The 72,089-nt window shown below is 37.0% G+C and overlaps 3 protein-coding genes and 2 non-coding genes across 5 annotated transcripts; all 5 read right to left on the reverse strand.

The window, feature by feature from the left end:
- Positions 1-12,333: 12,333 nt before the first annotated feature.
- Positions 12,334-15,151, reverse strand: LOC18010315 (UDP-D-xylose:L-fucose alpha-1,3-D-xylosyltransferase 3). Its single transcript, XM_024148774.1, is given in 5 exon segments — positions 12,334-12,476; positions 12,479-12,545; positions 13,004-13,225; positions 13,304-13,465; positions 14,681-15,151. Coding segments are annotated over 5 exon segments (1,065 nt in total).
- A 3,697-nt stretch (positions 15,152-18,848) lies between these two features.
- LOC18010314 (UDP-D-xylose:L-fucose alpha-1,3-D-xylosyltransferase MGP4) lies at positions 18,849-25,829 on the reverse strand. The gene is made up of 4 exons (XM_024148770.1): positions 25,371-25,829; positions 24,738-24,899; positions 24,428-24,643; positions 18,849-19,061 (listed from the first exon to the last, which is right to left on the reverse strand). Exons 1-4 carry the CDS (start codon positions 25,827-25,829, stop codon positions 18,849-18,851), a joined length of 1,050 nt encoding a protein of 349 aa, XP_024004538.1.
- A 15,455-nt stretch (positions 25,830-41,284) lies between these two features.
- On the reverse strand, positions 41,285-41,391 carry LOC112082549. The gene has a single exon (XR_002897221.1). It is a non-coding gene; the product is annotated as a small nucleolar RNA R71 (small nucleolar RNA).
- Positions 41,392-44,667: 3,276 nt separating this feature from the next.
- Positions 44,668-44,774, reverse strand: LOC112082244. The gene has a single exon (XR_002896897.1). It is a non-coding gene; the product is annotated as a small nucleolar RNA R71 (small nucleolar RNA).
- Positions 44,775-62,551: 17,777 nt separating this feature from the next.
- On the reverse strand, positions 62,552-63,107 carry LOC18010309 (glutathione S-transferase U16). Its single transcript, XM_006392193.2, has one exon. The coding sequence runs from the start codon at positions 63,105-63,107 to the stop codon at positions 62,739-62,741; it is 369 nt and encodes a 122-aa protein (XP_006392255.1). The 3' UTR covers positions 62,552-62,738.
- Positions 63,108-72,089: the final 8,982 nt, after the last annotated feature.

Genomic DNA, 72,089 nt, shown 5'->3' on the forward strand with positions numbered 1-72,089 from the left:
TCCTAATTATATTTTTTTGAAACTTTAATTTGTGATTTTTTTTTCAACCAACTGTCAAAAATTTACACGAGAGTTTCAATTAAGACGACATTAAAACAGTAACCGTTTTACTCCATCACATAGAAAACTATTCATTTCCTTATTCTCTTTCATTCAATCTTCACAAAAATATTAAAACAAAGAATGTCTCCTTGTGAAAGACTTTCCGATCTTCAGAAGTCAAACGGCGGATATCGTATTTGTGTACAGACACTAAGAGATTATTGTGATTATACTCTCTTCGATCGACCTAATCGGATGTTAGTTCTTGCGGATGAATTTGTAAGTTTTTCAAGTTTGAAAAGATTTACCGTATATATGTTTTAGGAATGTTTTCTTAAATTATTTATTTTTATAAACCGTATAGGGCAATCGCATCCTCTCTACTATTCAATATGATATTATGGACAAATTCAAGTATGAATTGGTTGAAGGAGATTGGATTTTTCTTGATAATTTTGAAGTTACTGACAGAGTGATTCGTCCAAGTATATCATCAAACAACTATCATATACATTTCCTCAAGGATACCATTGTTGAGAAAACCGATCAGAAGTCTTCAAGAGGAATATACTCTTTTTGTGCATTCATGAATATTTTATATAGATTTATTCATACAGATAGATATCTTGGTATGTTTCTTACAGCTTTTTTTTTTAAATCGTTTATCTAAGGAACTCCAACATGTATTTAAAGGCAGTCATTTATTGTTGCAGTTGATCTTCTCGGCGTTGTCACATTTGTTCAGAAACTTCAGTTAGGAGTTCCTATGTCCGATACATCAGACACACCCACGGAACGTCCACTTATTCGTTTTAAAATTCAAGATTTCAGGTCTGTACAACTTATTCTCAGAACATCTGTTATTTGTATATTTTTTTATAAATTTTAAAGTATATTAATAATGTTCTAAATGATTAAAATATACAGTGGAGAAACTTTGAAATGTATTGCTTGGGATAACTTGGCAAGTAAATTTGAAGATCTTTGGACGAATCGTGAAAGGTCTTCTAGGCATATTATTGTATTGCGATTTTTCTCTTTCACTAGATGGAGAGGTAACTATCTACCTCATTATTTGATATTTTTAATGAATTACAAGTTTTACATATATATTTTTTTTCCAAATAGTGAGTATGTCTATGTATTTAGATGAATGGATAGTTAAATCGGAAAGATTCATATCTGATATTCTCGAGGATCCTCCTACCCCAGAAGTGGAAAGTGTAAGGTTGATGTATGTTTATTCCATATTTGATATTGTATCCTATATTATAATATTTCTAAATATATGATAGTTACATTTCTTATTTTGACATAACGCTTATAATGATAAAAAAAAATTCTAATATTATTTCAAGCTTGCATTTTCAAATGATTTTCATCCGGTCCACGATGAATATGAAGACCAGCCTCAGTAAAAGAGATTGTTGTTTCTTATTTCTTATTTTTATAGTGTTAAACCATACTTCTAAATTATTCTGATTGAGATAACTTATCCAATGACAATATTTTATATTTTCTAAATAAGAACTAAATTTTATTGGGTATATTGTCGAGAATCGTACTCTATTTGTTTTCAACAAAAAATAACTATGATATTCAAAATTTGGATGATCCGTGATTTGTGTTTGTATTAAAAAAATAGAGTACATAAATTCTGGTATTGTACTCTCATTGATTATTTGTAATTAATGAAATGAAGTAATTGACTTAATTAAAAAAAAAGTAGTCAGTACAAGATATGATATTTTCTTACCATATTTACATATTTTACTATATATATTTAATCAATACAAAAGTCAAATATACCAATGAATTGAATGTAACCATTTTGGTTTGTTCGTAAGTCACTTAATGCAATAAATATCAAAGGTTGTTATTTATTTGGATTTTACAAAACGACACAATCTTTCAAACCCTATAATTTCCATTGTTTTTCTGTACATATAAAAAGACCAAGTAGAAAAATTTCTCGTCATCTTAACTAAAAACAAACCTAAAGTCCCAGAAAACAACCACTTTCCTCAAACATGCCTCGCTATTGTACCCTTGAGTATCTTTCTCCCACAAAATTTGACTCCAGAATCCTTATAAAAGTTCTACGAGTTTGGGAACAATTCAACTACCGTAATCAACGCCAGGAATTGCATCTTATCCTTGGTGACGAAAATGTAAGTTCATCTTTTGAAAATTTTTTATTCTGTTGCATGTTATGAACATTTAAACACATGAATCACTGAAATGATTATTTGGTTCACGAATTTAGGGTTACAAAATAGAGGCATCGATAGATCAGGATCTTATTTCTTCCCTCGGTCCAAAGTTTAAAGAATGAGAATGGAATTATGTCAAATTCTTCAACGTTGTCAATGCGTTTGGATCTTTCAGAAATACTATAAACTACCACTTCATCAAAATGAACGCCGATACTATTGTAGACAAAATCTTTCAAGTCAATCCTAAGCATATGATATATTTTATGCTATTTAATGCCATTATCCGAGGGAATTTCCCTACTGAGTGCTTTATCGGTTAGGCTTCTCACCTTTATTCAATTTAATATATAGGGTTATAAATATTGTGTAATGAAAATGTTTCTTTGTAGATTTGATCGGCGTAATCATCTATGTTGATGATGAACTAAATACTGACATTGATGACCCCTACGAGATGATTTTTGGACCTTCTCACAAATTGGACATTCAGATAAGGGACATGAAGTAAGATATTTTATATTATCATCCATATATGTAAAGGCCAATAATTTTTCTTATAATTCAGAGTATTTATATTTTAGTTAATGTTGTTGTAATATAATTTTTGGTTTAGTTATAATGATATAGACATCGAACTCATTGGGAAGACTGCTCTGGACTTCTGGAAGAAGTGGGAAGACATAGGTAGTTATGAAACAGTCTTGACTTTGTGCATGTTTCGTCTGACATATGATTCTGAAGGTTAGTAATTAAATTTTATAATCGAGTGGGAACATTCATTTCGACTTTGTTTATATGATAATTTGGCTTCTAACATTTGTGCCCTTTATATTTGTAAATCATACAGGGAGATATCGCATAAGGAATGCTGGAGACCATTCTGAAATACTTTTCAATCCTCACATAAAAGAGGTTTCTGGTTATCTTGACTAGTAATTTTCTAATTGGTATTAATATATATAGTAAGTTTTATGGGCTATTTTAATCTTTTTTTAATTGTTAACTTGAAATTGTTTTCTGTCAGACTTCCTTTTACCGATATCCATGGAGATCCGAGCTGGCCATAACTTTAATCCCTCTACTTATATTTTAATACCAACTGTTAAACATTCCCATTATGTAATAATTTCCCATCAAACTGGGATGTATTTGAACCTACTTTCGTATATTTGTAATGAAATATTTAGTATTTATTATGGTAATGTTTAATTGCCAATTTACTTATGCCCTTTAATATCATTGTATTTATTGTTTATATATTTTACATGTATATATGTATAGTTTTTGATATAACATATACCATCTATATATAGAATTCATTTCAATTTAGAAATATTACTTCCTTTATAGACATTTTCTTCCATCCAATATTTTACATTTCCATAATAATAAGATATTGCCAAATTATACTACTACAATATTTTAACGGCCATTTTTCATATTATACCAAATTTAGTACCACACCAATTTATTACGGTAGACTTGGAAATTACATTTATTACGAGCCTTTATGAGTTTCCTTATTTATAATTATGCCACACGATGCAACTATAACGTTTCTTACGCAATTGACAATGTTTGCTCAGTGCTGATCTTTTTTTTGGTCCAATGCTCACTATTGATCTATTAACAACTTTACGTGTAAGAGTAAATTAATTCCGATTGACGTTTTCATTTCAGTGCTGACAACTGACGTAAAGCTTTTCTCATTACCTTTGGAGTTGAGTGTAAAATATTATATAAATTATCGAGGTTTTAATGTTTGTGGATTATAACCAATGTAGCAGATGAGCTTATAATCTTACGAATCAATACACATATATGAGAAAGTGAATTGGGAGAATAATTATTTTTTTAATTTTATTCAAGATAATTAAGGTACAAAAAAAAAAAAAAACAGAGATAATTTTAGCTAAACTTCGAAGTTTCTCTTTCCACGTTATTCTTATGTGCCTATAATATTCAAAAACATATTATGCAGTTAACTTCAAACATATTAGTTAAACAAATCAATGTATTAATGGAATATTAATAGCTTACCCACGGAGATGTATCTAGGTAGCGGATTTCTGTCTTAACGAAGCCGCATTCTATACATTTCAAACCTATCTCCAGATCTAGATGGAGATCATGTTTTCCGTTCTTGCAACGTTCCTTTGGATCATCGGTCGATTTTTCTTCATCAAGCTGCAGATATTACATATTGATATGAACATCCAATAATACAGAAATCATCAATAAAACGGAATAATTTAAAGTTTAAATTACCTCATAAGGAACCTCGATGGCCTTCGCAGTTGATTTGCTCAGAAAGTCATTCATCTCTTCCCACAGATTAGTTTGCTCCATCTCTGATTCAGAAATTAGAGGAGGTGATGGTGTTTCTTCCACACCAAATCTCATGTTCAATGGTGGTGGATTAATTTTTAGTAATCCGTTTTCATCATAACGTTTTTCTTGGTGATTCTCCATTTTTGTCTAATCTCTTATCAGGCGTTTAGGGTTGCAGAGTAAATTTTATAAGTATGTTTATAATAGAAGCTACCTAATATTTTATATAGGATATAGTAGTTAAAAATATTCAATGTCACCAAATTTCTATGTTTTCTTGGGAATACTGTTTCAACCAACCAGTTTGACTTTTTCACTTTCGCTTTTAATAAATGGACATAATATTTACACAAGTCTTCTTCGTCCAATTCACATAACTTAGCACATACAAAAATGTTTAAAAATTTGGATTTTCCTCTTTACAGTTTGATTTAAACCGCAATATATGGTAACATAATATTGTACTCCGATAATTTCGAACTACTATTCTTATGAAGCAATTATGTATAAACTGAATTATCTAACCATATATTCTGGATTTTTTAAAATATAATATGAAGGATATTGATATATTGTTATTACTTTTTATAACGAGATGCATATTGCAATCTTTAACTTATTCGTATATTCGTGTATGCTCTATTTAATCCATCTATATATTCACATCATACTTTTGTGAACTGAAACTTCATTTGTTACACTGAAAATTTTTTTTCAATATTCTCCATTTCTACTGCTATGAACAGGATAGGTAAGCCTTCTGCGTCCAACTCTATTCTATTAAGAATCCTTGGTATAGAAGTATAGAACTATAGAGACTTACCCTTTATATCATACATTATTTATTTCCTTTTAACTGTTTTAACAAGTTCTTATGATTGTTTTCAGAAATTATTCAATTTCATCTACCAAGAACAAATTCTCCCAAGTAAAACAAGGTGGACAAACTAATGAAAAATACAAAATTTATTGCTTGGATGGAGTGTAACAAGATATACCCAACTGCCAGATTCCTGCTCTACACTGAATTATCTCATCAATTTGTCTGGAATGCCACATTGCATGAGTGGAGGCCACGGGTGAAGGGTTCAGGAAATCCAACTATTCTTCAACAGTATTCAATTTATGATGGGGAAATTTTTTATTTGGATTGTCTATTGAATATCATTAGAGGTCCTCGCAGTTATGAAGATATCCGAACAGTTAATGGTGTTTTATACGACACCTTCAGAGAAGCTTGCTATGCAATGGGTTTATTCCCGGTCAATTAGATTTATATGTCTTTCTTAAGATTAGTTTTAAAATTGCATGCTGTATCTTTATTTCAATAAGTTACTTTCATTTTGTTGTTTTTCATCGTCTTAATTTTTTAAATTACTTTTTATGTTGATATATGAAATAGTAAAGTAAATCATCTACTAAATACTACATTTGCAACCGTTACATATTACATAATTAATACAACAGTCAACCAATTAATATTTCATTAAATATACCATAACATATAATTTATAATTTAGTTAATAAACTGTTATCATTGTAAGTTTAAAATATTGTTGATGCGAATTAATCGTAACTTAGTTGTTATTATATCTTAAATTTTGGAAATCTCTAATAAAATTGATCAACTTTTTAAATTTCAAATTTAACTGAAATACATAATATAGAAAAATGCGATTTGTTGTTATTTTAGATAATTGTTGCGATGAAAAATAATAAATCTAACATTCCTACAAATTTGGAAAATCGTTATATTTCAAATTAAAAAATATCAATTAAAAGGTTTGTATGTCTTACACAATATTGGATCTCATTCGATGTAAATAACAATTTTCTACATAAGCAAGGACAGTTTTTTCTAAAAATTCCAGTGAATAATAAAAAATCAACAATAGCAAAAACTTATGGAAAACGGTATACATTTCTCATTACCTACTGATCAAAATTACTTGTATATCTACTCTATCCAGAATTTGGTATAAAGTACTAACAGTATACTTCTTGTCGAAAGTGAGCTTTCAGAAGTAATATAATTACAATAACTCTATGGCGACACAATGAATAAAATTACTTATTCTGATGTGATTCTCCACATATGCACAAGAAATATTATGTAGGAAAACGTGTATTTTTCTTTCATATAAACAATTTTTTGTACGTCTGTGTGAGGATCACATGAGAGGAATAATTGTAGTATGGGTTGTGTTTGAGTGAGGAATTGTTTGCTTGGTAGTTGATCAAAATTCTCTTATGGTGTGTATTTATAGAATTCGTACAAAGTGACTCCTCATTTTTCTTCGTTGTGTTTCATATTCCCCAAAAGTCGTTTATAATTAAAACATATTAAATAACATTTGACTGATTTATCACAATTTCCAAATGAAGATACATTTCGAAATAAATGAATACATCTTCACATATAATCTATAAAATATGTTCATATATGTCACATTTCGATGAATAACTTATGAACATAAAATTAATGTATATATTCATAATTACATGTATTCTTCATCTACATTTTATTCGTTATACATACCCAATTATAACTACTTAGAATTTATAACTGCAAACATGAGCCAATTGTAAGACACAATCCAATTCTTATACTAATAACATACCATTCGGCCCAAAATTAGTAACCATGTACCCACACACACTGTCAATTATCAATATTATAAAATTCGACCAAAAAAACTTAACAATATATCCAATAAAATTAAAAATTTTAAAAACATTCAAGTCTGCACATGCGTGTGGACCAGTATCCTAGTAACTTTTAAAACATAACTTTTTAAGATTTAAGTCAAAACCATAAAACTTAGCAGAATTGAAACAATTTTGCAAAATCTGGTTTGATATTTCCAACTTAAATTTTTTTAAACTTACTATGATTTAATATTTTTTTGTTTTATAAAAACATCTTTAACTATACCTTATTAGGACACAAAAGGTATTTTTGTTCTGATAATATAAATATATGTACGAACTAAAATCTAACGATTATTATGTTGAGCCCAAAATAACCTATTTCTTAAAAATAGATATATCTGTTATAATATATATAATATATTTATTTGTCGCATATAAAAATTGAATAAGGTTTTAATTTAACCAATATACTAGATTCTAACTCCGTGCATCCGCACATGAATTTCTTATCTTCTTATTTTTAATATAATTTGTATTTATTTTTTTGTTTAGATCGAATCCACAGAGATTTGTGTGCCTGATATTCTTCTACGGTTTTTAACTTTATGTCTAGACTAGATTGGTTTTTAAAGGTTGGTTGTTTTTCACGAATTAAACTAAAACAAAAGAAAGCAAATAAATCTATCCTAGAAAGCAAGTAAAGAAATCGAATGAAAGGCAAATAGAACAAGTAAAATATCGAATGAATACTAATAAGGCAGGTAAAATATCGAATGAAATACTAGTAAAGCAAGTAAATAACGAACTAAGGAAATCGAAATGCAGGCCTAAATAAGCAAATAAAAATCGATGGAATTGTAAACTATGGCTAAAAACGCTGAGCTTTTGGGAACTCTAAGGGATCATAATCGGTTTTAACACTAAGGTAGATAGATTGGGATTGACAGATAACGATATATGGGTTCTAGAGCTAGAGTACGGCGGTATGACTACGTCACTGTCGTGATCATAACCAACTATTTCTCGCAACCCTGACAAGTAGGTTTCCACTCTGGCCCTGGAAGGGAGAGAACGCAAGAGCTGCACAAAACTCGTCAATACTCACGATCTCGCCTCAGGTAGGTTTCCACTCCTACGGAAAAATTGCCTGTTTCATTCTAGGGCTGATACTTAATGAAAACTTTCACAACACTAACTATCTAGATCAGATACTAGGTGATCAATCAAGCATACATGCAATAAGAACAAGAATAAACAGAGAACAGGTCGAAATCCCAGATCTATAAACCTAGATGTCTTAATCGATTATAAGAGCCCCTTTCGGGAACCCTAAGCCCAACTCGGGATCTACTCAGACATGGCTGAGGTCGACATCATCATTGGTTTTAATAAAAGTAATGAAAAACAGTAAAGAAAAGAGATAAAGAAAGCTTCTCTATTGAAGTACTCGGACTTGAACAATCTTCTACAAAAATCTCATAAAAAAAACGGCTAAAGGAAAAGGGTTTCTGTAAAGTATGAGTTGCTCTCTAAAAACGACCTAAATGACATGTATTTATAGTCTCCAATACTCCATGGTCTCTAGGGTTCCGGAATTGAGGCTGAGAATGAATTTGGGCTTCAGATATGTGGGCTTTAGTTTGGACCTTGATGGCCGCGGTCGGATGTGTTGTGACCGCGGGGATTGGCTTGTTGGCCGCGGTCGGGAAGCTTCTGACCGCGGCAAATAGGTTGTTGGCCGCGGTCGCGTGACTTGTTGGCCGACTTCGAGTGGCTCCGGGGCTAATGGAATATCTTGAGATCCAACCGTTGGAATGTCTCCAAACCAAGTGCATTTGAAAGCTGGTTGATTCTTCTATAAGTTGTCAAATTTTTATGGTGATCAGACGGTGAGAAGGTCTTCGTCTCTCCATGAGAGTTCTGATGGTCTGCATTTATCCAAAAGAGTGTTTTTGTTCCATTTTGTGCTTCTTTATCCCAAATTACCTTAAAAGTCTTTTAAAATCCGAAAACATAGAAATCCTTTGAAAACCTTTGAAAATGGAGTAAAAACACCTATAAAAGATATTAAAGTGATCCACAAAAATGGTCAAAATCCGGTGTTATCAGCTAGTTTAATTGTCTCAAATCATCTTAATATCTTACATGTTTTAATAAACTAACTCATAGACCTTAAGTATAAATATATAACCCTATCAGCTCCATCATATTATTGTATAATATACATATTTATTAATCTTAAATATTTGATATTTTAGACTGTTTGATTATGATAAAATATAATAAGATATTTATTTACTATGTACTATTATGAAAATATTATTTGAATTTAAAATTTAAATTATATCTAACATGTATTTAAGGAATACTAAATTATAAAAATTATTATATAAATTTTCATAATAAATTTTAATTATAAATATTTTTGAATTTTAAATTAAATTTGAATCCAAAATTTTGTAATTAAATTTAATTATTATAAATTTCAAATAATTTGAAATTTAAATTAAATATGACCTATATTTTTAAAGAAATCTAAAAATATTTAAATTAATAATTAATTTTTAGAATTAAATTTATTTGTAAAATAAATTATTTTAAAAAAATTTGGAAATGTTTGGAAGCAACTTCTTCTGTTTTAATATAATTTTTTTTCTTTGTTAGGAGTTTGTGAGATAATACTCCCTCTGTTCAGAATTATTTGATGTTTTAGAAAGTTTTTTTTGTTCAGAATTATTTGATGTTCTCATTTTTCAATGCAAAATTTAATGAATTTTTATAGTTTTTGACCTTTTATATTCTGCAGATTGTCTTCTTATTGGCTGAATGATATTTAAATGAATTATAAATAATATTTTTAGTATAGGAAAAATAAAAATTAAATGAATCCTTAAACTGTGTGCAAAAACCTTAAACATCAAATAATTCTGAACAGAGGGAGTATAATGTACGACGAAACGACAATGACTTCTTAACTGTGAGGGGGAGGGGGGTAGGAATTAATGAAGATAAATTGATGAGGAAGATGGATAAGATTCTTTTTGGGAAAAGGAGGCGCCTAAGGTGTCACTAAATGATACTGTTTACTTATGCCTTGGTAGTTGTATAAGTATTTGGATTTTGACTAATAATTTTATGGTACATTACGAAAGTGTTTGTATTTTCGTTAAACTATCAATAAATTAAACTCCAAGTTATATTAATTAGTCTAATCATATAATGTTTGTTTTGTTGGTATATTAGAGTTTTCAGACATGAATATTTTACCGGCTGAAAGTTTCAAAGGGATAAGACGCGGTAAAGCTGCATATAAAAAAAGATTTTCATTTAAAAATTTAAAATTTTTTTTCTTTTGAAAAATATTGAAACCAATTTATTGGGTTATAGTGGGCTTGGAAGACCCGTTATCCTTCCTGTGAAACCAGCCTTTAAAGATTATCTAATATAAAGATTTTCCAGGTGCCTCAGTTGTCCCAAAAATGAAAATTGAGTTTTCAAAATACATTCTTCCCGTTGAATATGATTGAGAGACACATTCGCCTTGTCATACAGTAAATATCTATGACATTACAATGCTTTTGTTGAGAAATCCCCAAGTCTCTCCAAATTGATTACTTTACATAATTCCAACTTTGTCTCATCTTGTATATTCCACAATAAAGCGAGGTATCTCAATTCTCGCAACTCCTTCAAAAATCGAACATGTAGATTGGAGATCTCATCATCACAATTACATCTACATTCTGTTAGAGCAGTGACTTTAGTTTCTTGATGGAAACAGGTGGATGAGTCACATGTGCCTGATATAAACTCAAGTATCTCAAGTGGACCAGGAATGTTTTTTTTTTTTCCAAGTATCTCAAGTGGATGATATCTCCAATACCTTAAGAGGACAACTTATTTCCCTTAAACTTGACGTTAGAGAGATCTAAAGTCCTCATTAACCTTGTCAAATGTAAACATGAAGCCAGCCAATAGAACCCTTGAGACTGCTCGTTAAGTATGAGAGATCTTATTTTTGGGTTCTTGATATACCTCTTCATATGAATTGAATCATCAAGCAAATGTTTGATGAGTCTGCCTGATATACGAGGAGATTGAGACTTTGCAGTTGATGTTACGGTACTTGTATCAACAATTGGTAGTTGATTTTCTTCTTCAGCTTTAAATACACAAATTTGTCTCATCATGTCATGCAAATGACATTTCAAATCTTGAAGTATGAAAGTCTCGTTCAAAAATAACCATTGTACGATCTAATGGAGTAATGGACTCAAGCCATTGGGCTTCGGAAAACAACAGTTGGGATTGCTGAAACGCCGCCGTTTACTCTGGTCTTCAACAGATCAAGAAGTCAAAAATTCTTCGTTTAGCCGTCAAGATCAGTGACTAACTTCACTCTCTCTCTGCTTTCTTCTCTCTCTCTCTGCTTTATTCGATCTCTCTCTCTCTCTCTCTCTCTCTCTCTCTCTCTCTCTCTCTCTCTCTCTCTCTCTCTATCATTTCTTCTCAAAACTGTATGACTAACACGTGATAGCTTGTGATTTTTACTCTCATTTTAATTGAATAACCTTTTAAAAAAAATTATTAGGCCACAAACAGTTTCTTTGATCTCTTTCACACTGTTTCTCACCATTGCTCTTGATGTCACTTGTTTTACCGAGTTTTCCCTTTAATAAAATAGTAACTAAATGGGATTTTCGTAATATAAACTATAAAAATACGCTTACAAGTCTTTTGGCAACTTTCCAAAGAAGTCAAGTCATCCCATCTTTACACAAGATTATTTTAATAACATTCATACATTCGAAGGCTAGTTTTGAATAATTTTCTCTATAATAATTGAGTTTGAATAAATTTACGTGGAACGTTTTCAAGATCCTATACTTGTTGTATTTAAGAAAATCCTCTCTAGAGTAACTTTAGTTTCTAACCCCTGTTTTTCCTTTGTTTTCTCGCTCCTCTCCTCTGTTTTTTCGCTTCAATATTCTGCTCTTGAAGTAACCTGAGTAACAAAACGAAGTTATACTATGTGTTAGCCTCAGGATAACAATAAAAAGAGAGAGAACGAATGTTTTGGTGCATTCGAATTTTACTCTAATTTTCCCAGTGGTGACTCATGAGAATTATCAGCGACTAGCCATAGACCAAAGTCTTGAAAGCGTTTCATCTTATTGTCGTAGCCGACAATGTAGTTATTGTGAACTACGACATGTTTCCCCATTGTCTCTTTACCCATGTCTCGTTTTTGAAGTACAATCCTCCTGATGGGAAAGCTGATTGTGGAAGCAAGAAGACATCTACCTGCATAATTGAAAATCACAAAATAGTTGAGCCTGAATTCGAACAAGTGTAAAGTTACCTTTTGAGATTGAACTGAAAGTCGTAGTCAAACATTCATAAGTACATCAGAGGACTTATGAGTAGATAAAGTTAGGATGTCATAGTACCTAAAAAAAATAGTTTAACTTCTAAGGTGTTGTCCTAATATGTGTTATCGAGATGATAACTTTCATCGGCCAACCTTGAATTGAATTACACTTTATAATCAATAATATATCTTATTTAGACCAGTTGATTTTGACTTGACAAACTAGATTCTAATATCATGTTAAATTTCATGGACATCCAACTCAAAATCAATTGGTAACAAGTGGATTGGTTTAAAACTTCTGATCTAGAATCATAAAACATTTTTTTGAGATTTTAAGCTGTCATATCATCAAACCTAGCAGTGGAACTTGGAGGAAGTAATTACATACCTGATGAGTTGTTTTGTGAAGTGCCCGATTAAAAGCAGGCTGATCATGTGGTTTCTTTGCTTCGATGTTAGACCATGTTTGAGCTCGAATTTCTTCAACCCATTTCTTCATTAGAAGCTTTGCACCATTAGTGGAACGCAAAAAAATGAAACAGCTACATACATAAGTTACTCCGCTTCGACTCAGAGGTGGTAAATCATGGGAGTGATTTAAAGGCTTAATCTGGCAGCACCAAAATTGAACCAAGTATAAGGATAAATACAAACACTAAAATGCAAGAGGTGCAGTCATGGTACATACCGCAACCATGTCATCCATGAAATATACGTCGTGGCTTCCCTGTAAATACTGAAACGGATCTTGTAGCCAAACCATATCAACATCATTGTACATAACATGATAACCTAGCTCCAAAATGTTTAGCAGATGTTGTGGCCTTCGAGATGTAAGATTGTAGAAACCCTATACAGATATAATAAATTTTGTTAGAAAATTGGATTATTCACATCCCAACATACAAGTTCTTTGCGTAGGTTATTACATTGGGTCGAACTTTTTTTTTTGGTATCAATATAATAGTTATGAATAGTCATCGACTCCTTGAAATTGTTTTGAAGAAATATTAGAAGAATAGGACCTAGTATGGGCAATGCATTACAAACGTAATCGGCACAGCTTCAGCCAGATTATTCTATTCCACCTCTTAGAAAGAAAAATACTTACTAGAATGACGATATATTGATATAGAGCCACTACGAGGCCTGAATATAAAATCCTGAACCAAAAACTGAATTGGAACCGACCCAAAATAACTGGTTTAATTTGGTTTCAGTTATGTCCAAAATACCTGATGGTTTCTCCTCATTGATACCTGTGGGTGTTGGAAGTATCCAGAACCGGACTGATAATTGATAGGTACCCGAAATTACCTAAATTATATATATATATATATATATATCAAATATATTACAAGTTTTCAGATATAGTTTTGCTATTTTGGATATAATATTTTTGTTTTTTCAGTTTTTCTTTATATATTTTTGGATTTCCAAATATATTTTCGGGTTTTAAATATATTTTCTAAAGTTTTTTTATTGGTTTTTTCAGGTGTATTTTCGTATTTTCGGATTTTTAGATATAATAAATAATTAAATATCACAAGGTCTAAAACCGATTAAGATCTAAAAAATTAAGGTATTTACCAGTTCTTAAAACTTGGAACCAAACTGTCTGAAACCAATTGGTACCAAACTAGAACCGAACCCAATATATTTTGGTACCTATATGGATCCTAAACCTCCCTATTCGAAATACCTAGAACCAATCAGTTTCTACCCAGAACTCCGAATACCCAGTGCTAACTTCTACCCTGATTATAATGGATCAATGAGTCACGTCATTGTGGTTATAGCTGTAGCTTCAACGGAATTACTACCAAAATGCATAAAGGAGAGCTCATAAGCGGTTATACCGTAAAACAGGGGATGCAAAAATCATTCGAAAATTCGATCAAAACAGGGGATACAAAATCATTTCACAAGCTTATGATCCGAATAATCACTGAAATATCACTAGCTAATAAATGAACATCCAATATCTATCTAAGGATCAATCTCATATGATCTCAAGCTAGAGATAGACATCGGATACGAAAAGGTGATCAAACTCTCGGTGTACCTGGGAACCAAATTTGTGTGCGGTTTGAGGATCCAATGCTGGAGGAATGAGAACGGCATGGCCAGGCCACTTCTCGTTGACTTTGTACAGAGTAGCGTAATCTTCAGCGATCACGAGAACTTTTTCATGATGCTTCTGTCTAGAAATGCTAATCAACCAGTTGTTGAGAAAAGGCAAGAAAGGATAACTAACTGCACAAACGATCACCGTGTCGTTCTTAGCCACAAACTTAGCCGCTTGAGCAAGGGAATAGTCGCGCCAGTCAGAGATCGTGAAAGAAGGAGAAGGAGAAGAAGTAGAAGAAGAAGAAGAGGAGGTTCTGTTTGGAAACAGGAATAAAGGAGATTCTGACAAAGGTAAGTATACACCGATGAGAACGAAGAGGGCTAGAAGGAGGAGGAGGAGGAGACCGTTGCGGTTTAGGAGAGAGATGGGACGGTTTGAGATTGAACGTTGTATCTGCTGCGCCATTGTTGTAGCAGGAGATGAAACAAAACTGGTGAGGAAATTTTCACAAGTTGAAATCAGACTCGAAAATGGGAACATATGAGAAACAAAAAAAAGTCAGCGACACTATTTCAGGAATGACAACGTGTAGAGATAATAAATCTCCATATTATTTTTTATTAATTTATAAAAAGTTAAGAGATAACTTACACTATTATATATGTGTTTTTAATACATAATTATGTTGGGTTTGACGTTTGATGTTGTGTATATGTGTACATAAAACCTTACAATAAGGCGAAAACTGAGTGGGGGGCTTGCGGAAATGGTTTTCTATTACGAAGTTCAACGATCCAAGAAATGAGTACATTAACCAAGATCGTGGGTTCCAATGGCTTGTATGAATAGAAGATGATTCATCACAATAAACAAATAAAAAGAAATCTACTTAGAGTTGATGTCACGTCTGTGTCATGTGCTTAATTGATTTTGAATCAAATAGTTTAGTAAATGTTGTCATTGTATACCATATAAATAAATATTTTTCTCTTGTCCGTTTCTCAGTAAGTTTGCCATTTGGTTAATTTAAATATTTGTTTACTCTTTTTTTTTTACCCATCTCCAATATCATCGAAATAAATAATTTATTATATAAAGATTTAGTTGAATCTCACAAACTTGACACATAAGCACTCCTTTGAATGACACATCAGCTCATTTATTTGTTATTTAAAAACTATAGTGAAACTCTAATTAATTTAAGCTAATTACTTTTATGTTCATTTTTCTGTGCACTGATTTATTTACCATCATGAGCCTCATGGCTTTTTGACTCCTATTTTTGATGCTTTCTATTCTTAATGATGCTTCAAACGTTGTTTTAAATATTGGTCACTCATGTTTCAACGCATAAAAAATAATCAGCAAATATAGAGGAGAAGACATGGAAAGAAGTAAATATTACCTAAGATTTTCTAATAAATCTCTAATCTACAGCTTCCACGTTGTAACTTATGCAAATTTCTATATAGAAGCTTACGAAAGTGAATGTTGTTCACAAATCTTCGGTCTAAGATTTATTTCTTGGCCATGGGCAGAGACATCTACATTTAATACCATCGTTTGTGTTCATTTAAAGGAAAAGAAGAATTTTGCTTTAAAAAGGAAGATTTTGTATGATGGTTTCGAGAATTCTGTGAAGAGTAAATAGCAAGAAAAAGCTATAATAATAATTTCTAAAACAATAATAATTCGGCGACGAAGTTATAATAATAATTTCTAAAAACTTTGTTTTAAGTTAAGCTGGTGTAAGTTATATATTCTATTTATTTTTGTTTTAGAGAAAATTTTAAGGGAGAAAAATAATACTCTGAAAGACCTATTACATCCATTAGTAAATTTTGTAATATCTATGTTTTTACAAGAAATGATAAAAATCTCATCTCAATGAATTATAATTAAAGAAATCTTTGTGGAGAAAAGATAAATATAATTTATATTATTTTATGTGTATGAAATGTAGCTTGTTTTATCTCCATCAGATCTTGGAGTTGGAGTATTGGTTCTCCCAAGTACTGCAATAAAAAGCCACTGGAGCGGCAGAAGCCAAATCTGATGGTGAAAATGGAGAAAGACGTATTTGGTAAGCTTTTACGATACCTGGTCATGCTTATCTAAAGTTCCAAACTCTACTTATGATGCAAAAGATAATATATAGTATGAAATATCACAGATTTTCATGCTATATTCATTTCCTAACATTTCTATTTTTAGTGGAGATTGTGATGGTCTTTGCCAATGAGAATAAGAAAATTTTATGGAATAAAGTTATCCATTTATTTTGAGAATATACCTCTTAGGTTTCTAATCATAATATTTAGTATTTGCTGGATTCTCATATCTTTGTTTATGATGTTCAAGATAATTTTCCATGTTTAATTGAAGACAACGTTTCTTAGTAGATAAAATTTCTGATAAGATTTCATAAAACCAAAGAAAAAATTGAGAAAAAAACTAATTAAAACAAAATCACTTTAAAAAAATAAGTTAACAACTAATCTCTCTAAACATATATATGGCCCGTCCAAAAAAACCAAAAATTTAGATTTTTTTTTAACATCACCAAAAATCTAAATTAAATTTCAGTTTTTTTTTTGTTTTTGATCGACAGTCTAGATACATAAAACGGTTCGGTTACCCAAAGCGGAGATATCGAGTTTATGTAAATAATAATTTGTAGGTGAACACAAGCGTTTCTTGCTAGAATGTTTGCATTTGAATTCTTCAGACGTGAGATGTGTGATATAGTGAAGAAATTATAAACTAAAATTTAAGGATAAAACTAAATTTTAGTTTTAAACATTATAAAAATATTAAAAAGAAAACCCACGCATATGCGTGGATACTCATCTAGTATATAGACAATTTTACACGTTATGATAAGTGGCTGTACTTGCACCATGTTGAAAATAATTTAAAAAATTACCTTTTTTTAATTTATACTTGCACCGTGTTGTAATTTTGTTTTACTTATATTTTTAGTTTTCTAGTTTAACTATCAATTTTTTTTTATAATTTCCTTAATATTTTTTATGACCCTAATAATTTTTTCTATATATTATCTTTTAACTTGTTTATTGAAATTTCAATTTAGAAATCATTTTGAAATCACAATCTAACAATCTCAAAATTTGTTATTTAGTTGCTTGAAATTTTTAACTTATCTTTTTTTTCATAAATTTTTTTTTTGATCGTTTTTACTTTTTGCAGTTTACTATATTCATGTTCTGTTTTCACATATTTCATCGATTCTATTTATTTGTTATCATATTTTTTTTCTATTTTGTCATTTTTCTCTTTATTTTTGATAATTTATTATATTTTTGATTGTTTAATGAATGTTCTTTTGTGTTTTGTGGTTTTCTAACTCTAAAAAACTTGTTCTTCATTTGTTTAAAATTTTCTTAATCTATTATTCTCATTTTTGGTTTCATTACTTATTTTTTTTCTTTACTTTTTTTTAAATAAATTATCTTTGTTAAGTAAAAAATATTTATAAATCACATAGAAAAAAGAGTAGAGAAAATTGAATTCTCAAATTTTTTTATACATTGTGATATTTAATTTAAATTTGAATTTAGTTTATATTATTCTGATGATTTAATATTTTAACATAATCAAAATTAATTTGTTTATGCATTAATAGTAGAAATAATTTTTTTGAACATGTGTCACTATTTTCAATGATTGAACAGCTTTTATATATAAGATTTTTTGAGAACCAAATTCTATACCGTTTGATGTAGAAATATTAAAAAAGAATATATTGTTTAAAAATATCATTACACCCAAAGAAATACATCACACAGAAATATAGAATTGTTTTTCTCTTGTTTTTTTTGTAATGATTTTTTTATTGTAATGATTTTTTTAAAACAATTTTTTCTCTTGTTTTAAAAAAGCATTACACATATATGTTATTATATAAAAAAAATGAATCAGTACACATAAATTACTATGATGCAAATAACTGAAATTAGTTTTGATCTCAAGATAGCAAGAATGAGAGAGAGAGAGAGAGAGAGAGAGAGAGAGAGAGAGAGAGAGAGAGAGAGAGAGAGAGAGAGAGAGAGAGAGAGAGAGAGAGAGAGAGAGAGAGAGAGAGAGAGAGAGAGAGAGAGAGAGAGAGAGAGACGAACAATCTTTTATGTGTTTTCGAATTTTACTGTAATTTTCCTAGTGGGGACTCAAAAACATGATCATCGACTAGCCATAGACCAAAGTCGCGGAAACGTTTCATCTTTTTGGCGTAACCGGTAATGTAGTTATTGTGGATTATAACATGTTTCCCATTTGTCTCCTTAACCCATGTTTCGTTCGTGAAGTACAATCCCCCTGATGGGAAAGCTGCTTGCGGAAGCAGGTAAACATCTACCTGCACAGAACATAAAGATCATAAAAAAAATTTAAGAATTGAATCAAACAAGTGAAAACTACCTTTAAGAGTGAAACATATGTTGGATTAAGCTTGATAGAAGCTTGATCACCAAGTTTCCTAAAGAGATTAGGAAAATGAAAGTTCTAGGAGTTATCTAGAATAATCTTAGGAGTTATCTAAGAATAGGAAAGTTGTTTTATCTAATAGGATTAAGAGTTGTAATCTACTCTCTATATAAGAGATGCCAAAGTTGTGGTAGTCCTTATGAGTTTTGAGAGAGATTAAGAAGCTTTAGTTATGAGTTATTTTCTAAAGCTAATAAAGAAGTTGCTTTATTCTTAATCTGAGTTCTTAATTCTATATTTGGTATCAGAGCCAAAATTCTAAAAACCTGGTAATCACAAAAGATCACTAGAGCTATGGGTGATCTTGTCGCAGCAACAAAAACGAAGGAAGGAGGTGCGTAGACGTCCATACAGTATCCTATGTTAACCACCACTAACTACACTGTCTGGGCCATGAGGATGAAGGTGGCGCTTAGGGTTCATAAAGTTTGGGAGGTCATCGAACCTGGATCAGCAGACGAAGAAAAGAATGATCTAGCTCGTGCCCTCCTTTTCCAATCTATACCCGAAGCACTGATCCTTCGTCTTGGTGAGCTCGATACCGCCAAAGCCGTATGGGACTCAATTAAAACAAGACATGTTGGTGCTGATCGAGTAAAGGAAGCAAGATTACAAACACTGATGGCTGAGTTTGATAGACTAAAGATGAAAGAAACCGATACAATCGATGATTTTGCCGGCAAACTTTCAGAGATATCTACCAAATCAACAGCCCTAGGAGAAAACATTGAAGAAGCAAAGACTGTGAAGAAATTTCTTAAAAGCTTGCCAAGGAAGAAATATATACATATTGTGGCTTCCCTAGAGCAGGTTCTCGACCTTAACACAACAAGCTTTGAAGATATTGTGGGAAGATTGAAAGCCTATGAAGAAAGAACCTCTGAAGAAGAAGACTCGCAGGAGGAACAGGGTAAGCTCATGTATGCGGACTCACAAAACTCCCAAGCCACACAAAACTACCAAGAAGCTCAAGGAGGAGGAAGAGGTAGAGGTGGAGGGAGGTTTGGAAGAGGAAGAGGACGAGGCCGCTTTGGAAATCAACAAAGAGACAAATCCAAAGTTGTCTGCTATCGATGTGATAAGATAGGACACTACGAATCTGTATTTCCTGATAGATTGCTCAAGCTTCAAGAAACACAAGAGGAAGAAGACGATGATTCACAAAAGGCAGAAGAGCTTTTGATGCATGAGACGGTATTTCTCAATGAGAAAAGGGTGAAACCAGACAACTTTGATGCTTGTTCAGACAAAGTATGGTACTTAGACAATGGTGCGAGTAAACACATGACTGGGAATAGGCATTGCTTCTCTAAAATCGATGAAACAGTCACTGGGAAAGTAAGGTTTGGCGACGACTCACGAATTGATATAAAAGGGAAGGGATCAATCGTATTTTTCTGCAAGGATGGCCTTAAAAGAACTCTTAACAATGTCTACTTTATACCAGACCTGAAAAGCAACATCATAAGTCTTGGTCAAGCTACTGAATCTGGCTGTGAATTGAGAATGAAGGAGGATTACCTGATTTTATACGACAAAGAAGGAAAGCTTGTGGTAAAAGCAAATCGATCAAAGAATCGTCTTTACAAGGTGCACTTGGAAGTTGAAGATACTAGATGTTTACAGATTTTAACAACAAAAAGTTCAAAGTGGCACCTGCGATTAGGACATGCGAATTCAGAAACCATAAGAATGATGGTTAAGAAGGAACTAGTTATTGGAATAACGAGTTTACCACAAGAAAAGGAGACGTGTACTTCATGCCTTCTTGGAAAACAAACCTGACGAGCCTTCCCTCAAGCAACCTCCTTCCGTGCAACTCAAAAGCTTGAACTGATACATGGGGATCTCTGTGGACCGAGCACATCTTCAACAGCCGCACAAAACAGATATATCTTTGTGCTAATTGATGACTACCCTTGTTACATGTGGTTGCTTCTTTTAAAGGAAAAGGGTGAGGCATTCGGAAAATTTAAGAGATTCAAAACAGCAGTGGAGCAAGAAACAGGAACCACTATCTAGACACTTAGAACGGATAGAGGAGGAGAGTTTGTATCACTCAAGTTTCAAACCTTTGCGGAGCTTCAGGCATCAACAGACATTTAACAGCCCCTTACACACCTCAACAGAATGGTGTTGTAGAGAGAAGGAATAGAACTTTGATGGAGATGACCAGAAGTATCCTAAAGCACATGAGTATACCAAATTACCTATGGGGAGAAGCGGTTAGACATTCAACCTATCTCATCAACAGGATTCCAACTCGAGCATTAACAGCTAAAACTCGATACGAACTCTTCAAAGGAAGGAGACCTAACATTAAACATCTAAGAGTATTTGGATGTATCGCATATGCAAAGATAGAGACGCCTCATCTCAAAAAGCTCGATGATAGATCTCGAATCTTGGTTCACTTAGGAACAGAACCCGGTACAAAAGCATACCGTCTCTTGGATCCGATGTCTCGAAATTTATTGTGAGCAGGGACGTAGTGTTCGACGAAGATAAAGTATGAAAGTGGAGCAACACATATAGAGGAAACAACACAGAACCAGGGAAATTCTCACTAAGTTTTGAAGAATTTGGGAATCATGGAATAAGAGAAGAAGAAATTGTCCTGGAAACAGGGGATAACAGAGCTCAGAACGAAACCGAAGAAGAGGAAGAACTCGATGAGGATATATCAAGTTCAGAACCAGGAAATTTCGAAACAGAGGACAATTTCGAAGAAGAAAACGTCAAACAAGAACAGGCTCACAAGCCTTTGCCCTTTACGAAGGTCAACAAGACAGAACAAAAGACCGGAATACTTGAATGACTTTGTCTGTCTTGCAGAGATCGATTGTGAACAACTACTGATGGTTATAAATGAAGAACCTTGGAACTTTGAAGAAGCAAAGAAAACAAAAGAGTGGAGAGAAGCCTGTAAAGATGAATTGTCTTCCATTGAAAGGAACAAAACCTGGAGTTTAGTTGATCTTCCACAAGGAGCAAAGCCAATCAGTGTTAAATGGGTCTTTAAACTAAAGCGAAACTCTGATGGAAGCATTAACAAGCATAAGGCACGACTTGTAGCCAAAGGATATGTGCAGAGACATGGAATAGATTTCGACGAGGTCTTTGCTCCAGTAGCTCGCATCGAAACAGTTCGATTCATCATCTCTTTAGCAGCATCCAGCGGATGGGAAGTGCATCATCTTGATGTAAAAACCGCATTCCTCCATGGTGAATTAAAGGAAGAAGTTTATGTCTCTCAACCTGAAGGCTTTGTGATCGAAGGAAGCAAAGATAAAGTCTACAAGTTACATAAGGCACTTTATGGACTAAGGCAAGGTCCAAGAGCATGGAACAACAAACTTAACAAGATTCTTAAAGAACTGAGCTTTAAAAAGTGTGATAAGGAGCCATCGTTATATCGGAAGCAAGTCAATAAGGATCTTCTCATAGTCGCTGTGTATGTAGATGACTATTGGTCACAGGGTCAAGCTTGAATACAATCTTGGAGTTTAAGAAAGGAATGGCTGCTAAATTTGAAATGAGTGATCTCGGAAAGCTCACTTATTATCTTGGGATCGAAGTTTTGCAACATGAAGATGGGATAACACGTAGACAAGAAAGTTATGCATCAAGAATCTTAGAGGAAGCTGGGATGAAGGATTGTAATGCCGCACACATACCAATGGATCCAGGCCTAAGATTATCGAAAGGACAAGAAGAGAAGGGTGTTAATGAACGAGATTACAGAAGAAACATTGGATGTCTACGGTATCTGCTACATACCCGACCTGATATGTCATATTGTGTTGGTGTGTTGTTAAGATACATGCAAGAACCAAAAGAATCTCACGGTGCAGCTCTCAAACACGTTCTGAGATACCTTAAAGGCACCTTAGCACTTGGTTTAACGTTTCGACGAGGAACTAGCTTGAGATTGGTTGGGTACAGCGATAGCTCTCATAATGTAGACTTAGACGATGGGAAGAGCACAGCAGGATACATGTTTTATCTCAACAATTTCCCTGGTGTTCACACAAGCAAGAAACGGTTGCGATGTCGTCTTGCAAAGCAGAGTTTATGGCAGCTACGGAAGCTGCTAAACAGGCCATTTGGTTGCAGGAACTTCTTGGAGAAGTCTCGGGATCAGCATGTGAAAAAGTGACAATTCGGATCGACAACAAATCTGCATTAGCTCTTACAAAGAACCCTGTATTTCACGGCAGAAGCAAGCATATTCACCGAAGATATCACTTTATACGAGAATGCGTAGAGAATGAACAAGTCGAGATGGAACATGTTCTGGAACAGAACAAAAGGCAGATATTTTAACGAAAGCACTTGGAAGGATTAAGTTCAAAGAAATGAGGGAGCTTATTGGAGTCCAAGACTTGTCAAGAGAAGATTTCAAGCTTAAGGGGGAGATTGTTGGATTAAGCTTGCTAGAAGTTTGATCACCAAGTTTCCTAAAGAGATTAGGAAAAGGAAAGTTCTAAGAGTTATCTAGAATAATCTTAGGAGTTATCTAAGAATAATCTTAGGAGTTATCTAAGAATAGGAAAGTTGTTTTATCTAATAGGATTAGGAGTTGTAATCTACTCTCTATATAAGAGATGCCAAAGTTGTGGTAGTCCTTATGAGTTTTGAGAGAGATTAAGAAGCTTTAGTTTTGAGTTATTTTCTAAAGCTAATAAAGAAGTTACTTTATTCTTAATCTGAGTTCTTAATTCTATAACATATATAAGTCGTAGTCAAACATTCATGCGTAGGTTAGAGGATAGAGCTAGAATCTCAGAGTACCAAATATATTCAATTGACTTTTGAAGTGTGATCTTGAGAATATGTCTTTTTGTCAGTCATATTCTAAAACCGACAGTGAACCTTATTTTGGTTGTTTACTTGTATCAACAAACTATATTCTGATACCATATGAAGTTTTGTGGACGTTCAGTTCAAAACTAGATTCACTCATTTATATACAATTATTGTAGGTCCTAACCTCCGAGGTGTACTTGTAACAGAGTTTTTTGAGATTTAATGTTAGGTTTGCAACTCAAAATTAACTGACAATTAGTGGATTGATACATATCTCTTACATACTTGTGTTGTTCCCATCTTAATTTATTGATGTGAGATTACGAACATTTTTAGCTTGAAATAATTAACCAAATAATTGGCTAATTAAATTTTGTGAGAAAATTTACAAAAAGTTACTGTGAAACTGGAGGAAGTAAAATTACATACCTCATGAGCTGTTTTGTTAAGTGCCCAGTTAAAAGCAGGTTGATCATTTCCTTCAGTAGCTTTAGCCAAAGATAGGGTTTTAAGTTCCTCAATCCATTTATTCATTAGAAGCTTAGTGCCATTAGTTGGACGCAAGAAAATCATGCAGCTACATATGTATGTGGCCCCGTTTCGATTCGGAGGTGGTAAATCATGGGAGTGACTCACAGGTTTTATCTAGGCACCAAAAAAAAAAAATTGAGAATAAGATAATGAAAAAACCGAAATCTTGCAGACATTTAAAAGTGGCTGTGTGAATATGTTCACATACTTCAGCCAAGTCATCCATGAAGTATGCGTCGTGGTTTCCCTCTAAATACTGAAACGGATCTTGCAGCCAAATCATATCAACATCGTTGTACATAACATTGTAACCTAGCTCCAAAATGTCCAAGAGATGTTGTGGTCTCCGAGATGTAAACTTAAAAAAACCCTAATAGGAAGATGGAAAAAGAGTTAAAAAGATGGGATCTGTATCACATTACCAGTTCTTTGCACATATGATCAAAATTTAGAAACATGCACTATATTAAAAAAAATCATGAGTTTCTTTCTAACTCAAAACCAATATACAATGACTGAATTAACATATACTCTTTATACATTCAGTCTTGATTTATTCAACTTCAGATGTAATATCTTATCAGACACTCTCCATATTATGACCTTTTGACTCATTCACTCTAACAGATTTTTTATTTATTTTTAATCGGTATAACCATTTTGGTTTACTGGGTTCTGATACGATGTAAAAAAAGTCGTTTCTTCTTAATGCACAAACTTATGAACCAAGTAATCAAGAAAAAATCGAAATAACACTAGCTAGTCAGTGAACATGTCCAAGGTCTAGATGAAGGCTAAGGCTATATCTGGAATTATGGAACGAAAAGGTGAAACTATATACCTGGGAACCGAAATCTTGTGCGGTTTGAGAATCCAATGCTGGAGGGATGAGAACAGCATGACCAGGCCACTTCTCGTTGACTTTGTACAAAGTAGCGTAATCTTCAGCGATCACAAGAACCTTTTCTTGATGATTCTGTCTAGAAACGCTAATCAACCAGTTGTTAAGAAAAGGCAAGAAAGGATAGCTAACGGCACAGACAATCACCGTCGACCCGTTCTTAGCGACAAACTTGGTGGCTTGCGTCAAGGAATACTCGCGCCAATACGAGAGCGAGGGAGGAAAAGAAGAAGAAGAGGAGGTTTTGTATGGAAATGGCAATAAGGGAGATCCTAACCAAGGTAAGAATACACCGAGGAGAACAAGGAGAGCGAAAAGGAAGAGGAAGAAACCCTTGCGACAAAGGCGAGAGATGTGACGGTTTGAGATTGGACGCTGGTTAATTATATGTTGCGCCATTTCTCTACGGTTTGTAGCATAAGATTGGACAAGAAAATATCAGAACGTCAAGGAAACAAAAAAAGTCAAAACATAGATTTCTGTTTCAAATTAAATATATATTTTATATGTTTATTTCAAGTATAGTTGTGTTTTTTTAATTCTTTTTCCCACCAACATGGATTATGTTACAATTAATGGATTATGTGTTTATGAGAGCAGAATATACTCTTTAGTAGATGCCTAATCTCTGATAAATATCTCTATATTATTATTTGAGTAATCATTTACATAAATGAACCTTTATTTGTAAGATATTACAAAATATTTTACATAAATGAACATTTAATTATAAGATATTACATAAATAAACTTTAACTTATATGATATTACATAAATAAATTTTATAAATATAGAAAACTCAATTAAATACTCTTTCATAAAAAATATATAAATATAGAGCTCACAGATTTGTTTTAAATATATATGGATATAAATCAAAAATGTATTTAGTTTTTTTACTTATTAAAATATTAACATATATTCTATTATTTTCAATAATAATCAATCCATATATATGGAAAAATCTATTTAAATTTTTGCAATATTTTATTTATATTTTTATAATTAATTCAATTATTTTTACGGATTGGTCAAAAAAATATTTTAGTAAATTACAAAATAGATTAAGTAAACGGATTGGTCCATTTTCACAATCGTATATATAATCATTATTAACACATATAGAAGAATTCATTAACTAAATATGATAGTTTGATCTCTAATATAATATTCACAATTAAATTCTTATTTTATAAATATATATATATATATATATATATTTAGATTCTAATCCATGTTAATATGTATATAAGTATATATATATTTTAACATCATATCACTTTCACATTTAAAAATTACTAATACTTAAACCGCATAACAAAAATAACTCAAAATCTTATTCAATGATTTATTTATAAGTAAATATCGGTTCTGTAATATTTATATATGTATTGTTATTTAATTGCCACTAATTTTATTTATTTATATTTTATGTAAATATATTTTTTTTTCACCAATTTTAATTTAACCAAAAATATTTTTAAAAATATTACCCCGCACAATGTGCGGATTAATTTCTAGTTTGGATTATTTTAGATAATGAAAAAAACATATTAAATGCCTATTCTATTATCTATGTATTTTAATGGATAGGCATTTAATTTCTAGTTTGGATTATTTTAGATAATGGAAAAAACATATTAAATACCATTTGTTTGCTGTTTTTTCCTTTTATAAAATGGATAAAACGAATTCAGCTGTATCCACTTAGGTGTTGATTGGTTCACCCGCTATCACCCGCAAACGCAGCGTTTGCGGTTGGTAGCGGTTAGTGGCGTTTTATCACAATCATAGAAATCGCTGCTAACCGCTTCGGTGAAATCCAAAAGCTGCTTCCCGCCGGCGTTTGCGATTGCGGGCGGTAGCGGTTGGGTACAAAAATAAAAATAAATAAATTTACGCTAGAAAAAAAGATCACGTTAAAAACAATTATAAAACCCTAACTCTACTAATCTTCTCTTATATATATAAATCTTAACCTCTCACTTTTTCTATCAAGTTCTAGTCTAAAATCATGACTTTCCATATCAGTTGAAGAAAATTAAGATACAAGCATAAGTGTCATAATACTTTAGTTTAATTTAATTAAATTAATTGTTCTGTTTCCACTTTTAAATTTAAAGTAAGAAATTACAAATATGTATCTTATTAATTACAAAATTAGTTTGTTATAACTTTTTTTTTGTTCTTCATAAAGTTACATGATCAAACAAGATGATATGTGCGTTATTTCAACGGATCATTGTAGAAAAAAAAAGTCAAGATAATATCCTAGATTTATGAGTGCACTCCAGAAATAACGTATTTTGAAGAATACTAATGAGCAATTTAGAGTTGATTTGAGTTGGGATCGTGTAAAAAATCGATTAGATCAGTTGAAGAAATTTTACATCATGCATAAGACAAATCCAGAAGATCCACATATTGGAGCAAATTTTTTCCAGTCTATTACATTACTAGACACAACTTTGGGTGATGTTTCCAATAATTGAAATAAAACATATTATTATAAAATTTCTTAATTTTAAAAATAATTATCTAGTATTTATTTATAATTTATTAATTATTTTAAACTATTGATTTTGATATTAATCATAATAATATAGTTTTCTGTTTTTTTTTTAAATTATATATGATGTTTATTTTAGTTATTTTATGTTTAACCGCTAAAACAATCGCTGGTTTGCCAGTCAAAATTATCCCGCAAACGGATCCGTCTTAAAAAATTTAACCAGTCGTGCAAACCGCTGAATAACGCTTATAACCGCAATCGTTCGCTTCTGCAAATTCCCGCACTCGCAACCGCAACCGCTGCGTTTAAACCAGTCAAGCCCTTAGTCTATTATTATTTAATTTATTAATTTCGTGATTCAAAATCCAGTAGATAGGTAAATATCATAGATTTAAAATGAAGCATTATTGCACTTCGGACTAATAAGCACAATGTAAAGAAGAACCAACAAGTTGGTTTTAACAATGGATACCACGTGTCGTAAGCAAAGCCTAAAGATCATACCATCGAATGATACTTGGGATGAAATTATCTTACATGCAATAGTTTCGGATTCGAAAGGATTACAGACTTTTTATTCAAACCTCTTGGTAATTCAAAAAAAAAAAACAATTGCTGCTCCCTAGAGAATACGAGCCAAACCATATTATTTTTCTAGATAAGAAAACAGAATCAAACCACTTGTCTTTTTGTTTTTCTTGATGGATCTCAAGCAGAAGCCAACGGTTTTTGAATTGTCACAAACAAGTCAAGACAAGGGGAAGCATTATTATTATAAAGATGAATACTCTCAAAATCACGGTCCAGATCTTTGATTCACTAGAACTGTTCAAGAGTGTACCAGTGGTACTGTTCAGCAACCTTCACTGGAACTGTTCAGCCAAAAGTTGGCGATCCTATTCATGTCCAGAAAATAAAGTCGATATTTATTAGTAGTCCTGGACATAATATCAGCACCTGAAATATTGAACCGAAACTGACCCAAAAAAGAGGAACCGAATCTGATCCGAAACTGGTAAAATACCCGAATAGATCTTAGATTCCAAAATTTGAAGAATCGAAACCAAACCCAAACTCGAACCGAGAATTAAATAGGTATCCGAAATATTTGAAATATAGTTATATACTTAAAATATTAGTTATATTTAGACTTATAATCTAAAATTACAATTATTAATCTAAAGATATGAGTTATTTTTATACTATGATTGAAAGACCCAAAATAACCAAAATATATGAATATTTTTAGTTATATTCGTTAGGTTTTGTCAAATTTTATTTAAATTTTACCAATTTACATTTGATTTTTTTATAATTTTTTGGATATCAAAACTCAACCTAACCCAATCGGATATAAACCAAACCCAAACTAAAATTCTAAAATACCCAAATGGGTTTAAAATCATAAACCTGAAACCCCGATCGGATATCTAAACGCCCAAAACTACTTATTAGTGCAATAACAGTAATACATAATACTTCTTAATGAGCTAACAAAAACATCTGATATTTGTTAACGAGTTAATAATATATTTCATACTTGTTAATGTGCCATCTAATAATTTTTAACATGTTGTGTGATATTTGTAAAGTATTGACATAGAACATATTAACAATAATGTGTGATTATTTATAACGTGTTACAAGTTAATTGACCACAAAAAGAAATAAATTACTTTAATTGTTAAGTTCTGATAAGAGACTGTCCTAGAAATGTCACACACTTGGCTCGGTAGAGGTTGATAGATCCTTGAGTCCAGACCGCTTCGGTGGAAGAGATGCTAAGGCGTGAGTATAAGCTCGAATATTCTTATGCCCAATTCCAAAGAAAATATCGAAAACGAAGGGATGGACAAAGATGAACAAGGGGTTGCGATATCGGATGTTAGGGTGTGAGACAAGTCCCAAAATTCCCTAAGCCCCAGATATGACTACAATCTCTCTCTCACTCTTTGTAAACGAAAGCTGCGTCAAGCAGGATGGAACTACTTGATAAACCAAAAACGATCAATGGCTAACCACCAAAATATCGATAAGTTCTTAGAGAACAAAAGAGAAAACTCAAAGAGAAATTTTACTAAAAGATAAGTGATGATAAGTCTGAGTACATCGATGCCTTTATATAGAGGCAAAAGGAGACCATCGGTCTTACATAGAGAATTAAAGATAATAAATGAAAATAAAAGATACGTTGAATAACTATCGGACTTCCGGCTGACCCTTCGCATCCTCTCGCTAGACTCTTGAGCTCCTAGCCGTTATACTTGGCCACGAATCGAACCATGGTCGTGAGATGGGTGTGCCTTAACCTCGTTAAAATCCCATTCGGAAAACCCAGTGGGACAAAACCGAATGTAAGGAAAAAGAGTATTAAAACAACACCCCAACCAGGTCAGTTCGGACCGGAGTACATGATGATGGTCATGGCTTTATGAACGGGTGTTGGGTCGGCAGCTCGGCCTTGACTCCTCAGATCGGTGAGAACTCGTTGGATCGCTCCTGTAAGCTTTTGGTACGCGACCTGGTCATTGGTCCGGTTGGCACGGCCAGAACTTCATTTAGGTCGGCCAATTAGTCTTGTTCCCCGACCTGATCTTCACTTAGGTCGGCCACTTGGTCTTGTGCTCCGTCCTGAACCTCGATTTGTACCTCGTCCTTTGTTCCCATCGGTTCCATGATTCTATCATCCCCCCCCCCCTCTTGAAAAGGACTTGTCCTCAAGTCTGCTTCATCTGCGTGAAAAGGAATGATATCAGCAATATTGAAACTTGAACTGACTGAGTACTTACCTTGGAGATCGATCTTGTAAGAGTTGTTGTTGATCCGCTCTAGGATAGTGAATGGTCCGTCCACTCTTGGCATCAACTTAGACTTTCTTTCTTCCGGAAACCTCTCTTTTCTTAGGTAGATCCAAACTTGATCTCTGGGCTCGAACATCTTTTTAGTCTTTCCTTTGTCGACGTACTTCTTGAATTGCTCCGTTTTCCTTTCGATGTTTTGCCTTGCTTTTTCGTGCATCTTCTTCACTAAGTCTGCTTTCTTTTTCCCGTCCATGTTTTCACCCTCAGTCATTGGTAAAGAGGTTAGATCCAAAGGGGTAAGAGGATTAAAACCATAAGATAACTGAAATGGTGAAAACAAAGTGGTAGAATGAATAGCTCGGTTATAAGGAAACTCAGCATGAGGTAAACAATCCTCCCAAGTTCTAAGGTTCTTTTTAATGACCAATCTCAAAAAAGCTGACAAGGTCCTATTGACCACTTCCGTTTGACCGTCGGTCTGAGGGTGACAAGTTGTGGAAAAACACAATTTAGTTCCTAACTTAGCCCACAGAGTCTTCCAAAAGTAACTAAGAAACTTAGTATCTCGGTCTGACACAATAGTTATAGGGACTCCATGAAAACGAGCGATTTCTCTAAAGAATAGGTCGGCTATGTTGGAAGCATCGTCGGTTTTGTGGCAAGGAACAAAATGTGCCATCTTGGAGAACCTATCTACTATGACAAAGATAGAATCCTTACCTCGGCGGGTCCTTGGTAACCCGAGGACAAAGTCCATTGAGATGTCGGTCCATGGCTCGGTTGGGATGGGTAATGGAGTGTACATGCCTGCGCCTTGGCTGCGGCCTTTGGCAAGTTTGCAAACCGTGCACCTATGGCAAATTCACTCCACGTCCTTTCTGAGGTGCGGCAAGTAGAAATGGTCTTGGACCACACTTAGCGTCTTAAGGACCCCAAAATGTCCCATCAAGCCTCCTCCGTGTGCCTCCCTGACAATCAAGTCACGCATAGAAGTGTTAGGTATACAAAGTTTATGTTCATAAAACAAGTAACCATCACTCTGATAATATTTGCCATGGGCAAACTTAGAACAGGCGAGATAAGCCTCTTGGAAATCAGGATCGGTTGCGTAGGCTTCTTTGATCATTTCAAACCCAAGTATCTTGGCATCAAGCGTAGAGATCAGGGTATAATGCCGAGACAAGGCGTCCGCCACAACATTCTCTTTTCCTTGCTTGTACTGAATCACATAAGGAAAGGTCTCGATAAACTCGACCCATCTCGCATGTCGCTTGTTCAGTTTCTGCTGTCCCTTGAGATGCTTCAAGGACTGGTGGTCGGTATGGATCACGAACTCTTTTGGCCACAAGTAATGTTGCCACGTCTGTAGGGCACGAACTAACGCGTAGAGTTCCTTGTCGTAGGTCGGATAATTAAGCGTAGCTCCTCCAAGTTTTTCGCTAAAGTAAGCGATTGGTCGCTTCTCCTGCATGAGCACGGTTCCAATTCCCACTCCGGATGCATCACACTCTATCTCAAAGGTCTTGAGAAAATCGGGCAAAGATAGTAGAGGTGCGTGTGTAAGCCGGTGCTTAAGGGTTTTGAACGCATCTTCCTGAGCTTGTTCCCATTTGAATCCAACGTCTTTCTTGATGACTTCTGTGAGAGGGGCTGCAATGGTGCTGAAGTCTCGGACAAACCGGCGGTAAAACCCAGCCAGACCGTGGAAGCTGCGAACTTCTCCAACTGTCTTAGGACTTGGCCAGTCTCGGATAGCTTTGATTTTCTCCTCGTCCACCTGTATGCCCTGTGAACTGACAACAGAGCCTAGAAACACCACGTTATCCGTACAAAAATAACACTTTTAAAAATTTCCAAATAAGCGTTCCTTCCTACGGACTTCTAACACTTGTTTTAGGTGGTTCACATGTTCCTCTAGACTCTTACTGTAGATCAGGATGTCATCAAAATAGACAACTACAAAGACACCTATAAAAGACCTAAGCACATGGTTCATTAACCGCATAAAAGTACTAGGCGCATTCGTTAGGCCGAACGGCATGACCAGCCATTCATACAAACCATGTTTGGTTTTGAACGCGGTCTTCCATTCATCTCCTTCCTTCATTCGGATCTGATGGTAACCACTTTTCAGATCTATTTTCGTAAAGACACTAGACCCGTAGAGTTCATCTAGCATGTCATCTAAGCGCGGGATGGGGTGGCGATACTTTACCGTGATGTTATTGATAGCTCGGCAATCCACACACATTCGCCAAGTTCCATCCTTCTTTGACACCAGGAGTACATGTACAACACAGGGACTCAGACTTTCGCGGATGTAGCCTTTGGCCATCAATTCATCGACTTGGCGCTGTAACTCCTTGGTTTCGGTCGGATTGGTGCGGTACGCAGGCCGGTTGGGTAAGGATGCTCCGGGTACGAGGTCGATCTGGTGTTCAATACCTCGGATCGGTGGTAGTCCTCCTGGATTGTCTTCGGGAAAGACGTCAGCGTATTTCTGAAAAACCCAAGAAATTCTGCTCGGAAGTTCCGGCTCGGTATTAGAAGTGCTAGCCAAAGCGGACTTAAACATGAGCAAAATGAAAGGCTGATTCTCAAGCATTGCCTGTTTAATCTCTCTTGGCCTCACGAAAAGAGTCTCTCTTCTCACGGGTTGGGTGTTTAAGGCCTTTTGAGGTGGTTCACTCGAAGTAGCACTCTCATTTTTAGTGGTGGATGTGTTTAGGGGGTCACTCATGGTAGCTTTGCCTTTACTACTTCTTTCCAGTTGGATTTGATCCAGGTAAACCTCGCGTGGAGATAGAGGTGCCAATACGACCTTCTGTCCTTGGTGTTCAAACGAGTGTTTGTTGGTGAATTCGTCATGGACTGCTTTCCGGTCGAACTGCCAAGGCCGTCCCAACAAAATGTGTCCAGCTTCCATGGGTAGGACGCCGCATACCACTTCATCTTCATACCGTCCAATCTTAAAGGGCACGGTGACCTGCTTGGTGACTTTGAGCTGTTTTTGGTTGTTGAGCCATCGGAGGTTGTATGGATGCGGATGCTTTATGGTTTGCATTCTTAACTTCTCCACCATGCTCTGGCTTGCTACATTCGTACAGCTCCCTCCATCAATGACCATGCTGCAGGTCTTCCCCATGACCAAGCACCGCGTGTGGAAAAGCTTTTCCCTCTGATCCTCTTCTCGGACCGGTTCTTGTGAAACCAGCATTCACCGGACTACTAGTAGCTCTCCTCCGGCCGCATATTCTTCTTCAGGTTCCTCGTCATATTTCGGCTCGGCTTCACTTTCTGCTTCGGATACGACCTCACCAGTGTCTAGAAGGATCTTAGCTCTCTGGTTCGGGCACTTATTCGCATAGTGTCCCTTGCCCCTGGATTTAAACACTCGATATCGCGAGTCCGGGCTGAAGTGACCTCGGGTTTGCCTTTGAAGTCGGCGGAATGTTGACCGGGCTTGGTTTCCATCTTCGGCCGCGTAGGATAGACAGCTTTGTCTTCTCGGTAGGCTGGCCGCGAATTGGATCCGACGGTGAACCTACTTGTTCCCTTGCGTCTGAGTTGTTGTTCCAAGAGAATCGCCTTGTGTAACATCTCATGCATGTCTTGATACTCTTGTAGCTCCATTCGGTCTTGTAGATCTCGGTTTAACCCACTTAAAAACCTCGCCATCGTGGCGTCCTCTGGTTCAAAGACATCGGCTTTGATCATAAGCCTCTTCATTTCCTGGTGATAGTCTTCTACAGACTTGGTTCCTTGAGTAAGTCGTCTGAGCTTGGTATGCAGCTCGCGATGATAGTGCGCGGGCACGAACCGTTGCCTCATCAAAGTAGCTATTTCTTCCCAGGTTTCAATAGGTCGTTCTACATTCCTTCTTCTGCTAATCACGATCTGATCCCACCAATCGATTGTGTAACCATTGAACTCTGAAGCAGCTAGGTTTATCTTCTTCCTCTTCGGAAGATCTTGACATCCAAAGATGATGTCGACCTTCTTTTCCCATTCCAGGAAGGCGTCCGGGTCGCTCTTGCCGTAGAACGCTGGGATCCGGAGCTTCATACCTCCAAGGTCGTTGTCGTTTCGGCTTCTAGCCGGTTCGGCTTCATATCGCTGCTGTGGTCGTCCACCTTCATAACGGGCGTTTGGGTTTCTCGCGGGCATGGCGTTTACTCGGTCACGGATTCCTCCAGCTCGTCCTCGGAATGTTCGGTTGCCTCGCGGTCTCACTCGACTACTACCAGATGAATGGTTATCATCGTAGAAGGGATTGTCGATCTCAGGTTCTTGGTTCCGATCTCGGCGGATGTGCATAGGCTCCTCACGGTTTTGATCGTTCCCCTCCGCCGGCCTCGGCTGACTTTCAAGCCTTTCCATACGTTGGCTCATGCGCTCCATCATTTCGGTGATTTGGTTAAGCTTGGCCTCCATCTCCTTGGAACTATACCAACGCACATGATTACCGTCACGGAATGTATAGAACTCAAAGTCATCCACGGAGAAGTCGGATGACATACAAGTACCTCGCAAAATTGAACAAATACGTTAGTAAACAAATTCCACACAAGTGTTTCTCTCTTTGTTCACTCACTCTCTTAATGACCTCACAACACACTAGAGTTTCTCTCTGGTTCTAAGCAAACTAAATCGACAAATCGATTTAAGCCTTAATCGAAACGGTGAATCAAGCAAGTTGGAAGTTTAAGAGACAAGAAGAATAGATAGAAAGAAAAGAATTCGGATCGTTTTTTCTTTTTTGACTTTTGTACTTTCCTTTTTTTTTTAAGACGATTTACAAGAGAAAGATGAGAAAAGACTGAATTTTAGAAGACAAAGAAAGATAGTACCGAATTCGCAAGTGCGTGGCTCTGATACCACTTGATAAGAGTCTGTCTTAGAAATGTCACACACTTGGCTCGGTAGAGGTTGATAGATCCTTGAGTCCAGACCGCTTCGGTGGAAGAGATGCTAAGGCGTGAGTATAAGCTCGAATATCCTTAGGCCCAATTCCAAAGAAAATATCGAAAACGAGGGGATGGACAAAGCTGAACAAGGGGTTGCGATATCGGATGTTAGGGTGTGAGACAAATCCCGAAATTCTCTAAGCCCCAGATATGACTACAATCTCTCTCTCACTCTTTGTAAACGAAGGCTGCGTCAAGTAGGATGGAACTACTTGATAAACCAAAAACGATCAATGGCTAACCACAAAAATATCGATAAGTTCTTAGAGAACAAAAGAGAAAACTCAAAGATAAATTTTATTAAAAGATAAGTGATGATAAGTCTGAGTACATCGATGCCTTTATATAGAGGCAAAAGGAGACCATCGGTCTTACATAGAGAATTAAAGATAATAAATGAAAATAAAAGATACGTTGAATAACGATCGGACTTCCGGCTGACCCTTCGCATCCTCTCGCTAGACTCTTGAGCTCCTAGTTGTTATACTTGGCTGCGAATCGAACCATGGTCGTGAGATGGGTGTGCCTTAACCTCGTGAAAACCCCATTCAGAAAACCCAGAGAGACAAAACCGAATGTAAGGAAAAAGAGTATTAAAACAACACCCCAACCAGGTCAGTTCGGACCGGAGTACATGATGATGGTCATGGCTTTATGAACGGGTGTTGGGTCGGCAGCTCGGCCTTGACTCCTCAGATTGGTGAGAACTCGTAGGATGGCTCCTGTAAGCATTTTGGTACGCGACCTGGTCATTGGTCTGGTTGGCACGGCCAGGATTTCATTTAGGTCGGCCAATTGGTCTTGTTCCCCGACCTGATCTTCACTTATGTCGGCCACTTGGTCTTGTGCTCCGTCCTGAACCTCGATTTGTACCTCGTCCTTTGTTCCCATCGGTTCCATGATTCTATCAAGTTCTGATCAGATCTAAGAGTACACCATTTCCCACACAAAGCATTTTTTACGTCTATTTACCTTTTATAAGAAAAAGCCCATGAAAAGGACAGAGTATAGAGGGTTGTGGTTGCTAAATTCCACACTCAAAAATTTGTGTATAGTTCTTGGATTAAGAATTTATAACGATGGGCCAGATTTAAGATTTATCTTTGATCAATCAAGTATAGAAATGTATTTGAAAAAACTAGATTTGTATTAATTTACTCGAAGAGAAAAAGAACAAAAATCAACTATTTTTCTAGGGTTTTTCGGAAATAAAAAGTTGTTGATTTCGTGTGACTCGACCTCTTTTTATACTTCTCTTCAAGATTTGAACTGTCTCCGTGTATCTCGGGCCACTTCGTGTTACACCGTCTCCGTGATCTCGGCAATGACCCCAAGCTGTTAGTGGAATATCTTTTACTTTGACCGGATATCTCGGAGCTCGCCAGGTCGCACGTGACAGGTGACACTTAGCTGGTTCGCAAATAACTTGATAGGCTGAATCTTACATTTGAGCTGATTATTAATCTGGCCAAACTCCGAATATTATTTCCAATTTAATCAAATTATATTTTTTTTGAGCTTCGTAGGCCAGGCCACATATGAGAAATCTAGTTCACACAAGAGTGTTACAATGCCCATTAAAAGCCTAAGACAAATTTAGATCAACACATGTCAAAGACACATGTTCTATTAAGAAAACATGGCAAAACGTGGTAAGACTGAAAACAAAAAGCTGCATCGCGGTCAACGACAATCTTATATCCAGTAATCACCAGCAAGTCTCCAACGCCATCTAAAGGCTTCGCATAAACACCTCCTTTCCTTCGCTTTTTTTTTATGAACGGGTGTTGGGTCGGCAGCTCGGCCTTGACTCCTCAGATTGGTGAGAACTCGTTGGATCGCTCCTGTAAGCATTTTGGTACGCGACCTGGTCATTCTGGTTGGCACGGTCAGGACTTCATTTAGGTCGGCCAAGTGGTCTTGTTCCCCGACCTGATCTTCACTTATGTCGGCCACTTGGTCTTGTGCTCCGTCCTGAACCTCGATTTGTACCTCGTCCTTTGTTCCCATCGGTTCCATGATTCTATCAAGTTCTGATCAAATCTAAGAGTAGACCATTTTCCACACAAAGCATTTTTTACGTCTATTTACCTTTTATAAGAAAAAGCCCATGAAAAGGACGGAGTATAGAGGGTTGTGGTTGCTAAATTCCACACTCACAAATTTGTGTATAGTTCTTGGATTAAGAATTTATAACGATGGGCCAGATTTAAGATTTATCTTTGATTTGATCAATCAAGTATAGAAATCTTGTTTGCATTGCATCTTAGATTTAGCAACTAGGACAGTGAGCCTTGAACTCTTTTAGTGATACACTCTCTCGTTAAGGAATATGAACTCCCAATGCATACAACCTCTTTCTCTCATTTGCTATTTTTGCTTGAGTACAAGCAAAGAAAAAGTGTGGGAGAGTTGATATATTCATAATTTGTCATATTTAGGATTGCATTTTTGTCCAAAGATTGAGTCTCATGCATACATTTAGCTAGTTTTGTTAGAGTTTGTCCTTGGTTCTAGCTTTGTCTAGGATTGCATTAGGTCCTAGAGTGTCTTGCATTTTTGGAGTGTTCTCAGGTCATTTGAAGAATTTTGGGAGCAACTTGGCGCTGGGATCGTGGAGGAACCCTCACCCGTGTGCAACAACTCGGGCAGATGGTTTAGCGCAGACAAAACCCTCACTTTGATCGCGTGGGACGAAGGACCTGCAATGCGATTCACCTTTCGGAGTCTTCATCAAGAATCAAGAGGGTCGAGTCTAGTTTCCAGTACACTTGATATCGTCCCATTTGGAGGTGTGAGCTGAAAGTTACGGCGATCGGACGCAGTGCATGTCTCGGAGCTGATAAAAGACCAAAGCAACGCGCGTCAAAGAACTGGCGGAACGGAGCCTTTACCGACGTCGCCTGAGCTCGAGCCCTTCATCAAAGTTTAATATGTATGAGTCTTCTGTCCACTGAAACTTGAATTACACCGTTTAGACCAGTATCCTCGAAGTTACTCTCTGCTGAATGTGAAGTGGTCCGAGGAGCTCTGAATGCTGCGAGATAGTCTTGCGACTTGGTTAACTCGCAACGCCTGAAGATGAATGCCTGGAGGTTGAGCTGCGAGTTGAGAAGTGCGGGTAAGCTATCACTAGATAAGGTCTGAAGCTTCCGGGCAAGAAAAATGCTAAGTCCACAACCGTGCGACTTAGGCATGCGAGTTGGCCGCGCTTGGAACTAAGCCGCACGAAGACTCGCAATCTACACCGACTTGAGCCTGCGACCTGGGAGTAATGGAAACCAAGCCGCACACATCCCTGAAGGTTCCTGCTGCATGGTCGTGCGAGTTAAGGAGTAATGGAGACCAAGCCGCACGAAGATCCGCAATTCCCACCGAGAGAGTGATGCGGCTGAGTTTACAAGGTTTTATCTCGTTCAAGTTCCTCTCCTTGGTTGTGCAACTTGGGCATGCGGCTTGGGACTAAGGGATGACCAAGTCGCACACATACCTTCCCCAGATTTCGCCTTGATCATGCGAGTTGAAGAAGAAAAAAGATTAAGCCGCACAAAGACTCGCAAAACACATCTACATGGGGGTGCGGCTGAGACTAAGTGACTTAAGGCTCACAAGACCGTTTCTTCACCTGTGCGACTTGGGCATGCGACCTGGGAGACTCTTGACCAACTCGCACATTCGTCACCTTATCCACTAAAGCCGGGTCAGGATCCGGTTTGTTCCGGGCTGACCCGGTTCGTTTTTAGAGACATATAAATAGTTTTTAGGGTTTTTTTCCCAAAAAAAAAAAAAGCTTTATTCCCTTTGTCTCTTGCCTCTTTTGTGAAAAGACTCCACTTAAGAAGAGAAATATCGATTTTTGAGTGTTTAATCAGAAGAGTTTGAGAGATCTTTGTGTTTAAAGTTGTTTTCTTCTGAATCTATTATCTCCATCTCCATTCCTCATCATTAATCATGCCAATCTTCTCAACTTCCAAAGGTTTAAGAGAGATTAGTATGATTAGTGAGTAGTCACCTTAATGAGGTTCTAGATGTGTAGGTTAGGGTGCTGAAATGTTAGATTAGGAGTGCTTAGGGCTTGATTCATTGATTCATCTCTCTAAACAGCTGTTCTCTAGGCTAGATCCTTGCACATCACTTGAGATCTAGATTCTAGGAATTTCATGCACCAAAAGTGTTTGATGAAATTCCTGAAAGAGCTGTATTAGAGGTTTAAGCATTTGCTGCATGATGATGTATTGTTATTTGCTTGAATGATCATTTAGAACTGTTTATTAATGCATACTGATTCATATTTCACAAATGATGATTTGGTTTGAAAATGGATTAGTGTAGGGGTTAATACCTTCATGAGAGGATTAACCTAGATTAGAGTTCTTAATCATTTGAATCATGTCTCATCATTGTCATTAGCATTCCCAGTTTAGCACCAAAGCACCCTAGCCAACTATCATGTCTAGAATCTCATGATTCCATCATATCATATTCATATCACTTGTCATAGTTTAATTCTCCTTTAGTCATTAATCATGTTTTAAGTTTGTAGTTGTCATTAGCCAATCAAAACCTCACCTGTTTACTTGAATTGAGAAACTGATCACATAGCTTAGTGTCTATCACCACATTCTTGGATTGATAACCTCTTTGTGCTACTTTGACAAGGGAATTGATAGCCCTGAGACCCTCAAAAGTCTTGTCTATCAATTGGCGCCGTTACCGGGTTGTGGAGTGTTTAGCATTAAACTCTGATCTGTTCTTGAGATCAATTGCTTTCTTTTTTGTTTTTACTGATTCCTTTCAAGTTCTGGTTGTGATTTCATGTGCATGAACACTAGGTCCAGATCAAGAAGCTGTGGTCCACCTTTCCCCTTAAACGACAACATTAATCTTTTGGTACCAAGGAGGAGAAGGGACAGGCGTGGAAGACAGATTGATCAAGCTCATATGGAAGACCAAAGAGAGCATGTGGTGGATATAGAACAACCGGTTCAGGAGCAACAGGCTCAGGGTAATGGAGCTGGTAATGGAGTTGGTCAAGGGTTACATCAGGGTAATGTTCATCAGGAACAGGTGCATCAACAGCAAGCTTATGTCCACCAGGGACAATCTCCAGCTCATCAGCAGAGGCATCAAGCCAATGTACAGCAAAGACAACAGGTGCACCACCAACATCAACCCTTCCAACACCAGCAAAGGAGATATGAGCAGCCACAAGTCTATGTTGGAGAGAATGACAGGGCCAATGCTCATCAGTATGGAGCTGGAATTCAGGCACCACCTGTGAAAAACAACAACTTTGAAGCGAATGCATCCTTGTTGAATATGGTACAGAACTCAAAGTTCCATGGATTAGCAATGGAAGATCCATTGGAACACTTGGATCAATTTGATAAAGTGTGTGACCTGACAAAGATAAATGGAGTTTCTGAAAACAGTTTCAAGCTAAGATTATTCCCCTTCAGTCTGGGTGACAAAGCTCACCAATGGGAGAAGAATCTTGCAAGAGGCTCCATTCAAACCTGGGAGCAATGCAAGCAAGCCTTTCTATCTAAGTTCTTCTCCACCTCCAGAACTGCAAAACTGAGAAACCAAATCTCTAGCTTCACTCAGCACAACAATGAGAGTTTTGGTGAAGCATATGAGAGATTCAGGAGCTACACAAACCAATGCCCACACCATGGGTTTAGTGAGGCTTCTCTTCTCAGCACACTTTATAGAGGAGCTCTTCCCAAGATTAGAAACCAGCTGGATACTGCTTCCAATGGGAACTTTCTGGGTAAGGAGATTCATGCTGCTTGATATATTGGAAGCCTGATATATTCATAATTTGTCATATTTAGGATTGCATTTTTGTCCAAAGATTGAGTCTCATGCATACATTTAGCTAGTTTTGTTAGATTTTGTCCTTGGTTCTAGATTTGTCTAGGATTTGCATTAGGTCCTAGAGTGTCCTGAATTTTTGGAGTGTTCTCAGGTCATTTGAAGACTTTTGGGAGCAACTTGGAACTGGGATCGTGGAGGAACCTTCATTCGTGTGCAACAACTCGGACAGATGGTTTAGCGCAGACAAAACCCTCACTTTGATCGCGTGGGACGAAGGACCTGCAATGCGATTCACCTTTCGGAGTCTTCATCAAGAATCAAGAGGGTTGAGTCTAGTTTCCAGTACACTTGAGATCGTCTCATTTGAGTTGTGAGCGGAAAGTTACGGCGATCGGACGCAGTGCATGTCTCGGAGCTGATAAAAGACCAAAGCAACGCGCGTCAAAGAACTGGCGGAACGGAGCCTTTACCGACGTCGCCTGAGCTCGAGCCCGTCATCAAAGTTTAATATGTATGAGTCTTCTGTCCACTGAAACTGGAATTACACCGTTTAGACCAGTATCCTGGAAGTTACTCTCTGCTGAATGTGAAGTGGTCCGAGGAGCCCTGAATGCTGCGAGATAGTCTTGCGACTTGGATAACTCGCAACGCCTGAAGATGAATGCCTGGAGGTTGAGCTGCGAGTTGAGAAGTGCGAATAAACTATCACTACATAAGGTCTGAAACTTTAGGGCAAGAAAAATGCTAAGTCCACAACCGTGCGACTTAGGCATGCGAGTTGGCCGCGCTTGGAACTAAGCCGCACGAAGACTCGCAATCTACACCGACTTGAGCCTGCGAACTGGGAGTAATGGAGACCAAGCCGCACACATCCCTGAAGGTCCCTGCTGCATGGTCGTGCGAGTTAAGGAGTAATGGAGACCAAGCCGCACGAAGATCCGCAATTCACACCGAGAGAGTGATGCGGCTGAGTTTACAAGGTTTTATCTCGTTCAAGTTCCTCTCCTTGGTTGTGCGACTTGGGCATGCGGCTTGGGACTAAGGGATGACCAAGTCGCACACATAGCTTCCCCAGATTTCGCCTTGATTATGCGAGTTGAAGAAGAAAAAAGATTAAGCCGCACAAAGACTCGCAAAACACATCTACTTGGGCGTGCGGCTGAGACTAAGTGACTTAAGGCTCACAAGACCGTTTCTTCACCTGTGCGACTTGGGCATGCGACCTGGGAGACTCTTGACCAACTCGCACATTCGTCACCTTATCCACTAAAGCCGGGTCAGGACCCAGTTTATTCAGGGCTGACCTGGTTCGTTTTTACAGACATATTAATAGTTTTTAGGGTTTTTTCCCAAAACAAAAAAAAAAACTTTATTACCTTTGTCTCTTGCCTCTTTTGTGAAAAGACTCCACTTAAGAAGACAAATATCGATTTTTGAGTGTTTAATCAGAAGAGTTTGAGAGATCTTTGTGTTTAAAGTTGTTTTCTTCTTAATCTATCATCTCCATCTCCATTCCTCATCATTAATCATGCCAATCTTCTAAACTTGCAAAGGTTTAAGAGAGATTAATATGATTAGTGAGTAGTCACCTTAATGAGGTTCTAGATGTGTAGGTTAGGGTGCTGAAGTGTTAGATTAGGAGTGCTTAGGGTTAGATTCATTGATTCATCTCTCTAAACAGCTGTTCTCTAGGCTAGATCCTTGCACATCACTTGAGATCTAGATTCTGAGAATTTCATGCACCAATAGTGTTTGATGAAATTCCTGAAAGAGCTTTATTAGAGGTTTAAGCATTTGGTGCATGATGATGTATTGTTATTTGCTTGAATGATCATTTAGAACTGTTTATTAATGCATACTGATTCATATTTCACAAATGATGATTTGGTTTGAAAATGGATTAGTGTAGGGGTTAATACCTTCATGAGAGGATTAACCTAGATTAGAGTTCTTAATCATTTGAATCATGTCTCATCATTGTCATTAGCATTCCTAGTTTAGCACCAAAGCACCCTAGCCAACTATCATGTCTAGAATCTCATGCTTCCATCATATCATATTCATATCACTTGTCATTGTTTAATTCTCCTTTAGTCATTAATCCTGTTTTAAGTTTGTAGTTGTCATTAGCCAATCAAAACCTCACCTGTTTACTTGAATTGAGAAACTGATCACATAGCTTAGTGTCTATCACCACATTATTGGATTGATAACCTCTTTGTGCTACTTTGACAAGGGGATTGATAGCCTGAGACCCTCAAAAGTCTTGTCTATCAATTGGCGCTGTTGCCGGGTTGTTTAGTGTTTAGCATTAAGCTCTGATCTGTTCTTGAGATCAAGTGCTTTCTTTTTTGTTTTTACTGATTCCTTTCAGGTTCTGGTTGTGATTTCAGGTGCATGAACACTAGGTCCAGATCAAGAAGCTGTGGTCCACCTTTCCCCTTAAACGACAACATTAATCTTTTGGTACCAAGGAGGAGAAGGAACAGGCGTGGAAGACAGTTTGATCAGGCTGATATGGAAGACCAAAGAGAGCATGTGGTGGATATAGAACAACCGGTTCAGGAGCAACAAGCTCAGGGTAATGGAGTTGGTCAAGGGTTACATCAGGGTAATGTTCATCAGGAACAGGTGCATCAACAGCAAGCTTATGTCCACCAGGGACAAGCTCCAGCTCATCAGCAGAGGCATCAGGTCAATGTACAGCAAAGACAACAGGTGCACCACCAACATCAACCCTTCCAACACCAGCAAAGGAGATATGAGCAGCCACAAGTCTATGTTGGAGAGAATGACAGGGACAATGCTCATCAGTATGGAGCTGGAATTCAGGCACCACCTGTGCAAAACAACAACTTTGAAGCGAAGGCATCCTTGTTGAATATGGTCCAGAACTCAAAGTTCCATGGATTAGCAATGGAAGATCCATTGGAACACTTGGATCAATTTGATAAAGTGTGTGATCTGACAAAGATAAATGGAGTTTCTGAAGACAGTTTCAAGCTAAGATTATTCCCCTTCAGTCTGGGTGACAAAGCTCACCAATGGGAGAAGAATCTTCCAAGAGGCTCCATTCAAACCTGGGAGCAATGCAAGCAAGCCTTTCTATCTAAGTTCTTCTCCACCTCCAGAACTGCAAACTGAGAAACCAAATCTCTAGCTTCACTCGGCACAACAATGAGAGTTTTGGTGAAGCATATGAGAGATTCATGAGCTACACAAACCAATGCCCACACCATGAGTTTAGTGAGGCTTCTCTTCTCAGCACACTTTATAGAGGAGCTCTTCCCAAGATTAGAAACCAGCTGGATACTGCTTCCAATGGGAACTTTATGGGTAAGGAGATTCATGCTGCTCTAGAGCTAGTGGAGAACTTAGCAATGAGCAATGACACTTATGGAGAAGACTATGACAGATCAAATAGATCTGAAGGTTCAAGCTCAGAACAGAGGCTCAGCAGAGAAGTTAAGGAGCTGAGGAGTGAATTGGACAAGTTGAAATTCACCACTCAAAAGCCAATGCACTTTGTAGGAGAGTATGAGGAATCTTCTCAAATCTTTTAGAACATAAGTGAAGAAGGTCTAACCTAGGAGGGGCTTAACTACATTGGGAATCAGAGGTTCCAGAGATATCAGTATGACAATGCAAATCAGAACCTCTCTTACAGGAACCCCAATGTAGCAAACCCACAAGACCAGGTCTATCCCAATTCTCAAGCTCCAAAGAACTTTGTTCCCAAGAACAACTTTCAAGAGTCTTTTCAAACCAAGAATCAGTTTACTCAGAATCAGGATTTTGGTCAGCAACAGCAATCATTTTTAGGGTACTGGTTTCAGTTCACAGCAGCAAAAGGCACCACCAGGGTTTGGTCCACCACAGTTCCAACAGCAGGCGCCGGTTCAACAACAGTTTCAGCCACCAAAGGTTCAGCAGCAGCCACAGATGGAGTCAGATATGGTTGGTATTCTGCAACAACTACTTCAGGGTCAACAGATATTTGCAAGCCAGAATGCAGCCATGCAATAGGAAATCAAGGAATTGAAGTAGAACCAGGCCTCAAGCTCAAGGAACCAAGGTCACCTACCTGGGAAACCAGAACCCAACCCCAAGGAATATTCTAAGGCCATTACACTGAGGAGTGGAAAGGAGTTACCTGGTATTGATCAAAACAATGTGATCATTGAGGACAATGATCAAACTGAGGGGGAGGCAGCCTTAAAGATGATCAAGTTGCTGAGAAATCAAAGAAAGAAAAGGGTATAGAGGTAGCAAAGGAACCTGAACCAGAAAAGATATATGTGCCACCACCTCCATACCAACCCAAGCTCCCATTTCCAGGGAGATTTAAGAAGCAGCTTGTAGACAAGGCAAGAGCTGTATTTGAGAAGGCACTCAATGAGACACCACTCACTATGCCTCTCATTGATGCATTTTTAATGATGCCAAAGATGGGTAAGTTTTTGAAGGATGCCATTCTGAACAAGACTAAAGAACTTCAAGGCATGGTGGTACTAAGTCATGAATGCAGTGCTATCATTCAGAAGAAGTCCATTCCAAGAAAGTTGACTGATCCAGGGAGTTTCACACTCCCTTGTGCCATTGGACCTCTGCTATTTTCTGGATGTCTTTGTGATCTAGGAGCATCAGTCAGCTTGATGCCATTCTCCATAGCAAAGAAGCTTGGCTTTAGAGTCTTCAAACCAGCAAGGATCTCTCTTATCCTTGCAGATAGATCAGTTAGATTGCCTGTTGGTATGTTGGAAGATCTACCTGTCAAGATTGGTGGTTTTGAGGTTCCAACTGATTTTGTTGTGCTGAAAGTGGATGAGGAATCAGTTGATCCTCTTATCTTGGGCAGGCCATTCCTGGCCACAGCAGGAGCTATTATTGACGTGAGAGGTGGGATAATAGAGCTTCAACTTGGGTCTGAGAAGCTCAAGTTTGATGTGAATGAGACGATGAAGAAACCCACCATTGAAAGTCAATGTTTCTATGTGGAGACAATGGATCAGTTGGCTGATGAGTTGCTTGAGGAACTGAATACTGAGGACCCTCTTCAAGCTACTCTAACTCAAGAACAAGGAGACAATGGGCTCTTAGCGGAAGAAAGTGAAGGGTACAAGTTGTATTTGGACAATGCTAGAGAAGTTGGTCCTGAGGCAAGGTTTTTGGAACTGGAACAAAGTGGCTCTGAGGTCTTGGCTATCAAAGGAGCAGAAATGAGCCAATGCAGCTTGGACAAGGATTGGAATGAGGCTGATGCACGCCCTGTTGAGCTCAAGCCTCTACCAACAGGGCTCAGGTATGCATTCTTGGGCTTAAACTCCACATATCCAGTAATCATCAATGATAGCTTATTAGAGCATCAAGAGAGTGCATTGCTTAGTGAGATAAGAAAGTTCAGGAGAGCCATAGGATACTCTTTGGCTGATATTAGAGGGATCTCTCCTGACATATGCACCCACATGATACACCTAGAGGACCAATCTATTTCCTCTATTGAGCATCAACGACGTCTTAACCCCAACCTTAAGGAGGTGGTTAAGAAGGAGATACTCAAACTTCTTGAGGCAGGGATAATTTACCCAATCTCTGACTCAAGATGGGTATCTCCTGTTCATGTTGTGCCCAAGAAGGGTGGGATCACAGTGGTTAAAAACGAGAAGGATGAGCTGATAGCTACTAGGACTGTAACAGGACACAGAATGTGTATAGATTATAGAAAGCTCAATGCAGTCTCTAGAAAGGATCATTTTCCTTTGCCTTTCATTGATCAGATGTTAGAGAGGCTTGCAAACCACCCATTCTTTTGTTTTCTTGATGGGTACTTGGGGTTCTTTCAAATCCCTATATATCCCGAGATCAAGAGAAAACAACATTCACTTGCCCTTATGGCACATTTGCATACAGGCGAATGCCTTTTGGTCTCTGTAATGCCCCTGCCACATTTCAACGTTGCATGATGCATATATTCTCTAAAATAATTGAAGAGAAGGTGGAGGTGTTCATGGATAATTTTAGTGTCTATGGCTCTTCTCAGATTGTCTCTCTAATTTGTCAGAGGTCTTGGAGAGATGTGAGCAGCATAACTTGGTGTTGAGTTGGGAGAAATGCCACTTCATGGTGCAGGAAGGAATTGTACTTGGGCATAAGATAACTGAGAAGGGCATAGAGGTTAACAGAGCAAAGGTGGAAGTGATGGTGAATCTGCAAACTCCCACTTCAGTCAAAGAGATAAGGATTTTCCTTGGACATGGGCATGCAGGGTTTTACAGAAGATTTATCAAATACTTCTCAAGAATAGCCAGGCCATTGACAAGGCTGTTGTGTAAAGAAGTTGATTTCATCTTTGATGCTGAATGTGAAGAGGCCTTCAAGATGATTAAGGATGCATTAGTCAGTGCACCAATTGTCTAAGCCCCAGACTGGTCCCTTCCTTTTGAGTTTATAACAGATGCATATGATTTTGCAGTTGGAGCTGTACTTGGCCAGAGGAAGGATAAGAAGCTTCATGTCATCTACAATGCCAGTAGAACACTTGACTCTGCCCAAGAGAAGTATGCTACCACTGAGAAGGAAATGTTGGCAATAGTCTTTGCCTTTGATAAATTCAGAAGCTACTTGGTGGGATCAAAATTCATTGTATATACTGATCATGCAGCCCTCAGGTATCTGATGACCAAGAAAGAAGCTAAGCCAAGACTATTGAGATGGGTTCTTCTACTTCGGGAGTTTGATATGGAAGTACAAGACAAAAAGGGTATAGAGAATGGAGCTGCAGACCATCTCTCTAGGTTGAGAGTAGACTCTGAAGTCCCTCTTAATGACAGTCTTCCTGAAGAATCATTAATGGTGCTCCACTCTTATTTGGAGTTTGAAGAAGTGGATAGCATCCAAGAAAAGAGGATGTCCTGGTTTGCTCATATTGTGAACTTTCTTGCTTGTAGAGTAGAACCACCTGAACTTGATGCTTACCACAGGAAGAAGTTCTTCAGAGATGTCCAAAGATACCATTGGGATGAGCCCTACTTGTATGTCCTGAACAAAGATCAGCTGTATAGAAGGTGTCTTGCTGAGGAGGAGATGCAACCTGTGTTGCAAGAGTGTCATGGTTCAGCTTTTGGGGGTCACATGGGAGCGTTCAAGACTGTGGCCAAGGTTCTTCAGAGTGGGTTTTGGTGGCCCACAATGTTCAAAGATGCTTAGCTAGTTGTTTCAGCATGTGATGCCTGTCAGAGGCATGAGAACATTTCAAAGAGGAGAATACCTCAAAACCCAATACTAGAGGTTGAAATCTTTGATTGCTGGGGAGTTGACTTTATGGGGCCTTTCATTTCATCTTATGGGAATCAGTACATCCTTGTTGCTGTGGACTATGTGTCCAAATGGGTTTCCCCTACCAATGATTCCAAGGTAGTAGTGAAGTTGTTCAAGAGCACTATCTTCCCAAGATTTGGAGTACCCAGGGTTGTTATCTCTGATGGAGGATCTCATTTTGTGAACAAAACTTTGGAAGGATTGCTGAGAAAGCATGGAGTGAAACACAAAGTAGCTACTCCTTATCATCCTCAAACTAGTGGCCAGGTTGAAATGTCTAATAGACAGATTAAGGCCATCCTTGAGAGAACTGTTAGCTCAAGCAGAAAAGATTAGAGCAAAAGGCTAGATGATGCATTGTGGGCTTATAGAACTGCCTTTAAAACTCCAATTGGGACATCACCTTTCAATCTGCTATATGGGAAGAGCTGCCACCTTCCTGTTGAGCTGGAGTACAAAGCTTTGTGGGCTGTTAAGTTGCTGAACTTTGATATCAAAACAGCTCAAGAGAAAAGGCTCATTCAACTCCATGAACTTGAAGAGATCAGGCTTGGGGCTTTTGAGAGCTCCAAGATTTATAAAGAAAAGACCAAGGCTCTGCATGACCAAAAGATTCTGAAAAGGGAGTTCAAGGAAGGTGATCTAGTGTTGCTGTTCAACTCTAGGCTTAAGTTGTTTCCTGGAAAACTTAAGTCTAGATGGTCTGGTCCATTTAAAGTTCTTGAGGTCAGGCCATATGGAGCTGTGGTGTTAGAAGGCAAGAATGGTCAAGAGTTTGTGGTGAATGGCCAAAGAATCAAGCACTACCTGGTCTCACAGAGGAAGGAGGAAGCTAGATCAGTTCCCCTTCTTGATCCAACTCCAGCCTGCTAAACAGGTTTCCAAAGTCAAACTTAGAGACTTTAAACAAAGTGCTCTTGGGAGACACCCCAAGCTTATCCTTGTACATAGTTCTTTTGATTTCTTTTCTTTTCTTTTATGTTTTAGAACTTTTTGATGGGTTTTGTGAGTTGGTCTCAGGTTTTAGGTGATTTTTGGAGGCCATGGCTCAGTGATAAATGGGATGGAGCATGTAAGAGGGCTGAGAGAAGTGTTTAAGGTCTGAAAAAGTTGGAGGACGCCAGAGTGCTACCTGGGTGTGCGGCTTGGATCAAGAAAAGACCAACTCGCAGCAGGACTCGCAATCTACAGCGGTTTAGTCATGCTACCTGGTGCAAGAAGACCAGGCCGCACATAAAAAGAGGGGACCCTGAGGAGTCTAAGTCCCAAACTATGCGAGGTAGGAGTGCGGCTCAGTCAAGCCATGGACCAAGACGCACGAACACTCGCAATTCAGTCCGAGTTGGGTCTGCGGGTTGATTCACAAAGGACCAGGCCGCACACAAGAGAAGAAAGGCCGAGGTGACTAAGTGAAAAAGCCTGCGAGTTGATTGTGCTAGCTGGTGTCCAAGAGCCCAGGCCGCATGAAGACTCGCAATTCACACCGGCCTGGGCGTGCGAGAAGAACCAAGTGGACCAAGTATCACACCAGGAGAAGAAGCCCGAAGTGTCTAAGTGCAGAATCCTGCGAGATAGGAGTGCTACCTAAACAAGAGGAAGCTAGGCCGCACGATGGTTTGCATTTCACAACGGGTTGGTCCTGTGACCTGGGAGCAATGAAATCAGGTCGCACCAAGAGAAGAAAAGCCGAGGTGCCTAAGGAACAAATCGTGCGAGTTGGTGCTGCGGGTCAGATAAGAGGAAGCCAGGCCGCACGATGATCCGCAATTCACACCGTGTTGGTCATGCCAGGTGGTACTCAAGAGCCAGGCCGCATAAAAAAAAAGAAGAAGAAACCAGAAGCGACTAAGTCCCAAAATCATGCGGCTTAGGAGTGCGGCCTAGAAAAAGGGAGCCCAGGTCGCAGGAAGGTTCGCAAAATACACCGACCTGGGCGTGCGAGTGGGTTCAGAAGAGGAACAGGCCGCACAATGCGAAGAACCGTAGATACGTCTAAGGGCCAAATTGTGCGACCTGGTCATGCGACCTGGAAACTTGAAAGACCAAGTCGCACAAAAGATCGCAATTCACACCTACTTGGTCGTGCTAACTGGTGCTTGTGAACCCAGGCCGCATAAAAAAAAAAGAGGAAAGAAGGACCCCGAACGGCCTAAGTCCCAAAGCTTGCGAGTTGGTTGTGCGGCCTGGATAAAGGAAAGACCGTACTGCACTAACACTCGCAAAACACTCCGTGTTGGTCATGCTAGCTGGTTACTAGAGGTCCCAAGCCGCACAAAATGAAGAGGAGCTGAGACTCTAAATGCTGAAAGTATGCGACCTGGTCATGCGACCTGGACACACGAAAGACCGAGTCGCACCAGCAGTCGCAAATCACACCTACCTGGTCATGCGGGTCATCAGGACATAACACCAGGTCGCAGCATGGAGAAGAGACCAAACCGTGCTGAAGTGTTTTTACTGCGATTTGGGCATGCGGGACAGAAAGAGGTAGACCAAGTCGCACAAAACCAAAACCTGTTCTACACCGAGTTGGTCGTGCGGCTCAGTCCCGACGTTTCCAGGTCGCACAAGGAGAGAAAGAAGGCCGGTCAACAAGAAAAGGAAGGGTCAAAGCCTTGACTGGTCAAAATAGATCTATTGACCACCAGTCCAAAGGCTTGACCCTGTCCCACACTCTCTCTTCCTCACCAAAATCACGAGTTTGCACCTCTTCTCTCATTTCTCTCCATTGTTTTCATCATAACTCTCTCATTTCTCCACCAAATTCGTGTATTCAAAGTGTTCTGAACTCGTTTTTGAGTTGTTAACATCATCCTGATTGCATTTCGAACTCGTTGCATCATTATCCCAAGGTATTCACTTTGTTAAAAGTCATCTCTTTCCATGTTCTTCAATGGTGATTTTTGAACTTCAAGTTGTGGAATCGATTTTGATAGGTTGTTTTAGACCTTGGGATTATTTTTATAAATGCTAGGGTGCTAGATAGTCATGGAAAACATAGCACTTTGTTGGTAATTCCTTGCTCTTGAGTTTTGAAAATTGTTGCAAGTTAATTCATGAAAAAAATCTATTTTTCATGGAAAAGAAATGAATTTGTTTCTTGCTGAGTCCTTGCTTTGCACTCTTGTTTTTGCATTGCTATGAACTTATTGGACTGATGCTTGGCTTGAGAAACTTGTTCATGTGCTTTTGAAATCGATTCTTGCTTTTTTTCAAAATTTTGAAGAACTTTGTGAAACTTGATCTTGTGCTAACATTGTTTTTGAGAATTTTTTGGCAGATGACTGAAAGAACCAACTCTCTAGCCAAGAAGAAGGGCACTGCATCCAAGGGCAAGGGTTTGGTCTCAGAGTCTTCACAGCCAAGAGAAAAAGGTCAAGGAGCAAAGAAAATCACAAAGCAAGGAAAATGTGATCAAGCGCCGAAAATGATAAGGCATGAAGGAAAAGCTTTGGTGGTTGCTTCTGGTTCCAAGAAGAAAGGGAAACAGTTGGCTGTGGTATCTGAGGATGAACAGACCGAAAGTGACTCAAGCAGCTCAGCTGTTGGTTCCCAAGGCATCATTGAAGAGGGATCAAAGAGGATCAAGAAAACTGAACCAGAAACACCTGATTATCTGGCTAAGTTTCAACAGATAGAGATCCAGCAAGGGAGGTTCCCTGATGTGGACTTTCTGAAGAAGATTGGCATCTATGAAGATGTCAAAACTTTGCTTGGGAACATGGGTATTGAATTACTTTTGGAGATGAGAGAGATCGCTTATGAAGAGGAGTCTCAAGAGTTCTTGGCTTCTTTTGAAGCTTTTATGTACTACCCAAGAGATTCAAGAATTCTTCAAGGGGATGGGCTTGAACACATAGAGTTTACTGTGAAAGGAAAAGATTATTCAGTGTCATTCAGAGAATTGAATGAGATTTTTGGGTTCTCTACACCTAGAAATGTTCTTCTCTCCAACCAGGTCAATCTCAGAAAAAAAGATGTTCAGGCTCTTTGGAGATCAATTGCTTCTGGGAAGTACACCGCTGGAGCAGCTAAGTCCTCTTGGATAAGGAATTCAGTGCTGAGATATGTACACAAGATTCTCTCTCACAGCTTCTACTTCAAAATTGATGTTGGAAGAGTTCACAAAGGTGATCTGATGCTCCTTGGTGTGGGGCTGAAACAGCTGATGCCAACTCATGAAGATGGGGATCCCTATGAAGGGTATGCTTACACACCTTGCCTTGCCTCTCAATTAGCAAGGTCTTTGATGTTCTACAAAAAGTGCATTTGGGGTTCTACAAAGCAGGATGCAAAGCTGACTCATGGATGGGTTGTCACAAAGATCTTGAAGGCCAAGGGGTACAGATTCAAGGAGAACAAGACAAGGTTTGATCTGATTAATGAAGCCCATTTGTGTAAGATCGGTTTCCTTCAAGGAAGAGTTGGTGCCAAGGTAGTTTACAACTTCAAGTCTCTCATTAATGAGCCAGCCCAAACTCTCCTGCCTAATCCCTCAGTCCAAGTAAAGAGGAACATTCACTTCTTCTTGCTGAAGGAAGAGCTGTACAATGTCCAAACTGATCCCCCAATCCTCAAGTACAAGAAATCTTGCAGAGAAGAAGCCTCCAAGGAAAAGAAAACTGCCTCTGAAGATGCTACCACAAGCGCTGCTGGTGCTCAAGATGCTGGTGTGCCTCCACCTCAAAAACGTTTTGGTGGAAACAGGTATCACTTTGATGATTACAACTGGGAGGAGCCAGGCACTTCAGGGTTTAGAGCTCAACAAAAGATTGGTGTTCTCCAACAATGGTCAAGTACCAAGACAAAACCATCCACAAGATGGCAAAGTGCATCAAGGAGATGAAGAAGAGGATCAAGAAGCTTGAAAACCCTTGCAAAGGTGGATCTCCAACACCGGTTTCACCAAGGAACAGAGAGGAAGTTGGAGAGAGTTCCATGAACTGCACAGCCCTGGTCACATATGGCACAACATGGGTGGATCTTGACGACGGTTCTGATGAGGCAAGCCATCACTCTTGGGAGACACCATCCGGTCACACTTCAAACCCCTCTTACTCATTGGGGTCAGACTTCCACAGCTCTTAGGTTACACTCCAAACCTTGTACATATGCATGTAGATTTTCTTTTCTCTTTTGCATTTTACTTTTTTGCTTTGCTTTAACTTCTTTCTCATGCTTTTATAACACAAGGGACTGTGTTATTTAAGTGTGGGCGAGGAGTTTCATCTTTTACTAATCATGTTTTTTCTGTTCTTATTTTATACTTTGAGTCTTGAGTCTCATTCTTGCATGAATTCATATAGTTTCATCTAAGTGCATATAAAAACAAAAAAAATTGAAAAATCTGAAAAATTTTCACAAAAAAATGATCATGTAGTTGCATTCTCATTTTTAGGATTGAGTCTAGTTGCATATTCATGTAGGCTGCATCAATGCAAGGGAGTAATGATAGGTTTTTCCTTGAGAAGAATATCACTTTAAGAATTCGGTTCACTGCCCTAGTTTCTAGTTCTTTGCTGCATGTAAACAAGAATGAAATCAAGACTGATCCATGCTTTGAACTTAATGAGTGAATCAAGCTTTGATTAGTCCAGCCTTATCTAAGTGAGAACCTTAATTTGACAATCTAATTATCATTGCTTGTGCATGTCATTGTGAACTCATGCGTACCCTTAAAATATTTGGGCTCTCTTATCCCTTTTACCACTCTTTGCTAGCTCAAATAGCTGTTCTCTCACTTTGAGACAGTTCCCTGCCTTTAACCAAACCTTCCTTGAAGCCTGAAACACTATAGTGAGAGATGTGAGGCCTTTTTCTGAATAAACTTGACAGAAAGTGTTGGGTTAAGGGCGACAAGAGTAGGGTCTCATGTAGATCTAGCTCAACATCATGAGTCTAGAGTAGGCTAGGAGGAGTTCTTGAGAAACACTGAGTGGAAAAGAGGAAGTTTGAAATGAAAACCAGGGGTTGGAAAAGAAAAGAAAGAGGTTTGGGGTCTGCTGTGTAAAGAAAGAAAAGCTCTTGTGTTTTGAGAAAAAAAAAAAGAAGTCTAGCCTCTAAGTGAAAAGAAAAGAAAAGAAGCCAAAAAGGGCTCAAGTGTTTGAAAGGAAAAGAAAAGAGGCTAGAAAGTGTTATATGAGAAAGAGCTAAGTGGAACATTCAGACCCCAAAACCTGAGTTTAAAGTTGAAAAGATGAACCCCCTGGTGAGAAAAAGAATGAGAGTGAAGTGAGGAGAGGGTTGATAAGGCAATGAATGTCTTAAGAGAGGAGTAGCTAGGATGTAATCTTCATGGGAGTAGAGTTAAGGTGAAAGACCAATTTGGGGCATTGGGTAGATGGGATACTGCTCTTGTATGCACCAGTTGCCTTTTACCCTTAGCATTCTGTTAAAGTTTATTCCTTCTTGAGTGATCCCTTGAGCTGAATGGAAGCCAAAACATTAAATGAGATCATCTTTGTCTCATGACCCTGTCCCAAGACAAGTGAGTTCACATGATTTGCATAAGCATGATTCACATAAGCATTAATGAATGTCAAAAGGTTGGAACTATGGCTGTTTGTGAAAAACTTAAGCTTGAGCTTGATTCATTCATTGATAAGTATGGCTAAAGTTTTGTGAGTAATCTTGTTTGCATTGCATCTTAGAATTAGCAACTAGGACAGTGAGCCTTGAACTCTTTTAGTGATACACTCTCTCGTTAAGGAATATGAACTCCCAAATGCATACAACCTCTTTCTCTCATTTGCTCTTTTTGCTTGAGGACAAGCAAAGAAAAAGTGTGGGGGAGTTGATATATTCATAATTTGTCATATTTAGGATTGCATTTTTGTCCAAAGATTGAGTCTCATGCATACATTTAGCTAGTTTTGTTAGAGTTTGTCCTTGGTTCTAGCTTTGTCTAGGATTTGCATTAGGTCCTAGAGTGTCCTGAATTTTTGGAGTGTTCTCAGGTCATTTGAAGACTTTTGCGAGCAACTTGGAGCTGGGATCGTGGAAGAACCCTCACCCGTGTGCAACAACTCGGACAGATGGTTTAGCGCAGACAAAACCCTCACTTTGATCACGTGGGACGAAGGACCTGCAATGCGATTCACCTTTCGAAATCTTCATCAAGAATCAAGAGGGTCGAGTCTTGTTTCCAGAACACTTGAGATCGTCTCATTTGGAGTTGTGAGCTAAACGTTACGGCGATCGGACGCAGTTCAAGTCTCGGAGCTGATAAAAGACCAAAGCAACGCGCGTCAAAGAACTGGCGGAACGGAGCCTTTACCGACGTCGCCTGAGCTCGAGCCCGTCATCAAAGTTTAAGATGTATGAGTCTTCTGTCCACTGAAACTGGAATTACACCGTTTGCACCAGTATCCTGGAAGTTACTCTCTGCTGAATGTGAAGTGGTCCGAGGAGCCCTGAATGTTGCGAGATAGTCTTGCGACTTGGTTAACTCGCAACGCCTGAAGATGAATGCCTGGAGGTTGAGCTCCGAGTTGAGAAGTGCGGGTAAGATATCACTAGATAAGGTCTGAAGCTTCCGAGCAAGAAAAATGCTAAGTCCACAACCGTGCGACTTAGGCATGCGAGTTGGCCGCGCTTGGAACTAAGCCGCACGAAGACTCGCAATCTACACCGACTTGAGCCTGCGAACTGGGAGTAATGGAGACCAAGCCACACACATCCCTGAAGGTCTCTGCTGCATGGTCGTGCGAGTTAAGGAGTAATGGAGACCAAGCCGCACGAAGATCCGCAATTCACACCGAGAGAGTGATGCGGCTGAGTTTACAAGGTTTTATCTCGTTCAAGTTCCTCTCCTTGGTTGTGCGACTTGGGCATGCGGCTTAGGACTAAGGGATGACCAAGTCGCACACATACCTTCCCCAGATTTCGCCTTGATCATGCGAGTTGAAGAAGAAAAAAGATTAAGCCGCACAAAGACTCGCAAAACACATCTACTTGGGCGTGCGGCTGAGACTAAGTGACTTAAGGCTCACAAGACCGTTTCTTCACTTGTGCGACTTGGGCATGCAACCTGGGAGACTCTTGACCAACTCGCACATTCGTCACCTTATCCACTAAAGCCGGGTCAGGACCCGGTTTGTTCTGGGCTGACCCGGTTCGTTTTTAGAGACATATAAATAGTTTTTAGGGTTTTTTCCCAAAACAAAAAAAAAAGCTTTATTCCCTTTGTCTCTTGCCTCTTTTGTGAAAAGACTCCACTTAAGAAGAGAAATATCGATTTTTGAGTGTTTAATCAGAAGAGTTTGAGAGATCTTTGTGTTTAAAGTAGTTTTCTTCTTAATCTATCATCTCCATCTCCATTCCTCATCATTAATCGTGCCAATCTTCTCAACTTGCAAAGGTTTAAGAGAGATTAGTATGATTAGTGAGTAGTCACCTTAATGAGGTTCTAGATGTGTAGGTTAGGGTGCTGAAGTGTTAGATTAGGAGTGCTTAGGGTTAGATTCATTGATTCATCTCTCTAAACAGCTGTTCTCTAGGCTAGATCCTTGCACATCACTTGAGATCTAGATTCTGGGAATTTCATGCACCAAAAGTGTTTGATGAAATTCCTGAAAGAGCTGTATTAGAGGTTTAAGCATTTGCTGCATGATGATGTATTGTTATTTGCTTGAATGATCATTTAGAACTGTTTATTAATGCATACTGATTCATATTTCACAAATGATGATTTGGTTTGAAAATGGATTAGTGTAGGGGTTAATACCTTCATGAGAGGATTAACCTAGATTAGAGTTCTTAATCATTTGAATCATGTCTCATCATTGTCATTAGCATTCCTAGTTTAGCACCAAAGCACCCTAGCCAACTATCATGTCTAGAATCTCATGCTTCCATCATATCATATTCATATCACTTGTAATTGTTTAATTCTCATTTAGTCATTAATCCTGTTTTCAGTTTGTAGTTATCATTAGCCAATCAAAACCTCACCTGTTTACTTGAATTGAGAAACTGATCACATAGCTTAGTGTCTATCACCACATTCTTGGATTGATAACCTCTTTGTGCTACTTTGACAAGGGGATTGATAGCCCTGAGACCCTCAAAAGTCGTGTCTATCAAAGCCCAGGAAACTTAACATGGTATCAGAGCCTCGTTTGTTGACTCAAAAAGGGTGGCTCAAGAAGGGTTTATTATCGGTCCTAAATTGGGATTCGGTTCGATATGGGCTGATAAAAGCCATCATCTCGAGGGGGCGTGTTAGAATTCCACATCAGAAGTTTAAAGGGACTAACACTAGTATATAAGGGACTTGGGCCTCTCCACTTATCGCCAATTGGTTTTGAGTTGGAAATCCATGAAACTTAACATCTCCACTAACGATTAGTGAAAGATTAAATTAGAAGAAATCAACAACGAAAGATAGCAAAAGACTCTGACTGAAGGAAGAAGAAAATACGAAATAAATCAAAATTTATATATTTTATTAAAATAGAAACACTTTTTGTGTTTTTTTTTTTTTTGACATCACACTTTTTGTGTTCAAACATAATTTTTTTCATTTTAAGCAATTGTTTTTGGATAACTATTGTTCCTATTGCCAAACAAGGTAATTTCATATAATCTTAATAAAAAATATATTTTAATTTATATTTAAAAATAGTTTCAAAAATTCAAATTTTAATTTAGACTAGTTTTGATTTAAAGAAATATATATTAGATTAGTTATTGAAAAAATCACAAAATTAGTTGTTATTGTTTAGGAAATTTGTTGTCCTTTGGTGGGAGCAAGTCTCCTGCAAAACCAAGAAACACGTGAAAACCCGGAAAACACGATGGAGGATGTGTTTTCAGAAGGCTCTACAACGCTCAAATCAGAAACAAACCAAAAAGACCACTAAGTGGCTAATCGGAGTGCAGAAAGAGATCTAAAAACTGAGGGAAGAAAGTGGGCTGAGTGTTTCTGAGAAATGTAGAATCAACTCGGGCCTTTAGCGGTTATGGACTTTTTGAGGTGAAAAGAGAAGAAAAAAGACTTTGTTGGTGGAAAAGCTCCACGCTTAGGGACCACCGTGGAGAGGAAGTGGAGAGATGGTCGGAATAGTGACCGGAAAGTATAAGATGCCAGTGTCTAAGATTAACAATTATCTAGAGAGATATTATAAACCTTAGGATAGCTAAAAAAGTGTGTCCCCCCTTCCTTGTTGGAAGGGATAAAGTATATATAGGATTTTATCTGACTCGGGTTAGTATACCGGGTTAGTCCGCAGACAGTGAGTCGGGTGGGTCGGTCCATGATCCGACTTGACTGGATTCGAATCTTATGCTTGCGTCATGCTTCTGACGGTATCACCAACGTTTTTGGCATGTTCTGCCTGCCACGAGACCATTCTTTGTTGCGTCCCTTTCATCCTCAGTGTACGGCTTAGTTTGGCGGTTCAGGTGCGGTATGACTCTCGCTGAACCTCTGCCTTTCCCTCTGGCTCCTGCGAAAGGTCACTGTCGCCTAACACGTGTAAGAAAGATGCATTAAATGCCAATCTCGTGGGTTTGTAAGGGTATGGGTAATACAATTAGTCTAAGGCATATTCCTATTGTAGAATGGATGGAAATTTGAATAGTATTTCCCGTTTATTGATTTACTCATACCTGGTCCGGAACCCTGGATATTGAGACCAGGCTTATAGGGTTACTGAAATGAATAGCTTTGCTCTCCGGGTACCTCTACGGAGAGTCTCCTGAAATGAATGGCTGTGGTGGAAAGTCTCCTGCAAAATCGAGAAACACGTGAAGGCCTGAAAAAAAATATGAGGGTGTGTTTTCTGAAGGCTCTCCGACGCTCAAGTCAAAAACCAACCAAAAATACCACTAAGTGGCTAATCGGAGAGCAGAAAAGAGATCAGAAAAATCTGGGAAGAAAGTGGGCCGAAAGTTCTTGAGAAAGGTAAAATCAACTCTGGCCTTTAGAGGTGATAGGATTTTTGAGGTGAAAAAAGAAGAAGAGAATAATTTGTTAGTGGAAAAGCTCCACGGCTTAGGGACTACCGTGGAGAGGAAGTGAAAATATGGTTGGAATAGTGACCAGAAAGTATAAGATGCCAGCGTCTAAGACTTACAATTATCTAGAGAGATATTATGAACTTTAAGATAGCTAAAAAAGTGTCTTTCCCCTTCTTTGTTGGAAGGGATAAAGTATTTATAGGATTTTATCTCACCCAGGTTAGTATACCGGATTGGTCCGCAGATAGTAAGTCGGGTTGATCGGTCCATGACCCGACTTGACTGGGTTCGAATCCTATGGTTGCGTCATGCTTCTGACAGTCTCACCAACTTTTATTGGCATGTTCTGTCTGCCACGAGACCGTTCTTCGGAGCTTCACTTTTGCCCTTAGTGCACGGGTTAGTTCAGCGGTTCAGGCGCGGTATGGATCTTGCTGAACCTCTGCTTTTTCCTATGTGATATAAGATTCGGTGAGAGCCTTATATGATTGTGGAATAGGTGGCTTGGTGGGATCAACACGCTGGCTATGACGCTCTCTCGTGTGGATCAGTGGATGCAAGTGGTAAGACAAGACTTGCTTTTACATGACTTGAATCGAGATGGGATCTGTTAAGCTAGCTTTACGCTCTCTATTGAGGGATCAGTGAATGGTTTTGAACTGGATCGATGGCACCACAGAGATGATGTGAAGGTCTCTGATACTGCGGACTTGATTCTTGGTGAATCACACACACAAGAACAAGCAAAGATGAACTCTTAAGCAAAGTTAAGAAGAACTGCGTTATTTTATTGATATTGGGTAAAAAGGTGGCAATGACAGCTGCGTGTGGGACTTTATAAATAGTCCTTCAGCTATGAACTTTCTAGGGTTTGACTCTTGAAATAAAATGACATAACAGACTCAAGACAACAAGACTTGTAAAAAGTAAATAAGAAAAATGGCAAGACGTCTCATTTGGACACAAAAGTGGAAAGATCACTTAAACTAAAAAAGAAAATAAACTAACTACGTGTAACCTTTCCTGGACTTGAACCGATGATCTCTGAGGCCCTCGAGCATGTAAGACACCACTAGGACACTTCCATGTTACCTGCAAAAATCATATAAATTGAAAATACCTGATTATGGCCGGTTATGAGCTTGCTTGTTGTGGGGTTGATTAAGTCGTGTTCCGGTCCATGCAGCTCGTTAGTCTTGATGTTTTATTCATCTTGAGTCCTGCTAACGTCATGTCTTGTGAGTTCTTCGAGTATCTTCACTTGTCCAGCTTCATGTCCTTCTTCTTGTTCCATTTGCTTGCTATCGGCTTTATGTCATGAGATTTTTGTATCTTGAAGCTCTGAGGCGGTCTCTTCGAGGTTCTTGGTGTTCCGGGCTCTATTTCCTGCCAAATAAACACGCATACCTTGCTCAGGTCGAGGCTGGTCTTCTTTGAGGCTCAAGCGCATGAAGCCTTCCATTATGTCTAAATCGGGTGCTTTGGGGATGTCTTGCATGTTGTGCTCTTGTGAACCGGTTTTGAATGCATCTCCAAGCTCCATGGTGCTTAGTAAAGCTTCTACGGCCAAGTGGAACCCTTCCCTCAGCCTCCTTGATTTGGAACGAGTCATTGATGCTTCTTTGAGCTTGGAAACAAGTTTTTGGTTTGATTCTGGTTTGATGACCTCATCACTATGGCTCCTGCAAAAAGTCAATGTCGCCTGACACGTGTAAGAAAGATGCATTAAATGCTAATCTTGTGGGTTTGTAAGGGTATGAGTAATTAAATCGGTCTAAGGCATATTCCTATAGTCGAATGAAGAGAAATTTGAATAGTGTTTCCCGCTTATGGATTTACTCAGACCTGGTCTGGATCCCTCGTTACTGGGACCGGGCTGCCAGAGTTCCTTAAATGAATGGCTCCACTCTCCGGGTACCTGTACGGACCACCCTTCCTTATATCCTGACTTTTTCGGGTCACCGAGCTTAAGTTGAGAACATGGAGAAGGTGACTTATCCTCCTCTGACCACTCAGTTTCCGATCTCCTTGTACTTGACAGCGTGACCTACGCCCAATACAGTTTTCGAGGTCCAGTGCTATATGCTTAGGTTGTATTGGGCCATAAGCACAATACAAATCTTAATTTGGTCCACGGGATCGTACATGCAAAAAAGCTATGGACACCACGTGCAAATACATGATTTGTCTAAGTAGAAAAAATCGAATTTATCTCCAATATTATATATATATATATATATATATCTTTACAAAAATAATAAATAGAACATTAGTTTTGGTTTAGTTTAATAATATCAAATTTAAATAATATTTTTATAATAATGAATGATAAATGATATGTTATTGTAATATGAATGAGTGGGTTAGAATTATATTTTTATAATTATGTTTTTTTTAGATTAATAGAACGGACTGATTATATTTATTTTTTATAATTATGGTCATATTTAATATTAAAAATAAAGTTTAAATAATAAATTAAATAATAAATTAAATTTAAACATAAAATAAATTTATCACTTATTAAAAAATTATATTAAAAAAAATATAAATTATATTATAAAATTTGATTAAAAAAATGATTCCCTGCAGATTTATAGGATAGAATATAGTTATCCGTTAAAATCCGATCTAAGTTGGAAAACATTTGATATTAATCAGAATATTTACAACAAAAAATAAGAAAAACTCTCAATAAAGATGAGAGAAGAGAGAGGGAGTTATAATAGTCACAGAATGCAATTTATATTGTAACATCATCGAATTATAATAAAAGGAAGTAGTCAATACACTGAATCATTATATAATCATAGCATACACTTACGAAGTATCAGACAACCCTTCAACCTTCAGCTTATTTTCATACTTACATTCGACATATTTGCATTGCAAATAAAATTCTTAGATGATCTCAAGATCTCGAAGCTGCCTAAGATTGACCTTTAACCTCAAGCTCTCCTATAAACTCAGCGATTTTATCAACATTTGGTACCACATTCTTCACCGTATCATCAGACAAGTACTCGTCAGCCCATTTACAAAGTGATGGAGTTTTTGATTCGTCCAAAAGCTTTTCTCCTTTAAGCTTCTCTCTAGCTTTCAAGAGAACCAAAAAGCTTCCGAAACAAATGTCCATTAACCCAATATCTTCACCGCCGAAAAACGGTTTCCCTTTGCTTAGAGCAACAAACGCTTCCTCAAGTCGCAATAACCCTTCTTCTACTTCTTCCATACCTTTTGCTTTCGCGTCTTCCGATTTCGTAATCGCCGCCGCTCTTAACGCCGGAAACCACTGCATTTTTTAAAACGGGAGTTCAGTGAAATTAGTGTTAGTGTGATATGAATTTGTCCTAAATCTTAAACAAAAATTAGCTTAATGGTTTCGTCTTAATTATGAATTATTATTTGGGTTTTTAGTGAAAAAATCTCTCAACTAAAGATGAATCGGATAAAAACCCCTCAATTAGTTTTGTAATTTTAAAACTCCTCAACTAATTTTCTTTAATGAAATATCCCCTCCGTGAACAGTACCGTCAAATTAAAACGGACTACAGTTAAAGTCAAAACGGAACGTTTTATAGTTATAAAAAACGGCATGAATACTGCTCACTCTCGTTAAAACATAATCCCAAATCAATTTTAGACCAAAAATTAGGGTTCTTCGTCGATTTAAAAATTCCCAAATCGATTTTAGACCAAAAATCAGGATTCTTTATCAATTTCAAAATCTCAAGTTGAGCTGCGCTAAACTCGGGTAAGTTGATTTATGTCGATTCAGATCGATTAATGCTGAGTTCATTATGTCGATTCTGATGTTTTGATGTTTGTGTTTTGGCAAATAAGCAATCAATGATGGAGAACGACTTAACCGAGATCAACAAAGACATTCTTGATATGAAGAAAGACATAAGCGTGATAATTACGGTGATCGAGTGTCTTAGAAAAAAGTTTGAGAAGTAATATTTTTTTGTACGTTTGTTTATGGTGATTTCGTGTGGTGTAAGCTGGTTTGACTATTTGAGTATTTAACATTTCTGGTTTGAATTAGAAGCACTAGTACTTGAGTTCATTTTCAGAAACAAAGAGTTTAGAACCCATAAATTTAACGTCATACATTTGAAACAAAAGACAAGTTGCAAAAACAAAATTCAAAGATTGCACTTGCGTTTAAAGCAGAGTTCATTAAAATTCAAAGGTTTCACAAAATTTTGAAGCAGAGTTTACTAAATTTCTAATGTCGTTTACATTGTCTTTTGCTTCTTTGGTCTTCCTGGAGGCAGATTCGGTGGCTTAGCTACAGGCTCGAGATTACACTTGCGTTTGTTGTGCCCTGGTTGTCTGCAATTGTTTGAATTATTTTTGTATTAGCTCTCTAATTAATCGGTGAAGAGAAGACGAAAGAAGAAGATATTTAGCTGTAATTGTAAGGTTTGTGTTACTCCACGTCTCTTTTCTTCTTCCTACTTTGTCTTCTTCTAGGTAATATATTTGGATTTTTATTTAATTATTAATTAAATTATTGCTTAAATCTAAGTTTCAACAGTTACTCGTCTAATGTTTTTTTTTGGTATATTATGTAAGTTTAAACTTTAATAATTTCACTTCATGAAATTAATCCTAAGATCATCTAGATTTGATTTAATCCAACCATTAATACTTTTATGTAAAAGAAAAAACACTTATGTTGATTCATGTTTGTTTTTAGTGTTTGTAATGAGAATGAACTTGATTTCTTTTTTCTTTAACCTTTTTTTTATATCAAAAATTTATGATCTTTTTGATGGAGAGTATATCTAAATCTTTCTTTTTTTTAGTTTTTATGGATATGTGTTTTAGTGTGTTGTGCCTAAAACTTTATGACTATGAACCCTTATATAGTAATCTAAACCTTCTCTAACATTGAAAATGTGTGAGGACAAGTGTTAAGCTTAGATTTCTTAAGCATAATATGTGTCAACTAATACACATGCACCAATTATAATTAGACACACTTAACTTTATGTGTCTTACAACAAGAAAACACACATGTAACCATCACAATTAGAACACATATCCTTTTTAACATAAGATTTAATATGATAAGGTAAGGAAGATGGTCATCAATAAACCCAAATTCTAACACCTTTAATCAAAACTAATCCATCATAGTATTGTCTTTTATGTTAGAATTTTGAACATTAATATGAACTTGATCCTTGATAATTAAATCCATAGACACATTTTCCACCTTAAGAAAATATTCTTACATTCTCCCACTTGACATATATGTTGACTTGATGATTTAATTACTTTAATGTGCGCTTTTATATCAAGTTCACTTATCTTTTAACTATAACAATAAAATCAGAGTTAATTCCACATGACTGTCATAAGTCATTCAATCGACATGATCCCTTCCATGTATCACGACCAACACTAATTTTATATATATAGCTCCCTTTATTTTTGAGAAGCACTTTTATTCTTAAATTAACCGTACATTGAGAAGAACTTTTATTCTCATACAGAAAATATGTTATCTATAAACCATACGTGTACACCTTTTAATGATAACATTTTTTATAAATCAGAAACATAAACTTAAGTGAATTCAACGTGTCACAACTATAATGAGCAACCATAACTAAAACAGCAAGACTTTATCTATAATACCCATAAAGATGCCTTACCCATATCTTTCATTTCAAAATTCTTAGAGAGATACTTCTTTATATCATGTAGCATGCCCATGTCATTTGCAGCAAGTAAAATATCATCAACATATAAGACTAAAATCACAAATTTGCTCCCACTGACCTTAATGTAGATACACCGATCAACAATGATCTCTACAAAACCTTACGACATAATGGTATCATTAAACTTTAAATACAATTGTCTAGAAGCTTGTTTTAGTCCATATATTGACTTCCTCAGCTTACATACCAGATGTTCTTTTCCTGTGGCCACAAAACCTTGAGGTTAGTCCATATATACTTCTTCCTCAAGCTCTCCATTCAGAAATGGCGGTTTTCACATCTATTTGGTGAAGCTCAAGATCATACTGAGCCACCAAAGCCAAAACAATTCTTAAATAATCCTTCTTTAAAACTGGAGAGAAGGTTTCTTTGTAGTCGATTCCGTCCTTCTGGGTAAAACCTTTAGAAACAAGACGAGCCTTGTACCTTTCTATGTTACCTTTCGAGTCATGTTTAGTCTTAAAGACCTATTTACAACCAACGGTCTTGAAACCGTTAGGCAACTCTACTAAGTCCCATACTTTATTATCACCCATAGACTTTGTTTCTTCTTTCAAAACAATCAACCACTTTTCTGAATTGTTACTTTTCATGGCTTGTTGGAATGAGTTCGGGTCTTCATCTATGCTTATGTCACATTCACTTTCAACAGTGTAAACCACATAGTCATCTGAAATGGCAGATCTTCTTTCCTTTCCAGATCGCCGTAATGGTTCTTGTGGTACACTATTCTCTTCTTGAATTATGACAGGTTCATTAACTGTACTTTCAGCTAGCGGGTTTTGCACACCATCATGTTGTTTTATTGTGTCATTGAACTGTGATAAAACAATAGGAAGAACTACCTTAGGTGCAATACCAGGTGAACGAATTTCAATTTTTGTTTCTTTAATGTCTACTTTCTGTGATTCACCACTCCCACTAGTTTCACCATTCTCAATGAACCGAGCATTGCCCGTCTCAACTATTCATGTACTATGGTTAGGACAGTAAAATGTATACCCCTTTGACTTTTCAGGATAGCCAATGAAACATCCACTGACAGTATTAGAATCAAGTTTCTTTTCATGTGGGTTATATAGCCTTACTTCTGCTGGACAACCTCAGACACGTATGTGCTTTAAACTTGGTTTCTTTCCCGTCCACAGTTCATAAGGGGTCTTAGGAACTGCCTTACTAGGGACCCGATTCAGCACATACGTTGCAGTCTTTAATGCATATATCCAGAATGAAAGAGGTAATGAACTATTACTCATCATACTCCTAACCATATCCATTAAAGTACGATTCCGCCTCTCAGCTACACCATTCTGCTGAGGAGTACCAGACATTGTATACTGTTCACAAATGCCTTTTTTTCAAGTAACTTTGTAAATGGACCTAGACATTGCCCTCTTTCATTGAATTTTCCATAATATTCACCACCTCTATCAGACCTCACAACTTTAACTTTTCTATCTAACTGCCTTTCCACTTCATCAATGAATATCTCTAGGACATTCACTGATTTTGACTTTTAATGCAGTAAATATGTATATCCATAACGTGAGTAATCATCAATAAAGGTGATGAAATACTTTTCACCATTCCAAGAAGGGGCATCCAAAGGGCCACATACATCAGTGTTTCTTGTGGCTGGTTTCTTTACTATATGTTTAGTCTGCTTTCCTTTAATACAGTCTACACATACATTCAGGTCACTAAAATCCAGTTGAGGAAGAATTTCATTCTTTACCAACCTCACAATCCTTTCTTTGAAAATATGACCTAATCTTTGATGCCACAAGAAAGCAGAACTTTCATCTGATGCACTACGATTAATGCCTCTACTTTCAATATTAAACAAAGATTCAGAAAAATTTTCATCAAGATTGAAATTCTAAAGTGATTCATACAAAGTACCACTACCAAAAAAGTAATCATTCTGGTACAATGAGAAAACACCATGTCCAACCTTGAAAACAAAACCTAAATTGTCCAGCCTACTTACGGAAACAAGATTTCTAGCACATTCAGGTACATAGAGACACCCTTCAAGATAAATATGACATCCAGTGTCCATGACCAATCTATACGTCCATATGCCTTCTATTCTTGCCTTCATCTTGTTTCCCATGAACAAAAACTGTTCAGGTCTTTTTATGGACCGGATCGAACTGAATCCGTGCTTAATATGATACACATGAGTAGTAGCACCAGAATCTAACCACAAAGTATTACTAGGTACTTCTATAAGGTTCAATTCAGAGCAAACAAAACTATAATGTTTACCTTTCTTTTCAAACCATGCCTTCCTTTTAGGAAAATCTTTCTTGAAGTGTCCCTTTTGTCTACAAAAGAAATACTTTCTTCCCTTATGGATTTTACTTTCAGAATCCTTTATGAAAGCTTTATCCTTCCCTTTGTTCTTTTTACTTGGTTTTCCTTCATTGCTGCTGGCACTTCTATGACCTACTAGATTCACAACTTGATCCTTCATTTGCTTTAAATTCCATTCTTGTTGGACCAGCATAGCCTTTAATTCCTTAAAGTTCCATTTTTCTTTAATGGTGTTGTAATTCACCTAGAAATGGCTAAACTTTAATGGAAGATAGTTCATAATGAATTGGACCAAGAACTGTTCATGAACCTCCATTCCTAAGGTAGTTGACTTTGCTGCCAAGTTAAACATGTGTGTCACATGATCATGGATTGGCTGAGACCAGTCAAACTTTCTTGTAGTAAGTTCATTCATTAAGCTTTCTACAATTGATTTATCAGCCAAATCCGACTGTGAACACTCCTGAATTTTCTGCAAAAATTCCCTTGCTTTCTCTGTCTTAGGCATGGCTTAATACTTTCCGCCATCTTCAGCCTCATAAGATTCAAACTCAGCCGGTTAGATCGCTCCTATCTCTCATACCGAGACTTTTCAGATTCAGAGCTTTCTGCTGTAATGGCTGAGGGCTCAACCTCCGTTAATATGGCAGAGTCCAGTGTAAACCGGATCTGTTCCGACCATTCACCATAATTGAGCCCATTTACCTTAGACATGCAACTATATAATCATGATTGCATGCTATAATTGGTGAATTAATCAAATCTAGTTTTGCTCTGCTACCAAATGTAAGTTTAGACTTTAGTGCATTTATGGTGCATTAAACAACCACGATATAAAAATGATAAAATAATAATGAGGTGACAAATCGCCTATTATAATATTAAATAAATAATGGTGTGTTAAACATCCACCGAAAAATAATAAATAATTATGCAAGCGACATACCGTTTATTATAGTAGTGTGTATATTATGAATATATTTAGCTATAACGTAGAGTAATCGTGCTGATAACATGTTATAATAATATGTATAATTTATTATAAAGATAAATATAAATAAAGATGAGAATTTTATACCCGCAAAAGAATAGGGGTACTGGTCAAAGAGAGAACGAAAGAATAAAAGAGAGGAAGATGTTTATAATTGAGAATGAGATGTTGTTATGTTAACAATCGAAACATTTCGTTCGTATATATAGACATAAAAAGTTTGAGTTATTATGCGTAAATAGTGAAGATGGGCTCTACAAATTTCACTCACGTTTTTCATTTACTGCCTCAAATTCTGACTTTGAAAAACTGCCTGTTTTTTCTGACTTTTGTAACATAATCAACATTTAAAGAGAAAATTTCAGATATAAAGTGATCGCACTGACAGAGATTATAACGAAGGCCAGTTTCATGTTCCTCCAAGGCTCCTTTCTTCTTCCTTTGTCTGGTTTTTTTTTTGGAGGAATTTTTTTTTTTCTGCCTTTTAGTGTTATTAATTTGCGGTAAAGAACATAATGAATATGGAAAATTGATGAAACCGATTCTATTGATGAATATTACATTTTCTATTCATTTTGCCAAAATGAAAAAAATTTACAGTAAAAGAAAATCCGACGGAAATAGTAAAAATGAGAGAAATTCAGTAGACCATAGCCATAATTAATCCAAGAACGAACTGTTATTTTTTTCGGATAAAGAGAGGCTGAGGTAAAAGCAAAAGACTAATCATTTTTCACATTATATAGTAAAAAGACGGAACTAATAGAAAAAACCCAAAAAAAACAAGACAAACTAGTCTACTACATACTGTGCACCATCCCAAACTCGTTCCTTTCCAAAACAAAACGACTTTTAGTAGTTATACTCATCAATGCCATTGACTTGTTGAACGCCAAGACTCTGCATATCGCAGATCGTCTTAGAGATCCTATTACTTATAGATCATATTACTTGTTGCTAAGTGGCTCTACTTTTTAGCTTCGTAGCCAATGATCGTTTGTTTCAATCTCTAAGGTACACAGTTTCAACCTTCCCAGCATTGTAAATATTTTATTTGTTTATGTTGAGTTATAAATTTCATTATTTAGAAAAACAAAAACAAGTCCCCTTCGTTCCAAAGTAAAGCAATAATATATTTTAACGATTTGCATGATACAAATTGTATATTTCTGAGTTTTTTCTTTAGAAGAAAAGTTTCGATTATATCTTATGCGTTCTAAACAATTTCTTTGATCTCTTTCACAGCATTTCTGACCATTGTAACTTGCCTAAGTTTTTCAAGATCGTTGGCCATACATACTTCATTGTAAATTGTTGCGAAACATATACCCACGCGAGTCCTGCAGAATGAATTATCCTAATAATATATATTATGTCCCAAACTTTATCGTAAATTTATAGCAATTTAAGACATAAAAAACATATGTTGTAAAACTTAAAAGTATGTGCGCATTCTTGTAGTACAAGTAAATATCCATGTTCAAAATTTCGCTAGACGTTAGTTGGACGGTGAGGTCACGTCTAGTCACCTAGTGCCTAATCAATTATTGTTTTAATTTTATCTGATTTTATTGTTTAGAAACTTTATATATTAAGTAATTGAGCTAAATTTTCCAAAAGACTTGTTCATGTTGTGGTTGTGTTGTGTCAATGACCCATTATTTCTCACGTTCGACCACTGGTTATTGAATTTTAGCCATTTTAAGTGCAGCTTTAATGAAGAGTATTATAGTAACTTCACTTTCATCTTTTTCATGTCGTTTCTGCAACCCTAACACGGCGGCTGCTGAATTTTGTTTGTTTTTTATTAGTTTTTTTTTTAATGTTTTTGTCCAAAATTTTTAGATACTAGAATATTCGGTTTATAAGTTAAAATGAAGGAAAAAGTTGCCGATTAACTGTTTTTATGGAATAATTCACTGATTATTCAGACTACAAGCCAAAATCGTCTTCTGACTACCGCCTAGGCATCCGATTAATCAGAAAACTCGCCGATTTTTTAAACATGGGTAAATACTAATATAAAGTATTGTTTTCCGTGAGTGGTGACTTATGATCTGACTGGTTTAAAAGCATCGGTTTTGGTTACAAGTGCGGAAGTTTGCAGAAGTGGGTGATTGTGGTTTCGAGCATTATTTATTGATTTGCACGACAAGTTTAGCTGTTGAAAGCGGATCCGTTTACAGAACATTTTTAATTGGCTAATCAGCGGAGGTATTATCGGTTAAACATAAAATTATTAAAATAAAAATAATATATAATTATAAAAAACACAAAATATATTATTATGCTAATGTCAAAATCCTAGTTCAAAATAATTAATAATAAATAAATCATAAATAAATACTGATTATTATAATGACGTGTTTTCTTTAAATCGTTGGAAATATCACTCAAAATTGTGTCCAGTATTGTAATAAACTATAAAATATCTGCTCCAATATGTGCATCTTCTAGATTTGCTTAATGCATTATATAAATGTTTTAATAAATCTCCAAAATATTATAGCACTTACACTTGTGTCTTGATTTTCTTCAACTAGTATGAAAGTCATGATTAGGGTACGAAAACTAGAACTTGATAGAAAAAGTGATAGAATTAGAGTTTATATATATAGTAGAGGGTTAGAGTTCATATTTTTTTTAACATGATCTTTTTTTTAGCGTGGCTTTTTTTTTTTAATCCACCGCTACCGTCATAACCGAAAACGCTTTTGGGAAACAACTTTTAAATTTTAACGGTACAAAATAATATGGAGCGGTTTGAAGCAATTTCTATAATTGTTATAAAATGCCACTAAACGTTACCAACTGCAAATGTAGCGTTTACGGGTGATAACGAGTGAACCAATCAACACTTTAATGGTAAGTTGGCAGCCGTCAGAATTTATTTATCTTATTAATCCTTTTCAAAAAACAATTAATTCATTTTTGTTTTTGTTATATAAATATTTTGTTTTTTATTGATTTCTAATTTTTAGAACATTGATACACACTAAAATCTTCGAAATAACAGCTTGACACGTCTAACAATGCTATTAAAATAATTTATGTAAATTTATACAAGTATTTTTCCATTTTTTTATTCAACCGTACAATTTTTTTTCTATATACCATAATTACTTTTCTAAATTTCTTACATATTTTACTCTCTTATAATATTTTATTTTTTAGTTTATTTTTCTTTATGTTCTCGGAATCTTTCAGATATGATATCTATTTTTACTTTATT

The sequence above is a fragment of the Eutrema salsugineum genome, unplaced genomic scaffold (assembly GCF_000478725.1).
Source record: "Eutrema salsugineum unplaced genomic scaffold, Eutsalg1_0 scaffold_8, whole genome shotgun sequence".
NCBI classification, from domain to species: domain Eukaryota; kingdom Viridiplantae; phylum Streptophyta; class Magnoliopsida; order Brassicales; family Brassicaceae; genus Eutrema; species Eutrema salsugineum.

What these genes read in the sequence shown, in the direction of transcription:
- LOC18010309 (XM_006392193.2), bottom strand. Translation starts at nt 63,107, where the DNA reads ATGCAGTGGTTTCCGGCGTTAAGAGCGGCGGCGATTACGAAATCGGAA.
- LOC18010314 (XM_024148770.1), bottom strand. Translation starts at nt 25,829, where the DNA reads ATGGCGCAACATATAATTAACCAGCGTCCAATCTCAAACCGTCACATC. An exon ending in CACAAGATTTCGGTTCCCAG is followed by an intron (nt 24,900 to 25,370) that starts GTATATAGTTTC and finishes TCTTCCTATTAG; the next exon opens with GGTTTTTTTAAGTTTACATC. An exon ending in TCATGGATGACTTGGCTGAA is followed by an intron (nt 24,644 to 24,737) that starts GTATGTGAACAT and finishes TTTGGTGCCTAG; the next exon opens with ATAAAACCTGTGAGTCACTC.